This window comes from Lotus japonicus, chromosome 5, assembly GCF_012489685.1.
Source record: "Lotus japonicus ecotype B-129 chromosome 5, LjGifu_v1.2".
NCBI lineage: Eukaryota > Viridiplantae > Streptophyta > Magnoliopsida > Fabales > Fabaceae > Lotus > Lotus japonicus.
In genome coordinates, this window is record NC_080045.1 from 59,514,680 (window position 1) to 59,585,111 (window position 70,432).

Here is a 70,432-nt window from a genome sequence, read left to right on the forward strand (position 1 = left end):
AATTACCTTACCCCACATGAAAGTAGATGTTTTCGACTCGAATAAAATTACTCCGGATAACTATCTTAGGAACAACAACTAAAACAGATATTATCATACCAAACATCATTACTAAAATTGACATTTTTCACCCAAAATAAGCACTGCTAAGCATTGAATAATGCCAAATAGGCTTATATTGCAAGTTCCTGTTAAGACCACTCTGGTGGCATATCACTGGATACTGGTGCCGTCCGGTCACCATTGACACAAGTTGGTTACCGGCCATGACAGTGACAAATTGATGATCAATCTCACTTGCTACAGATTTTGACTTCAATTGAATATCACTTGCTAATGTCTTCTCAAGTTGACTAAATTTGAGCACAAATGTGTTTTACTTTTTAATTATTCAACCCTCTTAAACATGTTTAGAACTTTGTTATGTTTAGTGAGATAAATCACAAAATTTAATATCTCAGGGCTAACAGCTAGCTGGTGCATCAAAATTTGAAGCAGGACTAAGTGTGTGTGAATGGTTTTTGGCTACAATTGGATTGAATTTATTGAGAGAATGAATCCTTTATGTCTATGAAAAAGTAGAAGAAAGAAAAGAATAAAGAAAGAAATAACAAAAGAGAAAATGCAAGACCCTTTTCTGTTGTTACATTACTTGTATTGAATAAAATCAGGGAACAGGATATATATCACAATGATTATCCTTTCTTCCTTATTTTGCATGCTAAAATAATAATGTGCCTTTTTCTCTTTCAGCCAATGAGTTGTGCATCTTGTTCACACACAAGTCTTGGTGTGCTTGCACTGAAACCTAGAATCCGGATTTTTGTTTCTTCTTTTGTCCTTCTCACAACTCTGAATTATAGCAATACTCATTCAACAAAACTATCTACTGGTGGTCCTTTGTGGACACCTTAGGTCATTATGTTAAAATTGCTTTTGTAAAATAGCTGTGTATGATGACTGATGAGACTACGATATCAATATAGAGAGGGAGAATTTTAAAATATTACCATCATCGTCATGAATCAACCATCTCAAAAGCTTAAGCTATAATTATTCCTCACATAAGAGCCCATCAGATTATGCTTTTTTATTGAAATAATGATGCTAATAAAAGATCAAACTCTAACCACTTAGTCGTAAAAATTCTGACATCGTGTCATGAACAAAATTTGTACCAAAAGCTTAAGTTATTGGTAGACACGTGAATTATTTATATCATATTTCTAACAATATGATCAAGTGGCTGGACCTTATAATATTACTTTTATAGACAATGTCTTAAATCTTTAATCTTCAAAATGCAAAACTGTATAAAATTATGCAGAACACTAACTACTTGATGGAAATTTTCACTCCAGAAATTAATCTTTGCCCACACACACATGTACTGGCTTAAAGAACATCATAGTCCTGACAGAGCATATACACACATGAGTTCATGTATTGGCTAAAATGACATTATAGTCCTGCACATGCAGTGTCTGCATAATTGTATTTCAGCAAGGTTTCACTAACAAGCTTCATGTGGAAGTTGAAGTGTTTACATAAAGAGTAATGACTGTCCCACTTCAGTTCTACAGTCTGAATTTGAAGCAAGATTGCTACAGCACTGGTACTTTCAAATGGTTTGATGGGGAGCACTATGGACAGAAATGCAGAGCCCTTGTTCGCATTTAGAGTCTCATTCACTGTCATACCAGTTAAATATTTTTAGGTCCGGTAAAAACTAATTAAAACTACTTATGTAAGTTTTTTTTTTTTTAAACAAAAGATGAAATTTTATTAGACAACAATATTTGAGAACAAAACTCTCACAAATGACCAATAACAATTAACTAGAGTACCAAATTTTGGCAATACACTAAAACGTGAACCCAAACTCACAACCTTACCATTCAAACCACCTTAATGTAAGCCAGAATTTATTACTTTTGTAAATTTATAATTGTCATTTCAATGAAAATCTTTTATCCTCATTTAATATTTTTAGGCACAAGTATGACAATTATAATTTTACCTTGATAGTTTTAAAATGACATGACATAATTTGATGAGTGAAATTGAGACTTAAATACTAGATGAATTTAGATGATTTGACTATGTCTTACTTATGCCTTTATTTAATTAATATGACACAATTTTTTATTTTTATTGGTGAGACAGAAGAGATCGAAGAGATTAGACACTAATTGATAACATAAGATTTTTTTAAAATAACATAAGATCTTGATGCAAGGGCTAATCGGTCACTTTCATATAGTTTTGGTTACAGTATCTAGCATTAGATTTGCGGTTGTTAACCTCTCACACGCGCCCATAATAATGATTAGAATTGTTCTGTTCATCTTATTTTATTATTAATTATTAATTGCTATGTATAATTACTCTTTTTTGTGTTGTTGTTGTAGTGTGTGTACTAACTGTTTGAATCCTAGCCTATCTGAAATAATTAAGGACAAAAATAGAATTTCAAACCTGTTTAGTATTTCTTAATCAAAGATTGATGGATACAATGCAACCCCTCAAGAAAATGATAGTGAAATGGAGCCAATCAGAGATGAAAAATCTATCTTAGCCAATTATTACTGTATTAAAATATCATATGGAGAATGTAAAGTCGGTAGATCATATCTCATTGTGATGATTTTATCAGATTGGACTCATGATTTTTTGTGATCTATAAGAATTTGAGACAGGACCCACAGTACTATTGCTTAATTTGTTGTAAAACTTAAATTGAAAATTAACACACAAAAAAAATTATACCCTTAAGCTTTGAATCAAGTGTTACATATATGATTTTTTTAAGTAATGTTTCAAATGATTGTATATAAAATAACTCGTTAAGAAAATTAGCCCTACCAAAATGTAGATGAATAACACTTGAATATGATTCTTTTACATGTAGATGAACAGCACTTGTGTATCAAATTTTCTTTCATCTTTTTAGTTAAGTGGTAAAGGTTTCGAGAACGTTTAATTCACCTTTTGTTTCTTCCGTTGAAAATTCTGTGTTTGTGCACCGGCCCAAGAAGGTGTGGATGGGTTAATCTTAAAAGAAAGAGAATCACATTTATGAAGATACTGATTTGACAATTATGCAGCTGATAAAGTTTTTATGACCATAATTAACTTCCACTATGTTGATAATTTAGTCTTTGCACAATTGACATATCTTTAACTTTGTTTTATTGCTGATTAACATGTTGTTTACGTCATGTTTAGCAAATGAATGCCTTGCCTGGTGAGCGTTATTTAGATTATGAATAACGGACAAAATATTAGTCTAGGCGTGAGTCAAGATGTCAAAGCAATCTTCACAAGTTGGAAAATTCCATGCTCTGCGTGACTCTGTTTTACTAAATGTCCCTCTTGACCTCAGCTCAGTTGGTAGTGGTCAAATGTCAATGTTACTGTCTATATTTTTTTAATGGGCAATGAAATATATATTGAAAAGAAATATAAAGGGTAAGAGGTACTTCAACGCAATACACTTAGAAAAAAATAAAACATGAAATTTACATTAGCTTCGGACCCTTCAATTGCTATCCATAGAGACAAGACTTTAGAAAAGAAGCCTCATAACTAACATTAACGGATTTGATGATGTGGCATGTTAAGTACCCATAAATATCAATTTGATCCCTGCAAGTCAAATTGTTAACTTCTTCTCTCTCCCCTCACCTTCCACCACTCAAACCATATCGGTCATCTCCCTTATTCCCTCACCCTCCTCTCTCTCTAACGCTTCATCCTCCCACCGCCACCGGATCTACCACCCATTCACCATCAAACTCTCACCCTTTCTCCCTTTGTCGGCTCGTCACTCCACCACCACCCCTCACATAGTCTCCCCGTCACCCCACTAAAAGCACTATATACAAGTCATAATATGACAATGCATTCTTTCGCCTTAAAAATTCATTTTTGTGAAAGTGTGATATTTATACATGTTGTCCTTGTTGTTTATTACAATATATATGATTATTAATCTATGGTGTGGATGAACTAATATGACTTGTAAAAAAAGTTGAATAACTGTACCACATAATGTGATATTGATGAATTGAAAATCTTTCCAAAATTGTTTAGATGTAGGGAAAAGACTCGTTAAAACGGTTTCAAATGCTTTTACAAAGAACACAAACATTGACAACCACATCCTGAAAATGCATTTGAAACAAGTTTGATGAGTCATTTCCCTATTGCCATTAACCTAGACCAATTTGGTAACACTTATTTGATTTTTTTATAAACTAGGCTGACACAATAGTGTTAATCTAAGAGTTAGCCAACACAATCGACGCTAATATAATGATGATAGCGTCGGCTACGCGACCAACTTACACGTTTGCTTCGAGTTATTTAACAACATTCCTAACGGCTAACACAGATGTTAAATTGGCTATAACGTCGACCTTTCTCTTGTTAGTACGCGACCAACTTACACGTTTGCTTCGAGTTATTTAACAACATTCCTAACGGCTAACACAGATGTTAAATTGGCTATAACGTCGACCTTTCTCTTCTCTTGTTAGTATTAGCTTTCGATAATGTATATTTAACATTTTTCTTATAGCTTAGTATATATATCTACTTGTATGAAAAACTAAGAAAAATGACAATTATTGATCAAAATTCAAAACCCTATGAAGTATGGTTTCACAATGGAAACAAAACTCTCCTGCTGGCCTTCTTCCAGCCTTTCTTTTTCATCTTTGATCGATCATGCATCAGTTGAAGGTGGGGTTTGAAATAGGAACTTTTGAACCCCTTGGTAGGTCCCCTAAACTAAAAGTTCACAAGTGGGACCTATAACAATCATCAATTCCGCATATATATTACTAATTTATTTGTTTCCCTCTGCTTCATCATCCTAAAGTAAAGTCTGGAAGTTATTAAATGATGACAAAAATAAGACACATTGATTCTAGAATGAACTAACCCTTACTGTTTGGATTTCAGGCTTTAAAGCTTTAGTTTCTGTCTTTGCAGTTGTTTGTAAGCTAATAAACCAATTCACAAAATTTCAGGCCGGGCTCATACACAACACAAGCAATGTGCTCGACACCACAAGATAAAATATACATGAGATACATTTACAAGCAAAGAAAATGCTTTCCATTTTTAATTGAACTTCTTGTTCCTTTGTCACAGAGAACGAGTGCCCTTTTTGTTCAAGTGGTACAATATAGATATAATATAGAGTACTTTATAAAACTAAACATTAAAACTTAATTAAACTTAAACTTTGGCTTAATCACATCTAGCTAGGACATCTCCTAATAAGGTTTATAGGAGTGAAACTGTTGATAAGAATATTCCAAGCCGTGGTTAGCCACTTAGCCCTCACAACATTGATCGGTCTCAATTAATAAAACCCTTGCGTCGAGCTATAGCTAACATCATTTGAGCTATAGCTAGCATCACCTCAACTTGACTAGTGTCAATGTAGCTTCATTTGCTTTCATGCGATTAGCATCGGTTATGATACCAACACTAATTTAACATTTGTGTCGATTTATTGTACATTAATTAGCGTTGACTTATGATCGCTACTGAAGACCATTTTTTCTCTTAACAATTATTTCATGATTGTTTTTTAATACTCTTTTTTCTCCCTACTATGGAAAGCTAGCAACAACTGTAAATCACTTTAATTTGACTTCTTTTCCTTTTCATGGATATTTATTGGAGTAACTACAGTCTAAAAGCATCATAATTTTACTTTAACCTCTCTTTCGCATTATGTATGATCAGAATTTCTAACTTATTTTCCTCATATAGTAGACCTAGAATTAATTAATATAACCAAGCCACCGGTCTATATTATATAGTCCTAATTAATATAAATAAAAGCCAGAACGCCAAATTAATTACATTAGAGTCCAGACACGATAATTTGGTCTAATATATAACATTATTTTCCTAAGACTAGGCCTAAATAAAATAATACTACATCATAGAACTATAATTGGAAACGATCATATCAAATTATGATAAAACGAAAAACGCATATATTTCGGTGGCTCTTGTAATTTAAAATCCTTTTCCTATTAGTAAGAACATGCACAATTGCACACACTTCCACCAAACCATATATTTTATTAATAGTAAAATAATATTAATTTTATAAAAATTATAAAATATTGGTTTTCACATGAAGTTTTTTTTAGTAGCTTGATTCTCACATACTATAAGTTTAATTATGGTCCCCTCGTGGATTAATAAAAAAAACAAGTTCTACTTTTGTTAGTGACTAATGACTGTAATTTATCGTGGTTAATAATTATCATAATTAATCTGTTACTGTACAGAATCATTTCTACCCTTTCATTTTCTTTGAAAATATAATGAGCATAGCCGTTTATATAAATGATAGCACCTTCCACTCCACAGCATGAGACTTTTAGATGAAGCAGTGATTTTTATTTGTTTATCCAAATTCTTTTAAAAAAAGTATATATCCAAAAACATTGATCTATCATATGCACTGAAATATTCGAGAGCTAAAATTCTCCTTTGTTTTTTAAGTATATAGTTTATGTTGATTATAGTATAACACATGAAATAAGAAAGAGAAAAAGGATTAAAGTTTTGATTCATATTAATTTATTTATTTAAATTTTAATGTGTAACTTAACTCTTTAGTAATAATTATCAATTCAATTAATTAATGCAACCATGGTCTAGTGCAACTAGTAGATAGCTAAGCTCCTTAAGCATCTTATACAGGATTCAATCCATCGACTGTGCGTATCGAGGAAACTTGTTAGGCGAAGCTTACCGAGTTAATGTGATATCTGAATCTCAGTATTACTTTCATGGCTACTGAATAGGAATACTTTGGGAAACTAAAAGATAATTAACTTGAAAAAAATTATGATATAATTTTATTAACTTTAGGTATGAAATTTCTCAAATGGGTGGAGAAGAAAATCTAATTTTGTAGGTTAAACAAGTTTCCAATCCCTCTAAAATTAAAAATTTATTATTGAAGTCCAACAACTGACATGTCATCCATCATGTCAGCACGGGCACATCACCTTCACATGACAAGGCCACCGAAGCTCATTTTCAATAAGGACTAAAAGTTTAATATTACTCTAAATGCATATGTGTTTTTGCCACTTTATTTTGATTATGGACCTAAATCAAACGTCACTCAACATATATGGACCAATAACATAATTAACCATAATCAAACTACAAAAATACACTAAATCAGTTTTCAAATAACTTTTAGCTAGTTCCCATTGGAGAGGCAAGTTAGAAAATATCATGCATCAAACAACACTATAAAGCAAAGACAAATATGAAAATAGTAGCAAATCAGCCTGTAGTTTATGAGGGTCCAAAACTGCCACAAATTACAGGGGTTGCAAGTGTCTAATATAGTACACGAAATATTTTTTACATCTGAAAACAAGCAATTAGTAGGTTTAAAACGCCCTAACTTAAAAATTGGATAGACTAGCTAGACCACAAAGAGAAACCCTTGGTCCCACTTGTCTCAATTTTAATTTAAAACCAAGTAATTAAAACAACCAAATGAAAGCTTCAACATTGTTTTACTTTTAATAAACAATGATCAATGACTACTGACTAGTACTGAGGAAGTGAGAGGAATATATGTAAGCAAGTATATGTAGGGACAAAATGACATCAGCGTGAGTACTAAATCAACCATTACTTAATTAGTTTATAGGTGACTAGTTTCTGGGTTAAGTACTGCTGTTCTGTTCATAGTTCCTAGAAGGTTGTATTAATTAAGTGGGTGTAAAAAGGGTACTCTATGGTATAATATATTGTAAAACTGTAATTAAGCTTTCTATACAAGCTTTCGGCTTTTGATCACTACTCTTAAATTATATGATAAAACAGGTATGGTGCACTAGATTTGCAGCTTTTTTTTTATAAAATGAGTCCAATCTGAATAAGACAACATACCTTGTTAAGTACAATTGTTGTTAATCTAACTTATCTAGGATATATATAGAACAAATTAATTAATGTTGCTTTATGTATTATTAAATATATCCACATAATATAAATCCCAAAAAGACCTTTTACAATCCAGGTATAGTATACACTTACATTATATTTTATAATATACGAAAAGAGTGCATTGTTCTCAAAGAAACCTTGTATCAGTTACCATTACTTTAGCAAGGGATAATATATAAAATGTAGTCTTTCTCAGTAATCCAATCCACGGTAGCTGGAACTTTGTTAACAATGGTGTTGTAACCTGAACTGCTGAATTGATTTAGACTGCAAATCCATGAGAAGAAATTATTGAAGAGCAATGTCCATAACATTAGTTAGTAATGTTCATAGCAACTAATACAGGCCTATTTATCGAATTAATGAAAGTTTGGCTTAACTTAAATAATGACATCTCATGTTTAACTCTATTGAATTGAAGAAAATAGATATTGCTTAATGTGTCACTTCCAATTAACTAGTGAATATGTCTAATGTCTTCACTCCACTAGTTAGAATTCTCATGGATATATCCATGGTTCCAATATTCTGATAACTAGCTACTACGAGAATGTTACTTGCATATACAATTCCACAAATATCTAATCAACATACCATTTAGCGGTTGTTTTTAACTAATACTGATGTTAGCGGCAGTAAAAAACCCTGTTAAACAGTGTGTTGATGGCCTATTACAAATTTAAAGATTGATTAGTGGAGCTCTTGTGGTATGCAGAATGCTTAATCAAACCAGCAGGGCTACAAAGATAACTATGGTTGTATGCATATGAAAACAATAAGAAATGATTAACACTTTGATTTGGACTGCTGATAAAGGTTCCACATGTCAAGAGATGAATGGTGCCAAATGTGGAGGGACGGCGCACCAAACAGACAAATATTGTGAAACTGAAACCTCAACCTCATTTGTGGGAGAAGGAAAAGGAGAATGTGACATATTACACTGTGTGTTGTGCTGTTTTGTGTGTGAACCTCTCCATAGCTGGTTTATAGTAGCCATGTATAATGCAAGTAAAATTTATAAGGAAAATGAGATGTAAATATCCGCATAGTGCATACATCATTGTGAAACCTCAATTGTGAGGAGAGCGGAAAATGAAGTGTTTGTCGAGTGTCTACAAGCACTATGTCTATGTATCAATATTTGGTTAAAACTTAAATCAAAACACAGGAGAGAGTGGATGAGTTGTTGTTTAAAGTGGTGGAAAGGAAAAGGCTTAGGCTTAGGGTGCAATATAACGGTGGAAGGGTGGCGGCGTGAAAATTTGGTGTCACGCCGTCCAAACAAAGAACTTTCCCATCTATCTGCCACCCCACGCGCAATCAATAGCTTCATCTACAACATGTTTCTATTTATTTATATATATATATTAATCTTCTGCTTCTTTTCCATACAACATTCTCTGATTTCTCTACTTACATGCTTTATATACATATATATATATAGCTGCACTCCTCTCTTTAAACAAACATTCACCTTCACCTTACAGACTACAGTCCAACAACACCACACTAATTCTCTCTCCTTTTCCCTGTCTCTTCTATTCTCTCTTTCAGTGCCTAGACTCAACAAGAACAAGATCACATTAACCCAGATTTCTGTGAGTATTCTTTTAAGCATATGCATTTAGTGTCCTTATATATAGTGTAAGAATTATTTCTATTCCTCCTCTTTTCTTTTTCTCAATAGTTTGTCAAGGGAAATCTTACACCACCACCTTGAAACAATTTGATAAATCCTTTGGTGGGTTTTGTCAAAGGGAACTCCAACTTCTCATGTGTTGTTTTTCCATGTCTATTATGGACTTGAAATGTTTTTTACACATATTTATTAGATTTCTGATTAAAAATAAGCTACCAATCCAAGTTTCAAATGTTCTGGTTTTTGCCAACTGAGGTGTATATCATGATCCCAGATTGAAAATTTTCAACCCATCAATTAAATAGTTTCTCCCATTACCATGAGAGAAATGAAAAAGTTTTTAAAGCAATGATTAGTATTAGCCTGGGTTGATATGTGTGTTTGAATATCAGTTGAGTGCGATCCGAACAACCTTTCATCCCAACTCATAAGAAGATTTCCATTCACTTGTCTTGAAATAAGTGTTACAGTTTGTTTGTATTAGTGTCCAAACATAGCCTTAAATGTCAGGTTTAAGAGCCCTGGTAAGTGATTGTGTCATTGGAAAAAATCTGAAATAAGCTCATGCTAATGAGTGGAACTTTATCTAGCAATAGCATGCTAAGCTATGTGCTATGCCTGGTGGAGTGGTGGTGATTCTTGATCAAGGATATTTTCAACAGGCAAGTCTTTCTCCACCACCAACACTGCAGGCATTGGGACTGAGTGCACTGCACTCAAAGAAATGTGACATGCTTGTGACAGCAAAGTCAAGCTTTTCGGCCAACTTTTGTGTTCAATATACTTCTTTTACACAACCTCATGTCATGCATAAAAAAACAGCTTCTTAGAGGATTAATAATAGCCCTACATATCTTTTTAGTTAAATCCTTTTATTAATGGTGGGTTCCACTCATTGTCTGCCAATTTTTTCATTGCACATGCTGCACAATTGGTGGATCCAAAAAAACAAAACAAAAGTTGCATCATCGTCAATTCACCATCATGATTACTACTATCTATCTCAGCCCTAGACATTTTTAGAGCTATAAGGTTGTAAACTATAATGACAATTTCATAAAGAGCAAGAGAAGTGGATCAACTTGTCCTTAATCCATTGAATTAATTTCTGTACTTAATGTTTATATATCTACCAATTGATGTGCCTTTACCATTAGGCTTTTCCCAAAAGAATTTGAGCCTTTTCTACATTTTGATATTTTTTCTCTCTATTCACACATGAGAGAAACAAGATAAAACTTTCATACATAAATAGTCATATTGTTCCTACACGATGACTCATATTCTTTTGCTTCTTTCAGCAGAGATAATCATCAATGGATATGGAATCATGTGTGCCTCCAGGATTCAGATTTCATCCAACAGAAGAGGAGCTTGTGGGGTATTACCTCAAGAGGAAGATAAACTCACTGAAAATCGATCTAGATGTTATTGTTGAGGTCGATCTCTACAAAATAGAACCATGGGACATACAAGGTATTGCAATTACCAAAATGCAATCTATGTAGCTAACATCTACTCCCTCCGGTCCTATTTATAAGCAACAAAAAAAAAATTCACATAGTTTAATAAATGTAGTTAAACTAGATAAAATGCATTAAATTTGTCTTAAATTAAAATGAACTTCCAAAATTACCCTTTGTTATTAGTGTTGGAAAGTGGAAAAGAGAGAGAATAATTAATGAGACACATTTTACAAGTTAGAATTAATAAGGGCATCATTGGAAAAAATTAATTAATATAGCTCAAACTTTCATTTGGTTCTTATAAAAATGACTAAGATTTTTCTTCTCTTTCATGCTTATAAATAGGACCGGAGGGAGTATGTTTTTATGACTTTCATTTAGAGAAAAAAAAAAAACTTTGAAAATTTGATAAACTTCAGTTGATTATTGAATATTTATACAATAATATAATATTTAGACATTCAAACAGTGAAATTAACCAACAAACGCTTTATTTTTCTTTTTATCTCTTTTTTTCCTTTCTCACTCATGTGTATGTTAGGTATATGCACTATGCGTGTCCATGAATCATTTTCTTTATTTATACCTATATCAACCTCATGATGCAAGAGATAAGCCATTTTAGTTACAAATGATGTGGTTTGTTTGAGATGTGCAGATAGGTGCAAGCTAGGATACGAGCAACAGAACGAGTGGTACTTTTTCAGCCACAAGGATAAGAAATATCCAACAGGGACAAGAACTAACAGGGCCACTGCTGCTGGATTCTGGAAAGCAACTGGAAGGGACAAGGCTGTGATGTCCAAAAACAGAATAATAGGGATGAGGAAGACCCTGGTGTTCTACAAAGGAAGAGCCCCAAATGGGAGGAAAACTGACTGGATCATGCATGAGTATAGGCATCAAACCTCTGAACATGGCCCTCCACAGGCAAGTTAATTATACAATTTGTTTTTCATCTTGAATTTTGTCAACCATTTTAATTATTGTCTACATATACATGTGCTACTAGCAAAGCAAATTCATCTAATGGTTGTTTCCAATATTTTATTTTATACATAGAAAACAATAATGGTAGGGAGACATACAAATAATGCAAACATTCATCAGACACACATACCTCATTTTTTTTATATCTCTTTCTTATTATATATCACATTCATTACTTCTATTTCTTCACTTTTTTTCTCACTTTAAGTATTTTTGTATAGATGTATTCAGAATGCAAATGTTTATTAATAATTTTCCAAACGAAAAAGCTCATGCTTTTCAATAGTTGTTTCATAAGTTATGTAGCAAGACAAGGCAAGCATGACATTTTGAAAAACAATAATGTTTTTTTCCACACTGTGTGAACAGTATGATATGTACACACAGTACACCAATTTTCTTTCTATCTATCATTTCTTATCATATCACCCCATATATTACATGTATTACTTGTCTCTTCCTTATGTTGTTGATATCATTATATAGTCATCAAAAACTGAACTTAGTAGTTAATTACTGCAGGAAGAAGGCTGGGTTGTGTGCAGAGCATTTCGAAAGCCAAGTCCAAGTCACAGGCAAGGTTTTGAGTCATGGTGCACCAACCAACCACAGTTTTTCAGAGACCATCATCATCAAAGCTATACAAGGCCCTTATCAATTACAGATATTTTAAACGAAACTAATAATGTTCTTCATCCTGCTGAAGGCACGAGTTATAGTAGCCACCCTTTCAGCTCAGAGCAACCGTTTCTACCTAACCAAACTGTCATGGACAAACAACAACTCATTGAGCTTCCACAACTAGATAGCCCCACTGCAAGTTTAGCACTCAATGAACAACGTCTTAATGGCCTAACAACAAATGAAGATCATTGCAGTGATGAAAGGAGCAATAACAGTGGACAAGTTGGCATTGATTGGAAAAGCTTGGACAGCTTGTTCACTTCACAATTTACAGATACCACTAATTACTTTTCACATCCACATAACTTGCCCATGATGGTTCCCCATGGCCATGAGCTACAACCTCAAAATCAACCTAATCATGTCCTAGGATGCTTTCCTGATTTATAACTTGAGTGTCAACATCCACTAGCCAATAAATAAAGTCTCTAATAGCGTGTTTGGAATCAAATTATTTTTTTCTCAGAATCAACTCTTACATCCCGAAGCTGCTCAAAGAACCTTCTTCTCATAATTGATTTTGGCTTCAGAGTCAAAATAGCGTGTTTGGAATCAAATTATTTTTTTCTCAGAATCAACTCTTACATCCCGAAGCTGCTCAAAGAACCTTCTTCTCATAATTGATTTTGGCTTCAGAGTCAGTTGTAGAATGATTTTTCAAGCATACACGCATTAAGTAAGATGATGGATTCATAATATCTTCCATTTGTCTTACCACAAGTTAATTTAGAAGTTGCTGAAGATTGACGTTGTTCATTATATAGAAGATGTCAAGATGGAATTCTATAATTTTTTTCTTGACAAAGGAAGATTCGCTTGAAGAGTGATTCTCTCCTTTGGTTTAGAGTTCAAATTAAAAGACAAAGCTTTTCTTTTTTCTTCTTTTGGTACTAAGTTTAACTTTTCACTGTCTTGGCTATGTACCTTATAAATGTAAATTCTCTTTATTTCATGCATAGTGTGGCCTTACTTAATTTGCTTTATGCTATTTCTGTTCATCATTTGAAGTTTGTGAGAGCTTTAGGAGTTAGGACCACGTAGTTTGGTCGACCCTACCCCAATCGATTAGTGTTAATGTGAAAGAAAGAAAGCAATGGAGAGAGCAGCTTAATTGTGTCATTGATGTTGACTTGAGCATGGTCAATCACACCAAACACCAAGGTTTATCATTTCAAAAATATTCAAAATGCATGCTTTTTATTAAGTGTGATACATGTGAGAAGGATGAATACACAATACCAAAGCAATTCTCTTTCAGGCATTTTATCAAGCACGTTATAGAGAAGGGTGGGGGAGGTGGGGCGAAGGATGGGGGAGAGTGAAGTTGGGGTAAAAACTAAATTGAATGGTAAAATGAAATATTTGGTTCACATTTGACGGTTTTACATGTTACTTAACGCGTCATGTCAATGTTTCCTTAAGTTTGCCTTATAGCAAGGAGATGAGAGACTAACGTAATTGAGTTTGTTTCATTCAAGGTATTTTAGGATGAGGGAAAGAGAGTGAAATTGGTGTAGGAACTAAATTGAATGCTAAAATGAAATATTTGGTTGAAATTTAACGGCCTACGTGTTACTTAATGCACCATGTCAACGCTTCCTTACAAAAAATGAGACGAGAGACTAACATAATTTGTTGATGAAGCTAAGATCGACGCTTCTTGAGCCTAATAGTGGTCTAATAGGTCGGTTTAAAACACTTAGGTAGCGTTTGGTATACATATGGAAACGGAACGGAACGGGACATATGGGTTCTATTCTGTGTTTGTCATGCTTTTGAGATGGAACGAAACAGGATATGAAGCTTCAGGAACGGGACATTTTGGTTCCATAAAAAAGGGTGGAACGGAAGGGAACGAAACAGAACACTCAATCAAAAGACAAAATTGACCCCAAATTTATTATCTGTATCTCGTTATCAATTCAATTAACTCTTATGTTTTCTTCATCATCACATAACATAATTTCCTATCACTATTATTTTTCACCACTAATTCGCTGCACAATTAACATCTGGAACGAGATTGCATATATATATATATATATATATATATATATATATAGAGGATGTATCTTATGAGAAAGGTAATCTTATGTGAGAAAATGAGAATAAATCACGACCGTTAGATCTAACCATCAACGGTCAAGATTAAAACATTAAGCCATGTGACTTTTTTAAGTGATCATGTGACAATCACATGACCATTAAATTCTTTTAATCTTAACTATTGATTGTTAGATCTAACGGTCGTGATTTATTCTCATTTTCTCACATAAGATTACCTTTCTCATCATCAGATATCAATATCAATATGAAGAACAAATTCTAGTTCATTTGAAGAAAATTCGTTTACGCTATTTTTACGTTTTATTGTTTTGCTAATTTTTTATTTTGAGTTTTATCATTAATTTATATAATTATAAATAGAAATAATATAACTATTTGATTTATGTAACTAAATTGATAAGTACCACACTTTTTTCAGGAAAATAAAATAATATTATTTATAAAATTATTACACGTTTAACTATATTCATAATTAACATTTATGCATATATTATTCATAAATTTATAAATCTCTTGAAAAAAATTATTATAAACTAAGATAAAAATAATTTTTTAAGGTACAAGTTAATTTGTACACAATAATATATATGAAAAAGTTATTCTATTTAATCTATTTTATGCATTATTCAAACATTAAACATGATAGAGACATATATGTAATTAATCGTGTGGTCCTGTTCTGTCCATTTTGCATTTACCAAACACGGAACACATGCAATTATTATTCTATTCTGTTCCGTTCCGTTCTGTTCTGTCCCGTTCTGTTTGGTTTCCAAAGGCTACCTTATTCTTACGTGATAATTAACACACAAAACGCAAGGTGACTTGATTTTCAACTAATTTCCCCCCCCCCCCTGACAGTTTGCTTTGGGTTACTTTTGGCCCACCCATTTTTACTATGAATAACGTTATAAGTCTTATTTCCAACACTATTTTCAACTCTCTTTTATCCATTGGTTGAAATTCATGTGAGATCCATTAAAATTTAAAAGTGTGGTTCTCACTTCCTAATTAACATGACTCACAATCACATGAATTGCTAGAGCTTCTCTTTTACTATTTGCATACCTATTTGTTTTAAAATTTTAAGAGAAAAGAAAGGTGTTAGGGTGTGTAAACAATAAAAGAAGTGTGTAAAAATAATCCCCCAATTTTTTTTTGTAAGGTGGCTTGTGGGCTTTATTTGTGGGTCGAGCTGCGTGGTCCAGTTGGAGACTTTGTTTTCCCAGCTCTAGTAAAACCTTAACTTGACAAAAAAAATGGCAATTGCTCAAAAAAAAATGGCATATCCACTCAGCCTAAAATCTATAAAAGGTATATTCACTAATGTTCTTCTCATACACATCAGAGTAACTATCCTAATACTCCCTCCCTTCCTTTTTAAGTGTCATTTTAGAAGAATTTTGTTGTTCCTATTTAACTGTCATTTTGATGTTTTAAGGTTCTATTTGTCAATTATACCCTTACTTTTTCAATAACTCAACTTCACATTTTCCATAAAATTCTCCTATCTCAATAACTATGAAGAGTTTTATGACTTTATGATTAGGTGAGAGTGGTAGATGGTTTAATGATATGAGAGTGGAAAAAAAACTAACAATCCACTATCTTGGTTAGAGAGCTTTATGACTTTATGATTAAGATGTGAGAGGGTAGAATGGGAAAAAACCCTCTAACAATCCACTATCTTGGTTGGAGAGTTTTATGGTAAAATGACACTTAAAAAGGAACGAAGGAAGTACTATATAATTTCATATTTATCATAGCATATAAAATAAAATGATTTTTTACCATTAAAGTCAATTTTTATCATTATTAATTAAGAAATTAATAGTTAAAATTATAATTATGCATTTGTAGATGGGATAGAACATAATGTGAGTGTGAATGATTCACAATTATTCTTAAACATAAATTAATCTTTAATTAACAATTATGTTGATAGATAGATGATAGAATATTGTTTGTCGATATATTTAGGATTTGACTCTCACCTTAACTCTTATGATTAAAAAAAATTCCAATGGTTGGCTCTCTATCGATTAGTGTGCTGACACTTGAACGAGAGATTAGTCTCACAAATATTCGGAATTTTTTTTTTGTTATTTTTTTTAATTTTGATTGTAACACTTAACTTTTTAAATATAAGTTAATTCAAAACTTGTATACTTACTTCTTCCATTCCAACTTCCAAGTTCAAAAAGCTCCTTCCCCATCTCTCTCTCTCAGACAACAAAAAGAAAACTGCTTTGGAGTTCAATTTATCAGAAGGATCCACCATTTCTCACTTTCTCTCTCTTCCATCCCCAAATCTTAGGGTTTCCACCAAATCATACGAATTAGGAATAAAAATCTCAACTTGTTGAATATTTTCACCCAATTATCACACTCCGATCCACGATGGGATCATCGCGGTGACTGGATTAGATCCCACCCGCCGTGCCGACGAAGATGGCGGCGCCGAGGAACGTGACGGTGTTGAGGGATGAAGAGAACGGGGAAGCAGCGCTGGAGGACGATTCGCCCTCCGCTAAGAAGCCCAAATTGGAGAGGCTCCCGTTCAACACGTGGGAATTTGCCGCCGTCGTCGCCGTCTTCTTTGTCTTCGCCACCGGCATCTTCTGCATTTACCTCACCATGCCCGCCACCGCTTCCGCCCACCTCAAATTGCCCCGTACCCTCTCCGATCTTCGCATACTCAAGTACCCTCCATTTCCCTTCTTAGGTTTTCCTTTCAGTAATCATCAAAATCCTTTTTTTCAAAAAAAAATGATTAGGGTTGTTAATGGCGGGTAGCGTAGCAGCAAGCCCAAAAAACGTTATTTCGAGCGCTATATCAGCAAATAGCGGGCAATAGTGGGAAATAGCGGTGAATAGTGGAGTAGCGATGAAGCCCCGGGGTGCTACACTATAGCGCTATAGCGTGCTATTAACAAGCTTATGTGATGTGACTCTTTTGTTCCTAGAGTTTATTTATTTATTTATTTTGTTCTTATAAAATATTTTGAGTTCTTAAGTGGATTTGAGTTGTAAATTTTCAATCAATGTGCATTGTGCAGTGTAGTTACTTTTTTTTTTCCAATTTAGTTTTTATATTAGTGACAATGAAAATCTATGCTTTGTGTTTAATGTGTGTAGTTACCATGTTTTTGTTTGTTTGTTTGTTTTGCAGAGAACATCTTTCAGCATATGCTAATAATCATCCTGCACAGTTCATTCTTGGTTACTGCTCTATCTACATCTTTATGCAGACTTTTATGATTCCTGGAACAATCTTCATGTCTTTGTTGGCTGGTGCTCTTTTTGGAGTTGTTCGAGGGATAATGTTGGTTGTTTTCAATGCCACTGCTGGAGCCTCTTCATGCTTCTTATTGTCCAAGTTGATTGGAAGGCCTTTAGTTTCTTGGTTGTGGCCGGAAAGGTTAAGGTTTTTCCAAGCAGAGGTTTGTCTTTGTGTTGTTTATCTGGAAATTATCTAGGTAGTAATGTTATGGCATCAACTGTGTTAAGCGTTGATCTGAATTACTTTTCTTTGGGTGGTTAAATTAGATCGCAAAGCGTAGGGATAAGCTGCTGAATTACATGCTTTTTCTGCGGGTGACCCCAACATTGCCAAATCTTTTCATCAATTTGGCATCTCCAATTGTTGACGTACCATTTCATATCTTCTTTTTGGCAACATTGGTCGGTCTTATTCCAGCTTCGTATATTACTGTCCGAGTAAGCTTCTTTGTGGCTATCTTACTGTTATTTACAATAGATCACTGTTTCCCGTTTTCTCTGAACTTTGATATTATGTTAATCCAAGTGTTCATATTTTGTGCTATAGTTATTTTGTGTTTTCAGCTCCATTTAGTTAGTCCCCCTGTTGTATGTATGCCTTAATTATGTTTTACTATTGACTTCCAAATTTGGCATTTTTAACTTTTGAAGTTTAAGATAGTAACTTCTTCTTACTAAAAGAGAAACAAAGAAGAAAAGAGGGATGGAGGGTCTTTGTGAATGTTTCTTACAACATTTATTGGATGATCATCAACTTAAGTTGAGCAACATTGATCTTCAAATGACTAAGGAATTAACATATTTTCCTAATTCATAAGCTTTGCAAATGACAATTTAGCAAATGTAGCAGTAGAAAATATTAACAGGGAAATGTTGATTTCTCCTGATATTCCAATTTAAGCAAGAAAAAAAAACTAATTCAAAGGCACGATAAATGATATATTTACAAAGAATATATGCTAGAAACAGTTCAACACTTCAACATTTGTATGAAGGAGGTAATTTTTGTTCAAGTATGCAAATATTATATTTGAGATTTGAGAAGACATAGATGATACATATATATTTACTTACCGAAGAAGTAGAGTAAAACAAAATTAAACAAGTATTGTGAAGGCTATGTTTGGAGTGATAAGAAGGGGTGGAATGGAATGAATGATGATAGGTTCCATTGTTTGTTTAAAATGGGATGGAATGAAATGGAAATGGAATGCATTCCACTTCATTCCATTGCATCCCACTCTATTCCATTCTGTCTCATTCCATTGCAGTCTATTCTATTTCATTCCATTGCATTGCATTCTTTGCCATTCCATTCTGTCATAGAATCTAAGTTCTCAGGGAGAATATGGGGTTGTACTTTAGCAAACAATTTTCAGGGAATCATTGCAGTTTTGTTCTTGAAGGAAATTGGGGATTTTAAATCACAGCGGTAATGTTCACAATGAGAGGGCACATCATTTTGGATGAATATGTTAGGGGAAGTATTGCACTCTTGATCATGAAGAAGTACTAAGTTGGTTTAGGATAACTCATGTAAATTTTGTATAGTGTAGTTTTTATATTAGAGAACTTCACAATCCACTTTTTCACGTTGGCTTAGTATGTGTTTTGTGTGACTCCTTTGCTTTCTCTGATTTGGCTTGATTGGGTGGTGAAGTGATGAGAAAGGTTCCATTGTTTATTGCTCATATTTTGTTTCTCTTACCATTTGAACTGGATTAATTTTGATCATATATTAAAATGGTTTTCACGTTGTTTTCCTTGTATTATAATGTTAGATTTTAATCATCATGGATTTTCATTCTCTTATAATTCCCAACTCATGGATGAAAATGCTTTGTATCTTCTATTCTGGTTTGTTCAAATTTTTGTGGTCGTTGTTCTTGCGGCGCGTCTTTTATTCTTCTCATGACGTCTCCATGGTTTGTTTAACCAGGCTGGCCTTGCTCTTGGGGATCTAAAGTCAGTTAAGGATCTATATGATTTTAAGACATTATCAGTACTTTTCCTCATTGGCTGTGTGGCCATAGTTCCAACACTTTTGAAGAGGAAGCGAGTTTATGAATGAAGTTGTGTGCTGGCGCAGCTTTGCTCATTTGTCAAAGGCAAGTCATGTGATCATTAAATTAACTTGTGAAGACAGTGGATCATATTGGACAATGGTTAGCCAAGATATTAGAAAAGGATTTATTGTTACTAAATTAAAACATTGGTATATGCTCCGTATTATTTTCTGTTGTGGAGCTTTTTCTTTTCACTTTTCTTTTTGATCTTGTGGAGAGAGTGAGGGTAGATTTAGCTCAGTGATGATCAATTATGCAGCTACGGCTCACAGGCTTTGGTGGAGCACTTAAATTACGTATAATGTAACAATGATGACTTCAGGAGCTATGTTGTGACTGAAGTGTCTTACACCAAATACGAACAAACGTTTACATTGTACTATTGCTTCTTTATTCATTATTTATAGTAGAGAAATTTAACTATTACTCTTCCTGTCATTGGATTGAACTTTTATACTGTTCATGGGGTGGAGTGTTGATGCTCAATCTCATAACTCAGTGAATTACTGCACTTTTTTTCTTTTTCTTTCAAAGCACTTATGTTGAAACGAGGTGTTGTTGATTGTATTCTCAGTTTCAAATCATTGCTTCAATATATTATATACGTACATAAGTGTCAAAATTAGGTTACCTAAATCACACTGAAATTAATAAGTTAGTATCAACTTATTTATTTGTTAGGTATAACTATGTATGGACAGAAGTGCTTGTAATTTGACTTTTGAACCTATTGCAATTCAGAAATGTCCTTATAAATGGTCATCAAGATCTTTCTCGTTCTAAAAATATATGCATGACTGATGACCATGCATCTTTCCATGGAAGGGATTTTAAATTAGTGACTCAAATTATAATCGATTTTAAATAAAATTATAAAAAAAGCATAATTACTTTAACACTACACAGATAAACTCACTTTAAAGGGACATCTCCTGCTCCATTTAGATTATAGGGACTAATATTTTCATGGAAGATAAAGAGAAATGAAAATGTAACAACTCCGAACTAACAAGCTCTTCAGACAGGAAAAATAGCAATGTATTAGGAAACAGAGTACTAAGTCATACATTAGCTTGATTAAAATTTAAGCCACTACATTCCTCATCAAAGCAAAAAGGCAAAACGATTGCTTATAATAAAAGATGGAAGAAGATACAATATTGGCACTTAGATGTTCATTCTTCTGACTTGACATCATCCATCGTAACTTTAGGATAGTTCTCATAGCCCATAATGCTGTTTATCCGTAAACGTGTATGTGGCTGTCACAAGTTGAAAACCAAATCAAACATCATAAACAATGTCAGCACTCGAACATAAGGACAAAATTTCAAACGATTCAAGAAATAAGCCAAACATTAAACACAAATCTCTAATAAGGTTTATTTGGTGAGACATTGCTTGAATTTTTATATCAGATTCGGATAAATCATTGCATGACTTAATTTGCATAACATTATTTGCCAAGTAATATGTTGCATCAGTCAGTATAATCGGTAAAACCATCCTAGATGTGATTGTAGCCACCTTAAAAAGCAGGGTGAAGTGAGTATGACTGCATTTCTGATTTCAGCCAAAGATGCTTCAAATGACAAGAAATAAATATGAAGATAAGCAAATTTTATTATTTTGCTTCTGCATTCCTTGAAAGCTTGGACAGTCCACAAGAGGGATAAGCTCATTTGCATTTAGCTTAATTTCTCTCTTGAAAATAAAACTATGGACAACAGCAAAATGGAATTAATGATAGAGATTTGCCTTTCCTAACTCTTTCATGGTGATGCAAAACCATGGTTAACAAAAGATGAGAAATTAACATCAGGATGAGACAGAAGCTCGACGGATGCAATGAGCATAACCACATAAGGCAATACTGGTATTTATTGTTTTCATCCCTGGTTATGTTCAAATTCACCAGCAATAACTAGAAAAGGAAAGGAAATGACTGATGACATTTTGGCCAAGAACACATTTATCCAAAGGCACACACAATACACACACAATATGGATTCACTAGTTTGAAGCTCCTTTCAATAAATTCCCAACCACTCCCAAGCCATATAAAGTGACATACTGATTGCGATAAAAACATTTTGATAAATAATTTGGTTGCATAAGTAAAACAAAACAACTTTAGTACCTGTTTGTGCCCATAAGTTCTGCGATATTGCTTCTTTCGTTTATATTTGAAGACAATTACTTTGGGGTCAAAACCCTGCATTAGAAACATATCAGTTAAGGTAGACGATGTCTTAAAAAAAGCTTCTTGCAGGAAGAGAAACAAGAAAGAGGTGTACCTGTTCTTCCACCGTAGCATATACCACAGCATTTGATACTATTGGTTTCCCAATGTAGCAAGATGTATCTGTGCCAACCAGTAAAACCTTCTGTAGGGCAATCTGCAGATCCGAAAGAGCTAAATCTAATTAACCAATAAATTGAAAGCTTTGGAAGTTATGGAGAATATTCATAAAATGTGATCACTTTATCAGGCGTCACCACTAACTGGTAGTATTTAAGTTCATCTCCCCATCTTTAGGCCAAATTTCTTAAAAATAACTTTTTGTGTTGGACCCCTTAAAATTACAGATCCTAACCCATAGTTTAGGTCACTAATAAGGATCAGGTAGATTTTCATGATAATAAATCTTATGAAAACGAGAAGGGAGCACAGAGAACTCATTTCTGAAAGTGGATCATATTTTTAAAATCATTAGTCACTAAACTTCACACTCCACCCCAAAAACATTCTGTATTGAGTCGTATGGGAGAACCCGAAGTTTGATATAATGAATTAACATATAATTGTTACAGATACATTTTCTTGTGACAACAAATTACCGAATAATAAAATACCATACTGTAATTTTAGCAGCAATGTTTGGGAGAAAGCGGTGATAGTAAGTTGGTGATGATCATAAACTAATACAGAAAAAGTTATTGAATGAATGAAAGGAATGATGCATAACTATGGCAGAAAGACTGAAATAAGCATGAACGGCAATGTGTCCAATGGGAGAAATTAAGAAAAATATGCAAACCTTGTCGTTAGCCTTAGCACCTTTCAGCCTCTGAACAACAATCCAGCGCCCGGGGTGAACAATATATTGGCGCCCGCCAACCTAAACAGAAAAAAAAAATGTTCAAAAGCACAAGAACAGAAGATAAAATTTGCACAAACCCCAGAATGGGGAAAAACAAGTACCCATTTGCCTATCCAACAAACCAAAATTACATAAACAATAATTAAAATCATTTGGGCAGCCAAAAAAATTGCAAGTACATGTTCAATCACCAAGAAGACTCATAAGGGTCACCCTTAAAATCATCTTAATCAAGGAAATACTCAAAGCTAGCTACTTAACAACAGCACAAACAACAGTTTATGGTCATAGGGTCAACATCAGCAATAGATAAAACCATATGGAGTAGCCACAAATCTACAAACACACAAGCAATCACTCAAATTAAAACTCATTCAGGTCACCCTGAGAAAAAATCATGAACATTACTAACTACATTAGTATACTTAAACCTTGCAACTTTTCAACAATTCAGCCAAATGGGTCACCCAATCCACACTCAAAAACAAAAAACAAAAAACAAAAAGGAGTAACTAAGTACTAACCATGACCACAGCGAAGAGACCCGGTTCCCAAGAAGGAGGCTGCGCCGGGACAATTTCGCCAGCTTCAGGCTGAGGAGTCGTTACATCAATCTCCGGCTCAGCAACCGCAGATTCTGAGACCTTGGGGAGGGGTAGGAGAGGAAAACGCTGGGTGAACGTGGGTGGTTGTAAAGAGAGCTTGTTGGAATGAGAAGGGAAGCGAGAAGTGGAAGATTGAGAGAATAGAGGTTTGGAGGTGGAGGAAATGGTGCAGTGGGTTCCGAAAGAAGCGCAGAGTGTGGAAACGATTGCAGTTGCAGAAGCCATTTTCGGTGTTGGAGAGAGCTCTCACTCTCACAGAGTGTCACGCATATCCAGTTATCCTATCTCTTTCTATCCTCTTTATTGTTCATCATCAAAAGGTAAAACAAGCATCATTAGTTATTTTTTAAATGGTAATTTTTTAGAGTAAAAAAATTGGTAATTTTTTTTGAATCATTATTCTTTATATGAACCTTTTGTAAAGATAAAATAAAAATAATAACAAGCATCATTAGTTTTTCATTTTTTTTGGAATTTTTCAATTTTTTTTATTAGCATGATATATCGACTGCCTTGTGAGGCTAATTTCAAGGCTCGCATATCATATCAAGATAAAAGATAAAAAGACCCTATGTACCTTATTTTTCTTCCTTTTTTTAGAGGGCACTTGCTTAAAAAATAACAAAAGGAAAGGAAACATTAGAGGCGGAGAGTGGTGGAGGAGGAGGAGGAAAAAGGAAAATGTGGAGGAGGTGAAGGTGATGGTGGATGGTGGTAGTGGTGGCTGAAGAAAAACAAAAAAAAATTGAGCAAAAAAAACATAGGAAAAATTTGGGAAAGGAAAAGGGAGAACATGGAGGGGGAGAGAAATGGTGGCTACCGGAAGGAGATGATGAAGAGTGATGGTTCGGCATCCCCTGAATTTTACTTTTTGAAGTGTAGACAATGCATTGATCCAGATACGAAACGAGAAAAATTGGGTAAAATGAGCGAAAGTTTAACACCTTAAGCAAAATTAAAAGCCACTAAATGAAACATACATGATGTAAAATTTATAGGGGCCGAAAATAGCATTTGAATACTATTCTATTGAAGAATTTTTTTCTCTTAGGGGACGACCGCCCCATTTCACATGTATGTAGGTCCATCCCTGCACATACTTAACTACTATGTGTTGAAATTTTACTTTTTATTAGACTAATGGTGGCTCTAGACTACTTAGTCATAAATGTTTTGATACCATATTCAAGAATCAATTATTTCAAAAGTTTAAGTTGTTTGTAAGAAAAGTATGAATGGTGTTATATTAACACCTTTCTCTGTTGGTTTGGGAAATAATAGCACAACATTCACATTACAAGGGCATAGACCTAGTATTCCCTTTCTCTTTGGTGAAAGCAACCCATCTTCTTTGGGCTGAAAGTTCACCTCACATAAACCACCTACCCTTGCTTCCTTTTTTAATGCTATCCCACAAATGGTATTTTGTCCTCATTCCTCTGGCTTGTTTCTACTCAAGCCAATTACATTACGTGTGATGCTGAATATATTCAAATTCGCTAAATGTTTCTAAAGAAAGGAAATTGATTAAACCATTGCTGAAGAAAGTTAACAAAGTTCAAATGTAAATTAGATCACAATTATATAGCTAAGTAAATATGACTGATTCTCTTCTACCACCTTGCTTCCTAACTGTACAAGATATTTCAGTTAGCATATCAAGAAGAATCTTTCACTCCAAATGCATCAGCAATGTTGAAGTTCAAATTTCCTTTCATGGTTCTGCTCCTACCCACAGCATCAGCATCCCCTTGTTTCATCATCGCTACAAACTCCCCATAATCAATTCTCCCATCCTGAAAAAAGAGATTAGAGAAATAGAACCAAAATAGATTGTAACCACAACAAATATAAGAGAGAAAGGCATCCTAGATAATTTCAATCAAATATCAGAGAAAAAGGAAAGGGCTTATAAGAGTTATTAGCATAAACAAAATTGCCCTGAAAACAGCAATATACTTAAATCCACAATTAGCTATAAAGAACCAAATTCATATTTCACAACCTAATACATGATGATTGAATTTAAGACTTGCAATGAGTTTTTCAAAACCCATTATCATGCATGATACATCTTCAGTAATACCTCAGAGAACCCAGCCACAATTTGCAACAATAGCCATATTTTGCATTAACCAAAAAAGTTGCTTCCACTAAACTTTCCAGAAGCATCCAAGTCATGTAATGATGACGGATGACTTTTTAAAGAATCAAGAAATTAAAAACTTAGTTCACTTTCACTAATCTCATAGATAATAAGTTCGGACTATGTCCATCAAATTAATTGAGAAAACTGAAAATAGAATCAACAATGAAGTTGTTAGTGAAATTAAATAGAGTGACCACAATCGCATCACCATGTGTTGGTAATTATGCAAACACATTTAGAGGAACTTACATTGTCTTGATCAATCTCTTTGATCATTTCATCCAGATGTACTTCACCAAGGCCAAAGTCTTTAGAAGCCTGTTGAAGTTCATCAATGGTGATGTAACCACTACCATCTTTATCAAAATAGGCAAATGCAGCAATCAAATTCTCCTCTCTTTCCATCTTATTCAAGTGCATTGTCGCAGCAAGAAATTCACCATAGTCTATTGTTCCACTGTTGTCTATATCAGCCTGCAAAAGCTCACAAGGGAAGACAGCAATAATAAGAACCTATTTGAAATAGCATGAAACTCCTTCCTTTCTGTGACATTTATGATAACTATAATCTACCTACCGCCTCCATAAGGGATTTAATTTCAGATTCCATGAGATTAGAGCCCACACTTTCTAAACCATTCTTGAGTTCCTCAAAAGTTATTGTGCCACTGTTGTCAGCGTCAATCATTTTGAACAACTCTTTCAACCCCCCTATTTCTTCCTCTGAAAGTCTTTCAGCAATGACCTGAAAATAATTTTAAAATGTTAAACATAAGTTCATTACTTAGATTTACTTATCAAACTATTTAAGAAATGAATAAAAGTTGATATTAGGCATTCAGGAGTTTCTCACAACCAGACAGCTTTGATTTTCTAATACAAATCAGATCACTCTCCAGGATCTATAGACTATAGGAATCAAAATCAATGCATTCTACTTTTTTCAGAACCCTTAATTGCGGAGCAAAAAAAAAAAGCACTATACAGCTTTAAAGTCACAAACTAGCAACCACAAAGTAGCTAGAATTAACATCAATATTGAAATCAAACAGAAAAGGATGAGCTGTATAATGATAATTAAACATACACGCAGTGCCATCTTCTTAAGTTTATTCATTGCTGAGAAATGCTTTAGGCGTGTCAAAACAGCAGAATCAAGAGGCTTGTCAGGGGCAAATTCTTCATCCACAATCCAAGGGTTACCTGATTGTACAAACTCCATTATTGTTAGATATTTTACAAAGCTGGTACACTAAAATGCCTTGGCATACACCAGTAGCACATGAAAATCCAAATACAAATTGTATCCAAGGAACTCACATAAAACTTCATGAGCAGAAATTCTTGTCCTAGGATCCCTCTCCAACATCAGTTTTACCAAATCTTTAGCACTATCTGAGATGCTTGGCCATGGATCAGACACAAAATCAAGGTCTCCATGTAAAATCTGTTTGAAAATTCCTGCTTCGGTTTCTATAGGTAATAGAGAAAGTGAATGTAGCTCAGGCACAAAAAAGATAACAAGTAGATGACTAAATATTATACAGAGAATAAAAGGTTAACTGGTGCAAGTCCAAGAGAATTACAATACACATTAGGATCATTACCAGCCCAAAAAGGTGGCACCCCACTCAATAAGATGTATAGGATTACACCAGCACTCCATACATCCACTTCTGGTCCATAGTGCTTGCACAACACCTCAGGGGCAACATAGTAGGGACTTCCCACTACATCATGAAAGGCTTGTCCTGAAAAATAAACAAAAAAGTAAGGTTGAAAATCCAAGGGAAAAATATATGTTTAAATTGCCGAATATTGCTCTTTAAACATTCAACCCCTTAGCCCTAACTATATTTCTCTCAACAACCATGAAAAAGAATGTTCTTGGGAGCTTCATCCTGCCAAGATAATCAATAACAAATTTGCTGAGCATATGGCAAGTGCACTGGTTAAAATTGCCTAAGATGTATATGCATTATGAAATTCAATACAAAGTATTAGAGTAAGAAGAATTTATGCTCAGAATAGGAGGAGGGATGAACCTAGAGACATCAAGAGATTCTAAAATATATCACAACCCCAATACAATCAATTCAAAGAAATCTACCCTGTGAAAACAAAAATATGCAGCTGGCTGTTATGAATAAAATACTTAAACATCACCCCCTAATCGATCAGCTAGCTAATTTCAGAAAATCGAATCAAAACAAACCCAGAAAGAAGCTGCACATGATAGAAGATACCATGCATTGCTTTTGGAAAAAGAAACAATCATCAACATTGCGAAATCAAGAAAGAAACACCTCTCATAAAGCAATGCTAATAATTTCCCTCATTCATTTCAACAACAACATGCCAACATCATACAAAATTGAATCTCCTAATCATTACAATCACAATAAATTAAAAGCAAAAGATAAAGAACAAGAAATCAACCTGGCTTGTAGAACACAGAGAGACCGAAATCGGTGGCCTTCATCTTAGCATCTTCGCCAGGGGTATCAAACAAGAAATTCTCCGGCTTAAGATCCCTATGAATAACCCCAAGAGAGTGACAAGCCTCCACAACCCCCACAATAGTCTTAATCAATTTGGCAGCCTCTCTCTCACTATAATGCCCCTTCTGAATAATCCTATCAAAAAGCTCACCACCAGCACAAAGCTCCATGACCAAATGCACAAACACAGAATCCTCATAGGTCCCTTGAATCTGAACCACATTAGGATGCTCAGACAAATGGTGCATGATCTGAATCTCCCTCCACACATCATCATAATCCTCCTTGCATAGAAGCTTTCGCTTCGGGATCGATTTGCAGGCGTAAAGCTTCCCTGATGCCTTGTGAGTACAAAGATACGTGGTGCCGAATTGACCCTGACCCAGCTTCTTCCCCAGAAGGTAGTGATCCCTTAACCTTGGGGTCTGGTATGGCAACACCGCAGTGCATTTTGAAGAGGATTTTGATCCTGCAAAACTCTGCTTCTGCATTTCGCAATTCCAATGGTGAAAATCTGAAATGGGTGTGATTGAAATTTGGATCTTTTCTCTTCTTCTTTCCCTTTGTTTTCTCTCTCTCAACAAGAACCTGTTCACACGTAACTAACTGTTTTCTGTTAAGATTTGTCACCCTTTTTATTTTCCCTTTTCTTGTCCTAACATAACAAATTAACAATTGTCAATTTATTACAACATTGGAATTCTTTTCATTCTTTCAATATTCATTGGTGGAGAAGCCGAGAAGCATTGCTTCATTAATCCTTATAGATAGGTGTGTTACAATAATATACACTCTATCTTTCTTTTCATCTATAGTCCGTGAATATTTAAGATTACATGCTATATCAATTAATGATATGTAGTTTACATAGTTAATTAATACACTAATTTATGTTTAAATCCTTCATTGATGTGTCATTTATTTTCATCATGTGTTATCTATTTAGGATAAAACTTAGATCAAATTCCTTACCTCCATTCTATTAATTTTATGTGTAATTTTTTAAATTTTGACAATAAATTCTTAATAAATGATATTTATATTTAGAAATAGTTGCACATGTGACATCACATGATTGGTAAACTTGATAAAATGGATTTAAGGAACTTGATGTAAGTTTCTCTCATTTATTTATACTTATCTCTCTTGTATTAATTCATTAATTGGACAAATATAGAAATATAATTAATAAAATAATGACAGTTAATATAAATAAAAAATTATGAGTTATAAAATAATGACAGGTAAACTGGCAGTGCTCTATCTTAGCAACGATTATCTTAAATCGCTGTTATCCTCTACTTTTTTGTAGTACAAACATTTGAAATGAGCTTTTAAACTAGTCAAATAAATTTTTTTTTTTAGAAAACGAAAGTTTATTAAATGCGAAAGAAGTCGAGATATAGATCCTCTCGACAATGGATTAAATACAAAGCCACGCAAAACGAAAGAAACACAACGAAAATGACAAACGTCAAACTACAATAAATACACACAAAAAGACCGCAAAAAACGCAAACCTAAACCACGCAAACCAATCAAAGCACACTCCCAGACACTCCATACTTCTTCGGATGAGTAGTTCTGAGATGCAACTAGCTGATTTTTTTAACCCACCAAGATAGTCAATGTTTTACATATGAAAATACTATATATTTATAAGGAACAAACGGAGACATATAAGTTTGATTTTTGGGAACAAACGGAGACATATAAGTTTGATTTTTGAAGGAGTGCCAATACTTCAACATTTTCTTATTTATTAGTTGAACTTTCATGTAAATAAGTGTGGGTGACTTTGAATAGCTTTTGCCCTATAATATTTCTAATCTAATTTTTGTTTAAAGGCTAAACTAAGGGCCTGTTTGATTTCTGTTTTTAAAAATAGTTTTCTGTTTTATAAAATTTAAAAACAAAAAAACCTGTTTGATAAAGTTGTTTTCTCAAAATTGATTTAAAAACTGTTTCCTATTTTTTTGTTTTTTAAAACAGAAAAATCAGAACAGGAAAAAGTTGTTTTTGTTTTCTATTTTCAACTTTTTTATTCTGGAAACAATGAAACACAGAGAACAATGTGTTTTCTTGTTTTTCATTAATGGCATGATCGTAATTAAAAGGAATCAGAGTTTTAAAACACGCAAAGAACCACGCTCTTCCTCTTCGTCGCTCTCTTCCTGCGTCTGGCGGCCGTTCACTGTGGCTTGCGCTCTGAGGGAGAAACGAGGGTCCAAGGGAGGCTAGCAGGAGGTGGCAACAACCCTGGCGCACGGCGGCGAAGAGAGCGAAGGGGGCTAGGTGGATCGGACAGTGGTGCTGAGGTTTCCGACGCAGAAAAGAGGGGTCTGGTCACTGGTTTCATCATGAGTAACAGGTGGCTTATCAATTTGGGGAAAACGGCTCTCTGGTCTGGTTTTCCTATGGTGGTTTCTGGTGAATGGGCGATTCAGTGAAGATTGGGAAAGGGGCTGCCATGAGAGGTAGACGGGTACTGGTCTAAGCCTGTGATGGGGGGCGGTTGTGGCTCTGTTTTGGTGGTGGAAGGTTCTGTGCAGAACAGATAGAGTTGGTTCTTGGACGTTGTGGTTACATCGAAACCAAATTGTTTTTAAAGATGGCAACAAGGATGCAGCAAAGGTCTTCGACCTTGCTCAATTAAGGGCTTGGAATTGGCTATCTGCAAGTTCTAAGAGCTTTCGAGTTACCACCTATGAATGGAGTGCACAACCAGAGTATTGTCTCAATTTTCTTTAGCTGTGTTTTGTATTTGGTGCTGAAATTTAAAGTTTTAGGTGGGAGCTTTGTTGTTAGGCCTAGTGTTGAGTCTGCATTCGATCTTTTAAATTGGGTTCTTTGGTTTAGTACTTGCAGGGTCTGTAGTAGTTTGGTGGATTCTTGGCTAGTTTAGCTAGGTATTTCCCTTGGAATAGTTGTCGTTGCAGTTGTAGTTCTTTGCTGCATAATCAGCAGCTTTTGTATTTTTGCTGGTTTTCTCTAGCTGGTTTTTTCTCTTTCTTTGGATAGGGTTGGGGTACCCCTAGTACCCTTTTATATATATAACATTTTAGCTTATCAAAAAAAAAATAGAGTTGGTTCTTGGAAGAGGGAAAATGGTTTGTAGTGAAACTCATGAGGGTTTTTATGCAGCTGCCAAGGTTGAGGTGGGAAATGATGAAGGATGAAGTTCTATAATCTTCTCTGTCAAAAGGAAAAATAAATTGGAGGAGGAAGATGATTTTTCTTGTCCCATTTGCTGAACCAGAGAGTCTCATTTATGCTATCTTTTTAATCTTTGTTTTCTGTCTGACTCCCCATAGTTCCACTCTGAGGTCCCTTTCCTTCATTTGATTTTTGCTGAGCATGAATCAATGCACAGCAGGTCTTATGACTTATCCTTCTCACTTTCCTCTTCAAAAAAAAAAATGATCACATGATCTTTGTGGAACACTTGTGCACAATGCTAATTAAATTGCTTTGTTATGCACTAATGTTGACATAGAGTCGTGAAGAAGTTGTACCAAAAAAAGAAGAGTCGTGAAGAATTACAAGAGATATTTAACATATAACCAAGACTTGCTTCTTGTTTCAATGGTAAGGCTGTGGGTTTCTCCATAATAGTCCCTGTAGCACTTGGTGCAATTTTGTTGTTGGAAGGAAGGTTTTAAGTTTCATAAAATAAATAAATAAAACATAAAACCAAACAAGTTTTTTGATTTTTTTTCCTCTAAATAATGTTTTTAGAACAAGTTTATCAAACAAGTATTTTTGTTTTTTTATTTCTAAAACTGTTCTTGAAATAATATTATCAAACAAGTTTTTTTCATTTCTTGTTCTGAAAAATTGTTTTCAAAAATTGTTTTACAAAATAGTTTTACACATTACTTTTTCAGTTTTTTCCATTTACTATTAAAAAATTATAAAAGTGACTCTTGTTGACTTGTGCTAGTTTTATGCAATTTTAGCCCTCAATCAATTCTTCAAACCAGGACTATCATTCACAGAAAATTTCGCAGGTTTTGATCCACTAGGAAGGTTGTGCCTTCCAATGAGGCAACTTGGGAGGAAGCTCATGACCTCAAACAGGCGTATCCTAACTTCAACCTTGAGGACAAGCTCAAGGTTGATTTTAATGGGGGAGGAATTGTTATGAAGGCAAAAGGGTCAAGGAATAAGAGGAAAAAAGCAAGAAGCAGAAAAATGCTGTTAGAGAAATAGCCCATGTGGCACATGGTGCTGGCAATCAGAAAGTGAGAAGAAGCACAAGGGAGAAAATAACCAATTGTCACCTCAAGGATTACGCATGGAGAAGTTAGACTTAAGAGGCTAGAGTAAGCTTGTGAGAGGGTGTTGATTATTTGGGGAGACCTTCACTCTTCTCCTCTGAATTATGAATTATCTCTTCTTTATGCTGAATTGTTCTTGCTGCTATACATCTTAATTATTGGATAGCTGAGTTCTTTTCTTTGCAAGAAACACATATAGAAATAATACTGATCCAGCTTTCTACTCAATAGAAATTGTACAATTCTTCTCTGGTGTACTATTCTCCTGTGTTCCTTACAATTGACTGTTAATTACATCTCAGTGGTCATGGACATGAGATATCCAATCTTTTACATGGCTACACCTGAAAGAACTTTTTTTATTTCTTTAGATTTCACTTTCTATACTTATTATAAAACTGTTTATAGTTTACACTAATGGTTGAGACTAAATTGTTCATTTTCCCCTGCCACAATTCTGTTAATTGCAAACAATACCAGCTTAATTTGTTTTAAAAAATAAGTACCACTACTAACTCAATTGAGTTATTGGCAAATACAAGAAATAAATATATGATTCTTGATTCATAACAAAAAATTGCAACAAACCAGTACTAATGAATCTTCTTTGACACAAGAAAAATAAATAAAACTGATCTAAACCTACATGATATGAAAATAAACATGTACTGAACATCCAAAACCAATCTCTCTGTTAACTATAGACCAGGAAGAAATAATATAAAGTGTCTTTAGTCTTTACAATTGAATCAATCAATCATCATACCCTGTCAATACATCAACCATAACCTGCATCACTCTTACTCTCGTTTGCAAAGCCAATATGTAATCAGCAGTTTCTCTGAATAGCCCATCCAACCCCATGGAATCACTGTTTGGTACAAGCCTCTTCAATGTCCTCACGCGTTTCTGGATAGCGACGGTTCCTCTTCTGTTACCGCCTCTCCTCCTCTTCATTAAAATCCCTCGCGGCCTCCTACTCTTGGCGCTTTTTTTGGCGGCCAAGAGTTTGCTCCACAGATACCCATATGAGGGGTTTCTGCTTTCTTCAGTTCCCTGAAGCAGATCCTTCAAAGAGAGGGGAACAAAAGAAGGATGTGAAGAAATTCCCATGACTCAAAATGAAAAAAGTTTTCAAATTTATCACCAATGAATGAAGCTCTCAATTTTGGAATAGAGGTTCCAATGCAAGAGCTATATAGCAGAAATGACACACCACAAGAGAACATTTATATGGTATGTATAAAGGATTAAGGATAATTCAGAATAAGCTTAAGGATTACAAGGTGGGGACCATTGTGAATTTTAATAGGAGGCTTCCAAGGGAATGGGAGAGAGACAGGTGTACCAAAGTGTTTTGCTTGTTGCTTTGGGCATGTTCTCCAACCCCAATGCACATGTATCCACATGATTCTTCTTCACTCTCTAAACCACCACCACCTTTCAATTCATCACACACACCACCATCTAATAAGACCACCCTGGATTATTCCCCTATCACTTTCCATATTCAATGCATTTGTATTTGAATTGACTCACACCACCAAACGTGTAGATTAATTAACATTGAGTTGTTATAGCTTAGAAAGAGGTTTCTGGTTCGAGTATTTGTGCATGTAGTTGCGTTATATACTTGATATGAAAATTTTATCGTCCATAATGGTTCTACCAGACTCAAATATGATTGACTCAGTGGAGAATACATTTGTTTCAAACCAAGAAATTTCAGTTGGCTCCTTCCACCCTCCTTACAGCTCAAAAAACGTGGAATTCCATCCACATATACAAATTTCTAAAGTTCATTATACTAAGTCCGTGCTGCTTGAGAGGAAACCATGTTACAGGGACACTAAAAAAACATAAAGTATCATTGGATTGTTATTTGTCAATGCTTGTGTGAACAAAAAGTGGACAATTCTGATCCTAGTGTTGGGATAAGGTAGATAAACTTCTCTGACATTCATGAACCATGTTTTTCCATTGAATTGATACATGAGTTTTGTAAAGAATCATCTTCTTAAATAATATCATGACTATACATTGTACTTGCAGATTATATGGGATCTGACAAACATTCTTCCACCCCCTTTCGTTTTTGAATCTTCACAACATGGCAAAAAAATAAAAAGTAAAAAAAGGAGAGCTTGAAAGGTGCAAATATAAGATTATTGTGGATCTATTGACACTTGTCTGAACCTCATGACAAGTACCAACATATATGAGAATACGAGTAACAATAATTTTTGATGACAAACATTCTTACAGGCATTTTTTACATTGATTTCTAATAGGCCAGGCCTCCAAAGTCTGTCACATCAGGATCCTCAACAATAAGAGAGAGCAAAGGCCAAAGGGAAGCTACAATTTCACAACTTGAGGACTAACTTTTTGTTTTTTTTTTTACTTTTGTCCTGATCCATATCCATTGCCTCCAGTGTTTGAATGCCTGATAATAATGAGAGAAAAAGTATCCAAGCCAATAATGTAATGACCCGATCATACGTGTAAGAAAGAACGAGCTTGTCAAGTATGGCCTGCGTTTACAATTCAAAGAGTCAAATTAATTAAAGCACTACTCAATGCTTTACCAGATCATCAATATGCTCTCAAAGGGCATGTTGAAGTCATTTTAGAATAAGTCAGACAGTCATCCATGATCCATGCATGACAAATATCAACACAATAGTTTTTTCATGTTTAATTCCAAGGTGAAATAGCCAACTTGAGTTGGCACACAATTGACCACCGGTTCCGGGTTTAATTCTCATAGGTTGAAGGTTCTAATCTCTTGTGTCCAATTAAAACTATTCTCAAATAGAATTTCTGATGCTCCTACTTATGAGTAAAAAAAATTCAAAGGGGAAATGCTTTCGTACAATTTATCATTTGAAATTTTGAGTTAGCTTCTTTATAAACTTACTTCAAATTTAAATTATGAGCAAATTGTGAAACAAAAATATTAAGTATGTGGGTGAAAGTGAACTATGTCATCTTTCTGCTTACAATTTGACAATCTCAGCCACCACTCTCAATTGCTCTGCCAATTCCAACCAATGCCAAGTCCAACCAAGATCCAAGTATGCAAAGATGCATTGTCAAGCCAAATTTGAGTTTATTGGGGAGTAAACAGCCATTTTGGTCCCTGGTTGTGTATTGCGGTGATGGAATGGTCCTCGACTTTTAAAAATGGTCATTTTTAATCCTTGAATGTGTCGACGTTGGTCAAGTTAGTCCTTTTTTCAATTTTCCGTTGGTCCCTGAGACAGAAAATGTCAAATGTCACATTTTTTACATGTTTGACATCCTACGTGGCTCTCCAACGGTCAAAATGAAAGAAAGTAAACACATTCAGGGACCAAAATGACGGTTTACTCCAAAAAAATCACTTAACCATTATCTTCATCTTCATCCTCAATCTCACCTTCTTCTTTCATCATTTCTAGAAAACAAACACAAAATCCCCCAAATCTTCATCTCCATCATCTTTTTCCATATTCAACCATTAAACTTTAAAAACCCAAAAAAAGAGTTTCTTCACTTCATGTTACTCATATTCTTATTCTTCATTTTTGGGTCTTTTTATTCATTATTTTGCTTGATACCATGGTTTGGATCATCTCGATGGTGCACGCTGCTGGAATCACCATGGGCTCGGTCCCTCCGACGAGCTCACAGGCGGCGAGGCAGAGAACCGGCCTGACCCTCTTCCCGCCGGCGAGGAGGGAGTAGCGCATGGCCTCGTGGATCTTGAGAGGGTTCTGGAGCGAAACGACGTCGTCGAGGGCCTGGTTAACCTGGGTCGCCTTCTGAATCATGTAGGACTTGAAATTGAAGGTGGATTTTTCTTTCTCAGCCTCCACCGTCTCCTCCTTGGTCATCACCGCCGAAACAGTTGAAGAAGAACAGAGTTGGTACCTTTGGGGCTTTGCGGGGATAATTGGCGAAATGGGTATCTTCCTAAGGCCATGGAAGAGGTAACAAGTTGGGGATCTGGATCTGGTAGCATGGTTCATCACGAAACTTGGGCGTGCCCATGTGTTGAGATTCACAAAACTCATATTGGGGGTTTCTTTCAGTGTGGGTTCTAAATTTGAGTTTTGGTTAATTGCATACACTACACAGTGGGATGATGCTAGAATCATAAGAAAGGGTTGAAGGTAGTGATTGTATGAGGGTGTGATTAACAGTGCATTGGTGTTGATTGAAATGGAGTTAAGGAAGGATAATGGAAATTGAGGAACTCACTGAGATGTACAGGTATGGGAGAGTGGGGGTGATAGGCAAATAGAGCAGATAAGCAGTGCCTACCAATGAGATTAGGACCAAGATAGGATCATATAAAATATATATGGGATGTTGGATTAGATGATGAACTTTTTAAAGTTTAATGGTTGAATAGGGAAAAAGATGATGGAGGATGAAGATTTGGGATTTTGTGTTTGTTTTCTGGAAATAATGAAATAAGAAGGTGAGATTGAGGATGAAGATGAAGATGAGGTTGGAGATGATGGTTAAGTGATTTTTTGGAGTAAACCGTCATTTTGGTCCCTGAATGTGTTTACTTACTTTCATTCTGACTGCTGGAGAGCCACGTAGGATGCCAATGTGTAAAAAAACATGACATTTGACATTTTCCGTCTCAGGGACTAACGGAAAACTGAACAAAGGACCAACTTGACCGACGTCGACACATTCAAGGATTAAAAACGACCATTTTTAAAAGCTGAGGACCATTATGTCACCGCTATACACAACCAGGGACCAAAATGGCTATTTACTCTTTATTGGGCCCTCACTCCAGACTGTCATGAAAATTTAATTTGTCTGAAAGTTAAAATTATCTTTCAATTTCAGTATTATTTTTTAATTCCAACTCAATACCTTATTCTCTTTTTAATCTTATCTTAATAATCCAAATCCTTATTTTGTGCTCTTATCTTGGGTAAGTGTTTTTAAAATTTCACGCTTCATTGGGGAAATCTCATAGCGCTCCTACCCAAGAGTAAGTCTCTACTGACATCTCCAGGATATCATGGGCGCCCTACCCGGTAGTCTGAATGTGCTTTCTCTCAGTTCTACCGTTTTTTTTACATTAGAAATATAAACTACAACCCTCCAAGATTGGTCACCCCCAACCCGTAAGTTCCCTAACTCTTACAATTCTAATAACCAAAAAATAATTGCACTATATATATATATATATATATATATATATATTAATTTAACATAAATCTAATTTTTAGTTATATAAAAATAATGCACGCATACAAAATAAAATAAGTGAAAATGTATTAATGAAATAATAATACTATTTGTGATTATATAATTTATATTAATAAACTCATCATATAAAAACATTTTTGTTTAAGTTAATTACTTTTACTTTTTGTATAAAAATTCATTACTGGTAATAGCCTAATAAACATTTTTTTTTTGGTACATCGGAAAATTAAACAGGCAAGAAACAAAAACTACAAAGCTAACAAATCTCTAGCCAGAATCGGCTGAAGCTCTTGAGGAGGGCTCTCAAGACAAGTCAGGGGGCAAAGGAGGCTAGCTCCAAGTCCTGCGAGACAATCAGCTGCTGCATTCGCCTCTCTAGGGACGTAAGCAAGAGTAACAGTCCAATCCCGATCCAGGAGAAGACGAATATCCAGGAGCTAAGACGCCAAGGCATGAAACTGATACCGATCATTCTCCAAAGCTTCCACAATATCCAAACAATCAACTTCGCAAATAGCTCTCCTAACATTGGCATTCCACAACAGTGTTAGCCTAATAAACATTGAACTAAAACTAACAAAAATAAAAATAGTCTGTTTAATTAAATCATTTTTTGTAACAAAAAACTATATCATTTTTAAAAAATAAAATAAATGGACCATCTAATTTTTTCTTACACAGTGACAATTTGACAAAAAAAATACATTGAAATTGGAAGAGTCTTCTTTGAACAATCGGTGAAAATCAAACAATACACATACAGTGAAGAATTGTATGACTCAGATCTAAAACTCACCATCGCGATTCTTCTCTCCTTCCCATCGAAGAAGAAGAAGCATCGTCACCAGCAATGTCAAGCGATAGCGACGAAGACGAGCTCCTTCAGATGGCGTTGAAGGAGCAAGCCCAACGAGATCTCAACTACGGCAAATCCTCCTCCAATTCCCGCAAGCCCGTCGCCAACTACGTCCAACCACCTTCTTCTCAGCCCAAGCGCCCCGCGCCTCAGGCCGCCAAGTCCGCTCCCAAAGGAAGAGTCGCCGATGACGACGATGATTCCGAAGTGGAGCTGCTTAGTATATCTAGTGGTGATGAGGATAATGCTAGAGATCCGGTTGCTCCGTCTAAGAGCCGTGGTGGTGCTGGTGGTAGCGGAAGGCAGCCGTCAAGGGATGAGGATCGGACTTGGGATGGTGAGGAGCCTAGTCGATGGAAGCATGTTGATGAGGCTGAGGTATGCTGTGCTTTCTGATTTAGGGTTCATTTCGTATATGTCACACTTTACTCTCTTGCTTTTTTCCCCAATTTGTATGATAGGAAGTTTTAACCTAGATAAGATAGAGGCTAGAGCTGAAAATTGTAGATACCAATAGTGTAGCAATGTTGCAAGTGCCTTGGTCAGTAGTAGAAAATGATAGGAAATCAGAAAGAGAGGAATCCATAGTCATACTTCACTCTCTGACTCTGTAATCTTGCTGATGACTAGAATGTTGAACTGTTGTGATTAGCTATTTGGGGGTTCTATTCAGAATTTGGATGTCAAAGCTTTAGGGTGTGTTTGGGTAATTAACTTACTTAAATGCTTATTCATTAGCTAGTAAAAGAGCTTATAGGTAGATCGTAAGCTATTTTCGTGAACTTAGGCCCCGTTTGGAAGAGCTTATTTGAGCTTATCTGATAGCATAAGCTCTTATGCCAGTGTTTGGGAGAGCTTATGCAAACAGCTTATGGCCTACCATATGCTGTTTTGAGCTTATTTTCATAAGCTATTCAGGATAGCTTGTGAAAAAGAGCTTATGCTTATATATAGCTTATTTTCAATTTATTTCAATAATTTTTTTTAAAATAGCTTATGAATAAGCGCTTATGACCAAACAACTAAAAGGACTTATACTGTAAAATAAGCTCTTCCTAATGCACCCTTAGTGTTATCATAATCTTTACTCCCTTATGAGTTGATTTCGTGTGTTCTTGAATGTTTGTGTGGGAAGTAACTAAAGTCTAGAGATAAAGATTGGGATATGGGTTTGAATGTTTGGTAGGAACCCTCTTCTCGGCATACAGTTTTGATTTCTTCTGAGTCTATTAGAGTATATTTGATTATCTTCAGAGTATCTTTGGATCTCTTGTAGCTCCCAATTGCTGTTTCTTTGGCTGTGTGCCTCTGTAGCAATAGCATTGTCCCTTCCTTGTTGGCCATGCGACTTTCCAAAGAGCTCTTGTGGGTGTTAGTCATTTTAGCCTTCTTGCTGAGCTTCCTTCCTGGCATTTCTCTTTTCATATCTCCAATTTCCCTAAGTTATCTTTCCAACTATTTTTTTGGATCAAACATTACTTTTGAGATTTTATTCTTATAGTATGTTTATTTGTAATAACTTGTTAGCTTAAAGCTAACTAAGCTTTTAACCTGAGGGAGTGCATTAGATTATCTTATAAGATTTTAGAATATCTTGTCTAGTCAATTAATCCTTAGGACATGTTTCCTAATTTCATTATGCTTCTATACTTGTTTTCTTGTTTATCTTTCCTTGTGTTGTATAACATGCATATTCCAATATCGTTCCCTAACTTTAAAGTATACTCGAAATAAACAACTAATGTCTTCACTTGTTATGTCTATTACATAGTTACATACTATATACTCTTATATTCCTTTTTTCTTCAATGACTATCAGTTTATTGTATGCTTTGCATTTTTCGATCATCCGTCTATTCAAATAAAATGTAATTGTTGTTTTAGTTTCTTACTAATAGTAATTCATTATGGGAAAACTAAAAGCCTTTGGAGTCATATACTAATAACCTTGCTCTGATTACTAGCATCTTATATCATATTAGTGATGCTTTCATTGTGACTAAGGTTAAATTACACTTGCCTTAAATTTAATGAGTTTTATAAGGCTATTTACATTAGGTTGGATTTGTGGGCATCTCATGTTCTATGCACTATATCTGGCTTGTCATTTTTGTTTTCCAGTGCTTGCTCTTTTGTTTTTTTTTTTTAATATACCGTGGGACACTGTTGAATGTTTTTCATCTTGGACATGGAGGATGGATGTGACAATGTCAAGTGGGAACAGATTGTATTTTTGTCATCTCATGTTTCATAAGCTATATTTGATATGTCATTTCTGGTTAGTACTGTTAATACTTCTTCTTTTCCACAAAATATATTATGAAACCTTTTAGAATACATTAATCACCTTGAACTTGGAGGATTGAAAATTTCACTGTTTTATTCATTTTGGATTTCTTTCATTATGATATTAAGTGTAGTAAATGTAATAACTTATGAAATTCTATTTAATTTAATGTAGTTGGGCTTCTTTGACAGCTTGCTCATAGGGTTCGTGCAATGAGAGAAACGAGGACAGCACCCGTGGCTCAAAAATTTGCTCATAAAATTGAAAGGAAAGGTTCTGCATTGGGTAGAAAGGGGCTTACCTACTTACAGTCATTCCCTCGTGGCATGGAATGTGTTGATCCACTGGGATTAGGGTAAAGTTCATTTTGATGATTATCTTACATTGCATTTGCACGTTCTCCTCTTCCTCTTGTTTCCTTTTGGCTTTACAGATGGCGTTGTTTTCCATGTTTTAGTTTTCTGAGGGATTAATCCTGGTTGTTTATTGGTGTGATCAGGATCATAGACAACAGAACATTAAGGTTGATCACTGAGTCTTCACACAGTTCTCCTAAGACTGAAAAAGATAATGAGGATAGCGCCCTTCGTGGTAATGATATTTTGTTATTAGAAATTATGTAGCATATTTACTTTAATTGCTCTGTACTTCAGTATTTGTCAATTGAGTGAAGTTTGTTAATAGGAAGGAAAACAGCACTTGCAGAGCAGACAGTTATGCTAGGTTTGAATTCGAATGTGGAAGAGTTTGTTGTTAAATGGTTTTAGCCTGTAAAATATTTAGGGGTCTGAATGGGATGTTTACTTGTTACTTGGGTTGTAATGATAAAGACAGCGGAGGACAAAAACCTTTGGCTTCACGCTAGGGTTCTTAGGCATTATAGCTTGTTAAGAAGTCTCACATTGACTAGAGATATGACCTAATAAGTCCTTATAAAGGGTAAAATAAAACAACCCTCACCCTAAGCTAGCTTTTGGGGTAGAGTTCGGCCTAACCCAAATTCTAATACAGTATCAAAGCCTATCATAGATTTGTTTATCAGGCTACCCATATATGGGTCACCCCCATATTTCATTCCTACAAATTCCACGCTCTCGATGTCCAATCTTGAGCGTGGGAGGGTCTAATAACTAATAAGCCCTTATAATGGGTATAAAAATCCTCACCCCTAAGCTAGCTTTTGGGCTAGAGTTAGGCCAAACCCAAATTCTAATATAGCTTAAAGTGAAATCACAAATTTTGGTGACTACACTCTTTTTTTATTTATTTCTTTTGTAAAAAAAATGTAGATGCCGATCTCTGAAAATTATTGTGATACCGTAACTATACTCAAAGAACCTATCAATATTAAATAACAGTTAATACTTAATAGCATGTAGTGATAAAGGGGCATCCAGTGTTGTGTAAACTTTTAGCAAATGAGTTTTACGTTACATAAGAATGCAGCAAATACCTATGAGATAGTGTGGCTTAGATTGGTTAGGAACTTCTATCACCTTTCTTTATTATTATTATTATTATTATTATTATTATTATTATTATTATTTTTTTTTTTAAGTGTTCACTACAGTAATAGTATCTTTGATGCCATTATACAGAGAAATTGCTGTATTTTTCGGAGAATTTTGATGCACAGTTGTTCTTATCACGGATACACAGTAATACAAGTGCTGCTGATCTGGAGTCTGGTGCCCTTGCTTTGAAAACGGATTTCAAAAGTCGTACTGAGCAGAGAAAGCAGTTGGTGAAGGACAATTTTGACTGCTTTGTCTCATGCAAAACCACAATTGATGGTATGGACTATGTAGTTGACTTTTGCATGGTACCTGGTTTCACCATTGAACTAATTGAAGTAATAATTTATCATTGGTGATGGGTACTCCTATCTTGCTCAATTTCTTACTCTTTTTCTTTCATTAGTTGTCCATGCTTATAGGTTAAGAAAGTCAAGTTCAACAGAATTGTTTCCTACGAGTCATTTATTTTCATATGAAGCACATTTTAATTTACAGATATTGAGTCAAAGTTAAGACGAATTGAGGATGACCCTGAAGGTTCTGGGACTGCCCATTTGTTTAATATTATTCAAGAAGTTAGTTCGCAGGCCAGTCATGCTTTGAAGCCTTTATTTGAGAGACAGGTGAATGAAGTCTCAATTCTAAGTCTTCTTGTGACTGCTAAGAGTAGCTTTATTCATGACTTCTATGTATTGTGTAGGCTCAAGCAGAAAAAATCAGGAGTGTACAGGGAATGCTACAGAGGTTCCGCACGCTTTTCAACCTACCGAGCACTATCCGTGTTAGCATTAGTAAGGGTGAATATGATTTGGCAGTCAGGGAATACAAGAAGGCCAAGTCAATTGCTCTTCCCTCTCATGTATAAATTTTTACCTTTCTGTAGGTTTCTATTGTTTCATTGGTAAACAAGTTTATTTTAGAGGTTTCTACATGCTCGTGATTTTTTGTTCTCAAGATGCATTATTAGAATTTAATATAAGTGAATTCCCATCATCCACATGCTTTCACCACAAAACCCTAAGGCAAAGGGTATGTTGGTCCTTTAACTTATATACTATTGCACACTTGCTTATTTATACAATTTGGGACTTCTTTTAGTCACACTTGTTACTCTAATATGCATCCATTCAAGCATTTATTTGGGTATATCATTTTTGTAGATTTTGTATGGTTATTCTAACAAATCACTTTACCATTTTATTTGACTTAATGAAGTTAACTTTCATATGGTCTTGATTTAGATTCAGGTCGGGATCCTGAAACGTGTTCTCGAAGAGGTTGAAAAAGTGATGAATGAGTTCAAGTCTATGCTTTTCAAGTCTATGGAAGATCCCCTAATGGATCTTACAAGTGTAAGTTTTTAATTTCTGCACTTTAGAGCCATATTGGACTGGAATTTTTGTTTTGAAGAAGTGTCACCTTTAGACATGGTGGCATGTTATTATGCAGTACATTTGCTTGTGGTGATTGGTGTTGTTATGATTGCTCCTGCATCTTGTGCAGTAGTTACATTACTATTCACTAAAAAAGGGCAAACCTGGTGCTATAAAGCTCCAGCTATGCCCAAGGTCCGGGGAGGACAGGTACCCACTTTGTGAATCTAATGTAGGCAGCCTTACCTTGCATTTGTGCAAGAGGCTGATTCCACGACTCGAACTTGTGACTGCTAAGTCACATGGCAGCAACTTTACCGTCGCGCAAGGCTCACCCTCTTAGTAGTTACTATTCATTCTTACATAATATTGTGCAAGACTGCCAGTTGTGCTATAAGCAGGTCTACTTTAAAATAAAATATTCTCTACTATTTTATGGCTTAAAAAGAAAGGCATAACTGAGGAGAGTTGATGATTGCTTGCAGTTGGGGTTTGCATAATATATATTTCATAATAAGGTGATTAAGTTAGAGATTTGTTCAGTAGCCTTATTATTTTCCTGCATGCAGGGATGGTCCTAACACTTGTTTGTTCTTTATGTAGCTTGAGAATACTGTGAGGTTACTGTTGGATTTGGAACCGGAGTCAGATCCAGTATGGCATTATTTGAACATACAGGTTGAAAATTCTTATTCACACCATGTTTTGAAATATTTGTCATTTAGTTTTTCATATTTACCACTAGAGCTGTTTTGACTGTTGACTAAACAATATCCTGGATTAAGGATACAATGCCAACTGATAGGATGTTACTGCTGGTAATATTGTCATAGACCTATTGTAATTTGTAAAGACTAAGGATTTGTTTGAATTGATGGAAAAGGATGGAATGGAGCGGAATAGAATGGAATCACGAAAGGTTCCATTGGTTTGATGTTTGAAATATGATGAAATCAAAGGTCCCCACTTTTTCTTCCCCGCCAATTCATTCTATGTTTTTCGTTTCTCTCACTCTCAACAAGTAGAATAAGATGGAACATGGCTTTTTATCCATTTCATTATTAAAATATCCAAACAATGGAATTTTGAAGTTATTCCATTATGCTCTGTTCCTCTCCACTCCTATCCATCTCATTCCACTCCATTCCATTATACATTATTAGATAAGTATCAAGTTGAAATGTTGATTTATACCTACTGCCCCCTTTAATTTTTCTCCCGTCAAGCTTCAGTTTTTTTTAGAATTTGTCATTTTCACTTTGCATTGGGTAGCCAAATTGTAAGTCCATTGGTTTTTTGTTTCATTTACAGAATCAGAGAATTCGTGGTTTGCTTGAGAAGTGTACTTTAGATCACGAGGTCAGAGTGGAAAATTTGCATAATGAGTTGCGTGAAAAGGCTCTTTCTGATGCCAGATGGAGGCAAATTCAAGAAGAACTGAGTGAATCTGTAGGTGCAAAGTTTATTTTCATTTAAGGTTATTAATCTGGGTTAAAAATTGGTTTTACCTTTTTTTTTAATATTCTTTTTATAACTGTTGTCAGTCAGATGTCAACAACTCTTCTATTAATGGTAATTCCGATCCGGCGGTCCAGTCTCATCCTGTAGACCTAAGTAGTGAAGAGGTTGATGGTTTAAGAGGAAGGTATATCCGAAGATTAACTGCTGTAATCATCCATCATATACCAGCCTTCTGGAAGGTTGCACTCTCGGTTTTCAGTGGTAAATTTGCAAAGGTATTATTAACTCTTGTTATTTATTTGGTGTGTTGATGTGTATATATATACACGAGTTATTTGTAATATTTCATTTTGAAGCTGAGAGCATGTCTGGATTTTCATATTCTTTTATTCTCTGTTTCCAAATTTTCAATTTCTCCCTCTGTAATCTAGACATGGGATTCTTCTGGAAATGCAGTTAGGATCTTTTTTTTGTACTTTTTCATTCTATGTTTCTTATTTCAATGCTGTTTGTTTTCTTAAATTTGTCATATTTAATTTCATCTGCTATTTTTTTGTGGGACCTTTTCATTTTCCAGTCTTCCCAAGTACCCACAGATTCAAATTCCAATACTTCTGCAAATAAAATTGAAGAAAAAGCTGGAGAAGGGAAATATTCTAGTCATTCCCTTGATGAAGTTGCCGCAATGATATGCAGCACAATATCACTGTATGGAGTTAAGGTAATGGTGTTTGCATGACCCTTTTCCAACAAGTAAAATGTTTTTCGTGCCTCTTTAGCATTATGGCCTGGAAAATATTTTTTATGTATTTTCTTGTTAATTTTATATTAGTTTCTTAATAGTATTATCTTTTGGCTTTTTTAATTTTTAGTCACAGATTGGGCTTCTTGTAATTTTGGAGATTATTGTTGAGCTAGAAATTTGTGGTTTAGATTTATCTTTATAACAAGTAAGTGATACCCATATAAATTTTGGAGATTATGTCTGGCTACAGAAGTAAGTGATATGCTTGATTTGACATTGAATTTGAACAAACAGTACAATGTTTATACAATGAAGATGGTGGAGTCTTAACAGAGATATCAATGATAGAAATCACTGAAGTGAGAAAATGAGATAAAGTGATAAACCTTCTGGAGAGAATTTCAGACAAAGCTTCTGCCTGAAGTAAGAGAGTGTACAAAGTTATTGGTCTAAGGTAGAGAGTAAGTTATTCACTGTGGCTGTAGCCTGTAACTGCATAGACAACTGAAGGACTGTTAAAAGATTAGAGTGTAATAAAGTTATTTCAGTGCTACCAGTCTTGTTGGCATTCTTGGAGTTTCACCTATGTTAATTTTTTTCTTTTTCAAAAGATCTGGCGTATTTGGCCCGTTTTCTTTTACACTGTAGCTAGTTCAAGTTGCTGTATTTAGAAACCTATTTTATATAAACATGTTGGGGTTACCTACATGCCAAAACCGCGGTATTAGTGCAAACATGGTTGATTTGACAAATAAAATGTGGTCCATGTTTTGCTTCTTTTCCTATTAGTATGGCATACACATCCTGATGGTATCCCATTGGTGCAGGTTACTAACGTTTTTCAGGATCTAGAAGAATCAAATGTCCTCCGGCCCTACATGAGTAAAGCCATTGAAGATATATCTAAAGCATGTGTGGCTTTGGAATTGAAAGAAGCTGCACCTCAGATTGCTGGTATCAATCCTCTGAACATTAAAGCTGGTGTAGTTGTAGTCTGCTAAGGTTCTGAGTGCTTGTCTTTCTTTTTGTCCCAGTTTCTGCACTCCGATCACTGCAATCAGAGATTATAAGGATTTATGTTCTGAGGCTTTGCTCTTGGATGCGAGCATCAGTTGAAGAGGTTTCAAAAGATGTGACATGGGTTATTGTTTCAATTCTTGAAAGGAACAAATCCCCATATGCAATCTCATACTTGCCTTTAACATTCCGTTCAGCTGTTGCCTCTGCAATGGATCAGATCCATTCGTAAGTATATGTTATCCTATAGAATCTAATTTGGCTTTTGCTTAATGAAAATAAAATGAATTTTATAATTTTATTTACCAATTATGCTTGCATTTTCTAAACCTTGCCCATGATAATTTCAACTCTTAAGTTTCTTTATTCTTCACATGTCTGACCTTTAATTACAGTTTGGTATTATGGGTAATAGGCTAATAGCCAATAGGAAAATCCTAAGTGTTTCTTGGACTTCAAACATCGTATATTCATGATTGTGGGTCGGGAAATCTTAGATTTTGATTTGTAAAAGATCAACTCTGCTAAAAGCTTAAGAAGGAAGACCTACAATGGTTTTATTTTGCTGACAGGATGCCTTACACAGTCACACAACTGCACGTTAGGCTTCAACGTGGGAAATTCACAGTTCACCTCTTACTGTCTGATGTTTATTGTCTAATACACTATATTTGCTCTAACGTTTAATGCTTCTGTATATGTCATGGTTCCCACACATTGAGAACCCTGTTCCCTGCTTTACATTTGTCTCGGTTTTTATTTTATTTAAAAATTGGTTTAATATTTCAATTATGATCTCTTCAGGATGCTTCAGTCCTTAAAGAGCGAGGCAGAAAAATCAGAGGATACATTTTTTCAACTTCAGGAAATTCAAGAATCTGTCAGACTTGCATTTTTGAACTGTTTCCTGGATTTTGCTGGTATGTTGGATTAGTTGGACTAATCTTTTAACCAATAGTATACTTATCCAGATAAAATAAATAAAAGGGAAATTAAAGATGGTGAAAGAACAAAATGGTGTCAGAGAAATTCAATTTCATTTTTAAGATTTTCTTCTGTGGTTGATTGTCAGGTAATCTGGAGCGTATTGGAATTGAACTTGGCCAACATAGATCAGAGAAAGAAGGATCCCAGTTACTGAATGGATATACATATGAATTAGAAGAAAATGAACCTTGTGATCTTCAAGGAGGCGTTACTGATCCCCATCAACAGTTATTAATTGTTCTAAGCAATATCGGATATTGCAAGGATGAACTTTCTTATGAGTTATATGACAAATATAGACACATATGGCTGCATTCGAGGTACTTCATTGTTTTTGTAACATTATTTTAGGAAAATTTCCAAGAGCCTGTTCGATTTGTGAAAACATTTGCTGTTCACTTATTTGAAAAAAAAATTATATTTTCAATTTGTTTCCTATTTTCAAATATTTGTACAGACAAATGTGTAAACAAATTTTCAATTGCTTTATTTATTTTCTGTACATGTACTTAAAATCAGGAAATAAAGTAAAAAAGGCAACATATTTGTAATTTGAAGTGAATACAGAAACATTTTTTCTTCAAGCAAACAGGCCCTGAGCTCTGCTGCATCTATTGATGCAAGTAAAATATTGTCGAGTTCCACATTCCTCAGGAATATGTACCATTTGTGCGAGGTTTGCTGACCTTGTTAGGTTGCAAGAGTCAGCCATGCTCGCAAATAAGAAAATTATTATTTGATGCATGCCAGAATTTGCTCAGATTTCTTAGTCAGTTAGTCCTGTCTATTTCGTTCCTTTGCAATAATTTGCTTGTCAGCAGTCTTTAAAATGCTACCAACCTTGTATTTGTTTCAATTTTTTGTATAATGTTTAATTAAGCATTGAGAATGGGATCCTATTTGGATAGCAGGAATACTTTCACCTGATCAAATTTATTCTCTTGTATCATTCCCTATGTGACTGACGAGTTGTAGCTCTGTTCTATATTAGGTTCTATTTATATATTTTAGCCAACTTCATATTTAATTGCACAATGCTGGTTCTTGGTTTGCCTTTAATTCAGGGGAAAGGATGAAGGAAACAGTGATGTACAAGATCTTACTATCTGTTTCTCAGGGCTTGAAGAGAAGGTCCTTGAACAGTATACTTTTGCAAAGGTAATACAAAAATATCATTTCTATCCTGCAAGAAAATAACTGGGAGGGAAGTAGATGAATTGAATATAGAGGCTGTATGTAAGGATAGCTATAGGAGCAGCAAGTTGCTTTTTATGGTTTGTGAATACAATTGTACTTTTCTGGATTATATGAAATGCCTTCTATAGTTGAAGTTTTCATGATCTGAATAGAGTTTTGCGCATGGATGGATAAGATAGTAATCAGAAGCTCCTCTTCCTCCAAGTCCCATAGCCTGTTTCCTGTGCAGCCAAAGTATCAGCTATTGACTATAAATAATGAAATAATTTAAGTAATTAATATCTGCTTTTGCTTAATTTATGCAAAGTTCTATACACTTTCTTGTTTGAAAAGATGCCCTTTGTAGTCCTGCACTCCTGCTTTCATATTAAATACGCTTACACTTTCTTGTGTATCATCAGGCAAACTTGACCAGATCTGCTGCCATGGGTTATCTGTTGAATTCTGGTATTCAGTGGGGAGCAGCACCTGCAGTTAAAGTGAGCACCTAGTGTGAATATTGTTTACTGTGAATGCAAACAATATTTCCTTTGTTTCTTCTTAATTTTTTCCTTTGTTTTTACTTTGGGAAATGCTGTTTAGATGTGATGTTCCATTTTATGCGGGTATCTTTCAGGGTGTTCGTGATGCAGCAGTAGAGTTGCTGCATACATTGGTAGCTGTGCATGCAGAGGTAATTATTGCATGTCATATGGGGTTTAAATGGTACATTCACTTTTTTATCAAAAAAAGAAGCAGCTAAAAGACTAAAACATAAATTTTATTTGAAGAGAAACTTGGAGCATCAGAGGGTAAGATTCTTATGTAGTAGTACTAGAAAAACCTTGCAAAGGGTCTCCTGCGCTGTGTGCAGGAGACTACTTCAAATAATAGCTCATGTACTGAACTCTACAAAGGCCGTGAAAATACTGATGTTTTGAAGTAAATCCAGTGCTTGGTGTTTCTGTTAAAGGCCTGACCATTCTTTTCCTACCAAAGATACCACTATAATTTGAAACCAGTAACACCGCCATATTATGCTTTTTACTCTGGACAAAACTTGAGAAATTGCTAAAAAGAAAATGGTCCAACTTGAATGCATACCTGAGTTTCACTTGAATTATCAACAACTTTGTTCCAGGTATAACCTGGTGCTGGTCAATAAATAAATAAGTCTTTCCATTTTGAATTAGATTAATAGATCTACCTATCACGACCACTGTCCAGACGATTGGTGAAGGACTTTATAGGGGTTTTCTAATTTGTGTACCAAATGGATTTTGAAGAAGGAGCATTAGTGTCTCCATGTACTCTTTGTGGACCTTGTATTATGATCGGTATTGTACTTTACTAATTTTCTGTAGTAGTCTGTTCAAATTGGTTTTGAATCCATACACATAGAGAATTCTTATGAGTGGATAACCTGAACATGATGTTTGAGCATTTTATTCTCAATCAGATCTTTTATTCCTAAACTGGGCTATTATGTTTGAAGTTTGAACAATATTTTATCTCATCAGCACCAATTCAAGAAAATAATTGTTTCGCTTTTATTTGATCAAAAGTAGCCTGCGAAGATGAACTGTTTTTTGTAACAGGTTTTTGCTGGTTGTAAACCTCTCTTGGATAAAACACTTGGCATTCTTGTGGAAGGCTTGATTGACACATTCATCAGCATTTTTCATGAAAATGAAAGTCAAGATCTTAGAGCACTTGATACAAATGGATTCTGTCAACTCATGCTTGAGGTGAGTTCTAGCACTGGCATTTTAAGCCCCACACCACAATAGATATGGCGTGCGTATTAAACCCTCAAGAAGCTTGTGGCATGTCTTGACCCCTTGGCTTCCACTCAACTTTGATGTTCTGTGGGGGTGGGGGGGGGCATACATGTATTAATATTTTATTCTTGTGTAAAGAAAAAATATGTTTAATTGGAATTTTTTTAACCTACCTTTGTTTTGATACTTGACTAGCTGTCCCTTTCCCTACTGACTGCAATGTAAGAATAAAACATGTATAATGCATTCTGTAGTTATTCCACCCCCCCTCTTCATTCATTCTGCTGCATAGTATTAGTGAGGTTCTTTGCTGGTCATAATTTGCCTGTTTTGGTTTCTTTTCATTTTCTGTTTTCATTTCATGTCTTTCTTTTTTTAAAGTTGTGAGGAAACAATGAAAACAACTTATTGTTTTCACTGCTTCCTGTACAAAACTTTGGAAATAGGAAACAAAATGTACAATGTGACAGTTTTGTAATTTAAAACTGAAACTGAAAACGAAAAAATACCAAACAGGCTAAAATCTTCTCCAGAATTGAAGCTCTCTAGTTTCCACACGGTGGGAGTATAAGGAAACACCTTTTCTTTTCTACCTTGGGATATTAAAAATACTTGAGAATCAGGAAAATATATTCTATATGGTATTTTCTATGAGGCTGAAAGACAAGGTGCTTCTTGTCATGCATGTTTTATAGCCCTTACAGGCAGTTTATATTCAGACATGATAATTAGGAATTTAACTTCTAGTTAAGATTGTTGATAAATTGCCTTGTATTCCTGCAGCTTGAATACTTCGAGACTGTATTAAACCCATATTTTACATCTGATGCAAGAGATTCCTTAAAGTCACTACAAGGATTACTTTTGGAAAAAGCCACCGAAAGTGTGACTGATGCTGTGGACAATCCAGGACATAATCGCCGGGCAACTCGCGGGAGTGAAGATGCACTTGTAGATGATAAGCAACAAGGAACATCCATATCACCCGATGAACTCATTGTAAGATGCTGGTTACTGTGGTTTGGTTTTCATTTCACATGTCTAAATGCTGAGAATGCAAAATAACTTGGGGGTTATAATATCTTTCATTGATTTATGCTGGATTGTATTTTGGAGAGAGTCTAGAGACAATGTGTTTCATTATGAAAGTGAGGTTTTATTTTGATGTGGTTTCTCGACATTGTGAAAAAAGGGGTTAAGTTCCCTGGAATACATGTCATCTGTTGCTTAATAAATTTAGCATCTAAAGCTGTATATTGTTAATTGCAGTCTCTTGCCCAGCAGTACAGCTCTGAGTTCCTACAATTGGAGCTTGAACGGACACGCATTAACACAGCATGCTTTGCTGAATCCATTCCTTTGGACTCTGTGCCTGAATCAGCCAAATCTGCCTACTCTCCCTTCAAGAACTCGATGGATTCTCCTAGCAAGAACTACAGAGGTAACTTTAATACTGGATCATCAGGTTTCTCACGGCAGAGACATTGATGAATATAAATTAGCATCCTATTCTTTTAGTTTCTTTGCCTATTATGTATTTATTCTTGTATATTTTTGTTTCTATAGGTAATGAAAAATTGTATTCTTTGCATTGTTTTCATTTCTTTTTTGTTGTTGTATGTGGATGACAATCACCACATATTAATGAGTTTTGGACCATGTGTTGGCACTTCTGTGTTTGCCTTGAACACTCGGTTTTGCACGCCTTTGAATGTGTACACTGTAAATTAAGAAAGCGAATTCTATATCGAGTGAGACCAATGAATATGGCTCGGCCATGATCTTGGTTAAGTCTTGCATTAAACAAACAAATAGATTGGAGCACTTTTTTCTAATTGAGAGTTATGGCTCTTGATATAATCATGATTCAGAGCTCTAGTTCAGTTTTTTCAATCTGTAGATATTTATATTTTCTGGTACTATGATAGTTTTTCTCAATGTGTATAGTTATAATTACCATGAGTTCTAGGATTGTTACTTTTTTGTGAAATCATGAATGCAAAATAACTCTTGGATTATTTTTTGTGTGGTTATATTTGGGGGGAAAATCCCTTGGATTCCTATTAGATGTTTGATAAGGTTACTTATTGTTGCTGCAATATATTTGAGATGATTGTTTTTTTATTTGTAGTTTTGAAAGCGCTAATCTCACACAATTGTTTATTGAACGGAAAAATATGGTGAGTTTTATTAAGGATTTTGTTTATCAGTGTCCTACCAGTACCCGAACCATGAAATGAAAATTATTTATTGTAAAAATTAGTATAAAATACCTTGGCATTGGTTAGCATTTGTATGTTATTAATCATAAAATTTTCCTGTTGGGATTGAGAGCTGAGGGGCGTGGATAGAAATAGAATGAAGAGAAAAAGAATCAAGTGCAAGGATGTGTCTATTTTTCTTTTCCAGGGGTCTTGTTTGGATACGTAAAATCCTCGAAGTTCTTCAAATTAATGGAACTGTAAAATACGAATGAAACATTACGGGAAGATTCTTGTCATGTTACTACTGAAAAAGGTAGGAATTCATAAGAGTCCCTAAGAAGCATAATTTGTAAAATCCGAGTTGTACGGTGTTTGAGAGTTGGGAGATGAAGGAGAAAATAGGCTTAATCCAGATTTTGGTCCCTAACCTTTGTCATAAATATGACTTTAGTTCCTCGCCGGAGCAAAGGTGGGGATTGGTCCCCAGTTTTTTGTAAAATAGTTGGCTTTGGTCCTTCTGGCCGGTTGGGTCAATGCCGGAGCTCCGGGAAGCTTATGTGGCATTGCCATGTTATTTAATGAGCTTAGGTGGAATTTTTATTTATTTATTTATTGAAATTATTAAATAAATTAATTAACCTCAGTAATTAATGTCCCTAATTAACCTCATCTATATCTATCTATATATATTAGAAAAGAACAACTTCTAGCATGACGTGTCGCTCTCACAGGCCAAGTTAGTGACGTGTCGCTCCCAAATTAATTCTCACCTAATATTTTACATGTAAGCTCTTTCTCCTTGGCCCCACTTGCCACATGTGCCCTGATTTTTCCTTACCTTATTTCTCCTTAATAAAAAAATACATTTTTTAATTTTAGATTTGATTAGGATTTAGGTTTTTTATTTCTTAATTTTATCTTAATTTATTTTTGATTTATTTTTAGAGTATTAATTAATTTTTATGGTATTTTTATTGAATTTTCGGATTTTTAATTAATTTCGGATTTTATGAGTTTTTATTGTGATTTGCTAGATTTTGATAGTTTTTATCTATTTTTATTTAGTACATTTTTAAATTTTAGATTTGATTAGAATTTATGTTGTTTATTTTTGTATTTTATCTTAATTTATATTATTATTTATTTTTAGAATATTAATTATTTTTTATGGTATTTTTATTGAATTTTCGGATATTTAACTAATTCCGGACTTTATGGGTTTTTATTGTGATTTGCTAGATTTTGATAGTTTTTATCTATATTTATTTAGTACATTTTTTAATTTTATATCAATATATATTAGAAAAGAAGAACTTATATCAGGCAAATTTAGTGACGTGTCATTTTCACGTTAATTCTCAGAAAAAAAATTCCACGTGTCATTTTCAGGTTAATTTGCATAAAAAAATACATTTATAAATTTTAGATTTGATTAGAATTTAGGTTGTTTATTTCTTGATTTTATCTTAATTTATTTTTGATTTATTTTTAGAGTATTAATTAATTTTTATTGAATTTTCGGATTTTTAATTAATTCAAGATTTTATGAGTTTTTATTGTGATTTGCTAGATTTTGATAGTTTTTATCTATATTTATTTAGTACCTTTTTAAATTTTAGATTTGATTAGGATTTAGGTTGTTTATTTAAGGATTTTATCTTAATTTATCTTATTATTTATTTTTAGAGTATTAGTTAATTTTTATGGTATTTTTATTGAATTTTCAGATTTTTAATTAAATGAAGATTTTTTTATGAGTTTTTATTGTGATTTCTAGATTTTTGTAGTTTTTATCTATCTTTATTTAGTAGCTTTTTAAATTTTAGATTTGATTTAAAAGATTTGTCCTAATTATCTAAGATTTACTTAGATTACTCCTTACTAAATTTATTTCATCATGATTTAAATAGATTATTAATATCTGAAAAAAAAATTTCATAAAATTTTAAAATTTTAAAAGATTAAAAAACTAAAAATTCAATAAAAATACCTTAAAAATTAAAAATTAATTAACAAAAACTACCAAATCACAATAAAAACTCATAAAATCCTTAATTAAATAAAAATCCGAAAATTCAATAAAAATAAAATAAAATTTAATTAATACTCTAAAAATAAACTTTTTTTTTACCTAGTCTGGTGCTGTTGGGTTTCAAAGGGGACGTGATATCTTTTTAGATATCTAATTTGGGTAGCTTTTTAATTTTTGCATTTTCTTTATTTTTACCTTGTCTATGTATTAAGGGTTGAGTACCCCTTGTACTCCCACTAATACAAATTTTGCTTATCAAAAAAAAAAAAACCTAAAATTTATTTCCATAACAAATCTTGAAACTAATTTTTTAAATTTAATTTTAAATTTGAGAAACTTTTCATAAAATATTAAAATCTTAAAAGATTTGCCTTAATTATCTAAGATTTACCTAAATTGCTCCTTACTAATACTGCATCAGTCATCTCCTCCCCTACATGTCTCTACTGTGAACCGGTTGACATGGAGGAAAAATGAGGAAGATTACTCGAGTATGCAACTTGCTTAATGTAGTGTTGATAATTGTGTAAGTTGATAATTGTGTAAGTGTTTGACATAAATGTTTATGCTTCGCTTCCTAAAGGTTTTTTGTTGCTGAATTTGATTGACCTAATTAGTGAGCACTATATTTGGTAGTGTTGATTCAATTCCTAAAAGCCATGTCCTTTAATTTTCTCTTAATTTGTTCATTGTTCCCTATTTTGTGATGCTTTCTCTTATGCAACCCTTATTCTGAATGTTCTTAATAGGCCAATTGATAGCAGACTTACATGCTTTTATCCTTCCCATTGCAAGTTTATTTGATGCAAAAACTTCATCTACAATGTCAGCATCATGAAGGCAGAGAAACTCTTCCAGAAGAAGGGACGTCCAACAAATTTGACCCAGGATCTCAGTTAAAGAAATGAGATTTAGGTAAGATATATATTCATATGATTGCTTTTAGTTCCAGATTTTGCTATTTTTCTTATTAATTAATAGCTTTTTTTTGTTGTCAATTGTAAATCGCTTTTAGACATAGCTATAGTCTCTTTTATTTTGCTTTACTATCTCAATAGTGGAAGCTTTTTTTCAATTAGTACATGGGTTAAAATTCTAAATTTGCTGAACTAAAGGTTTGATTCTATTTGATTTTCAGGCAATTTCCTATTTTGCTCAAGAATGTTTGGGGTTATGGTCCGGGAACTGCATCTTTATATCCGTCACATCCATGAGTATTAGTTGTACCCATAGCTGCATCTTTATAACTCATAAGTTACATTTAGTTTGGCTTCATAACTGATACTTGAACTTTTGCTTAGTGGGAAGCAAGCCTTAACACAGTTAATGAGCTGAATGGAAAGGGAATGTGGATAAGGAGAATGAATCATATAAAATTTCCTTATTTTCATTCACCAATTTATGGCCTTTGCTCTTGCTATCTCATTTCTTGCTGATAAATTTATAACTACTGATTTGTGTTGATTTTGGATCTTAGAATTATTAATCTGATCAAATAAGTAACTTTTCCAGCATGTGGTTCATTATACTTTTCGTCTCCATTTTTTTACTGAAATTCTTGATCTGATGTGGAATGGGGTTAGGATATAAGATTGGTGGCAGAATGAACAGTTCTTGGTTCATATAATGAGGATAGGGACTTTGCTGAGCTCTATGGACATCACTTCTCATCCCAATTTTAGGTAAGGGAAGAAATTTATTATAGCCTTCACACATTCTGATTGCTTAGTATAAAAAGATTATTAACTCTTATCCGGGTTTTATGGACTTGCATGTCTGTTGCTCACCTTTTTTTTTGGTAATTCAATTGTTTTCCACTACCTAAACATCATTTCATTGTTCCTCTCAATCTGTTTTGTCCATCTTACATGTGCAATGTAAGCTCTTGCTTGGTTTGCAATTTGGTTTTGTATTTTTTTTCTATAACAGATGCATCATCTTGCACAATTTAAGATCATTCCCAATGTTGTAGAGTAAAAGAAAGACATTGATGCTCCCAACTACCAAAGAAGCATGACGATGATTGATGATATGATGGATTTGCAAGAAATTGAGCATGAGTTCTACACCAAGAATAGTATAAAATGTGTTATTCTAAATACAGTTGGTGGCTACTATACAGCTCTAAAGGACCACACTTCTTGATAAATGGTGGCAAAAAAGAGCATGCAAAGATCAATGTTTGTTGTAATGATGTTTCAAGGTGTTGCCACCTATGTATAAGTAAATCCTTCTCCTATTTTGACATGTGTTACACTGAAAATTTTAAAATCTTCTTTTTAACTTTAGAGATTTTTTTATGCATATGTAACGTGACATATTGTTTTATATAAAAAGTATCATTATATTTTTTTTAAAAAATCATTATACTCTAAACTAATTGATTGATATTGTGTTAAATTACAAATAAAATTAAATGAGATACCAACCGAATGCATTCAGTTATAAATGGGGAGGAGAAATTTCTGAACCAAAAATTTATTACCAAAACAAATCTATGTTGGCTAATTTAAAAATTTTAAATATGAGAAACTTTTTCATAAAATATTAAAATCTTCTTTTCAATTTTAGAGATTACTTTATGTATATGTAACGTGAGATTTTATTTTATATAAAAAGCATCATTGTATTTTTTTAAACAATCATTATATTCTAAACTAATTGATTGATATTATGTTAAATTTCAAATAAAATCAAATGGGATACCAACTGAATGCATTCAGTTATAAATGGAAAGGAGAAATTTCTGCACCTAAAATTTATTGCCAAAACAAATCTATGTTGGCTAATTTGAAATCTATGCAAAATTATTTTTGTCGGTTTAAGGTTCATAAATTTTGTACAAAATCTGATATATTGCTATTTTATGACTTCAAATAAACAAAATGATGTCATATTTTATGATTTATCTTTCACAACCATAATTTGTGCTACTATCACATTCTTTTTTTCCCTAATTAATATGTGTTTATCATCTGCTTTATTATAATTGTTCTTACATTCTTGGTATGTTAAATTTTTTATAATTTAAAATATGATCGATGTATCAAATACAATAGACACATTCTTTTTTTTTCCATGATTAATATGTCTTTATCATCTGCTTCATTAAGATTTTTCTTACATTTTTAGTATCTTAAATTTTTTTATAATTTAAAATATGATCGATGTATCAAATGCAATAAACATATTCCCCGTGCAACGCACGGATAAAAAGAACACTAGTATATTATTAAAAAAACTCATTTATCTTCTTATCAGCATCTTCTTCTTCATCTTCTTTCTCCAACCCAGATGAATCCTCAAATTCTGCTAACCCTTCTTGAAAAACCGCAACTTCAAAATCCAAGGTTCTTTTTTCCTTTCCCTTTTCATCCTTTTACAATTTGGTTTCTGGTAGGGATGGCAGAGAAGCCCGAACCCATGGGCACCCGACCCGACCCGATTTCTTGGGTGAAAACCCGAGTTAAATGGGTTCGGGTTCGGGTTTTACCCGATCACTTTCGGGTTCGGGTTTGGGTTTGGCCAAACCCGCACCCGAACCCGGATCTGTATAAGTGAAACCTAAGTATTCTGCTTGTGCAGTACAATATATGCAGCATCTTGCATATTAATTTAACAGTAACATGACAATTACAATGTTACATTACATAATATAGCTCTCTTCACAGTCTTTTTCAGGTCGGGTTTCCGGGTTCAACTGCTTGTTTGAGGTTGTGTGCGGGTGTGGGTACGGGTCGGGTGAACCCGAAACCCAATGGGTTCGGGTGTGGGTTTAAGTTCACCACCCATTTCGGGTTCGGGTGCGGGTGCGGGTGTGGGTTTTTGATTTCGGGTTTGGGTTTGGGTTTGGCAAAACCCGCACCCTACCCGACCCATTGCCATCCCTAGTTTCTGGGTCTTGAAATCAAACTTCATGAAATAAACAAATAAACTACTCTTTCAAATCCAGAGATTGAGTGTCTTCATAGGAAATAAAATCACATCATCCCTTTACTTTACATGATTTATTCCTCGTTCTAACAAAAAAAATATGAAACTAAGATTCAATTCTATTTCGAGATTAACAGAGGACAAAGTGGAAAATATATCAAATTCGATCTCGCCCGCTACCACCACGGAGCCACCACCACGCCATCGTTCTATGCAAGCCTGATGTTCTTTCGACCCAGATCTGGAAGCTGAAGCATCTCCTTAACAATATAGAAGATTCGCAGAGCATCATCCATCCAACGCAACAAATAACAAAAACAACAAAGCCAACACATTTCTTTGCCCCGTGTTCCTTTTGCTATAAATAATCCAGTCTTTACCCATACCCGCGTGGAGGAGGTGGATGGTATTTTGATGGTGGCATTGGAGTTCTGGGTAATGCAAAAGGATTTCGTGAAGGAAGGGGAAATAGGAGGTTGGTGGTGTTTGATGAATATTGGAAAAGGAGATTGGAGGTGTGGGTCAATTAGGGTATCGCAGATATAGCATTGGAGTTCTGGGTATTGCAAAAGGATTTTGTTGAATTTCGATTTTTAAGGATTTTATTTAAATAATATGAGGTTAATTAGGGACATTAATTACTGGGGTTAATTAATTTTTTATAATAATTTTAATAAAAAATAAATAAAAATTCCACCTAATCTCATTAAATGATGTGGCAATGCCACATAAGCTTCCCGGAGCTTCGGCGTTGACCCAACCGGCCGGAAGGACCAAAGCCAACTATTTTGCAAAAAACTAGGAACCAATCCCCACCTTTGCTCCGGCGATGGACTAAAGGCATATTTATGACAAAGGATAGGGACCAAAAACTGAAATAAGCCGAGAAAATATAATGAAAAGAAACTATAAAAGTGAAGCAAAGAATTATCATCCGAACAAATGAGTAACTCGCCCTATATTTATGAACATGTTTTGGAAAGGGAAATGATGGATAGCACTTAACGGAATTTATTTTTCCCTCTTATGCTTTTTTTTTTCTTAATAAATTTCAAATCGCTTATACAAACCGCTTAGAAGGTGAATGATGAAAATCTTTTATCTCATGTGTCATATAAAATGACTCTTTTGGAAAAACGTTCTGTATAATGTTTCTCAAGTTTTGAAGGAATTTTCCTTTTGGCTTTTCAAATAATATTCTGAGCTGAGGCAAGGGATTTATGAGTCGTGAAAGTTCCCACTTCCCAAGCACAATCATGCAACAAGAAAAGAAGAGGTTTTTGTGCGCTTTGGGTGTGGTTCCTTTTCACATAAAAGGACATTATGTTATGTTCATTGAACTAACATTAGCCAAAGTGCATGTAGCATATGCAGAGTACCACCCGTCCGTGGCACAAACAGCATCATATTCATGTCCCATTTGGCACTAGCTATGTCTTCAATTTGACGAACAATGCATTTCTTACTAATAATGACAAAACTTCCAACAATTTTAAGACGATGTCTTCGGTGTATCAGTGTGATTAGTGACACACGGTGTGTCACTGAAAATATATAAAAATTTACCCAAGACAGTAAGGCTAGTTACCGGTATATATAAAACTGATAATTGCTATTTAATCCAACTATAGTTTGTTGATATTTACACATCAGTTCAATTTACAATGTTACTGTTCCTCTATGTTCTTCATCATCTCTCACCTTATATCTCCAGAAACACTCATCACCATTTAAAATCTGAAATGTCTCTCTAACTTAAAAAAAAACTTATCTTTTCTTACTTTCTCAACATGGGTCTTTCATTTCCCTTCTCTCATTTATCTGTATAGATCGACAACGAGATGAAAAGGGTAGAGGAGTAGTTGCGGCGGTGGCGATGGTGGCGGGTGTGAACAGATCGGCGGTGCTAAAGGAGCCACGCTTCCGGGGTGTGAGGAAGAGGCCGTGGGGGAGGTTCGCGGCGGAGATCTGGTTCTGCAGAGGAAGCGGCGCGTGCATATGACGCTGCCGCACGCGCTCTACGTGGTCCAAAGGCTAAAACAAATTTTCTTCTTTCATCCTTCTGCTACCACCACCCCGCCACCGCAGATCCCTTCTTCTACGTCGTCGGCAACCACATCGGTGTAATTCAAGACCACCATCATATCAGTAACCCGCAGAGGCCCACATCGAGTGGCATGAGCAGCACCGTTGTGTCCTTCAGTGGGTCATCCAGCCTGTATCTCATGTTCCTCGAGCAAGAGGAAAGCCTGTGGAGGAGGGATTCAAATAAGCTCTTGATGGAGTGACATGGGTAATGGCAGGTGCATCAGATCTTGCTCCAGCAGACGATGAGGAGAAACGCTGCTGCCAATTGGCCATAGTCTCCATACGACAGCTTCCCCCACCGTGGTTCAATCCTTCTGTTACAATTTCAAAAGAATTTGACCAAATTTGTTTTTCCAGTTTCTGGTTTAACAAATAATAGCCTAAGGGTTAAAATGCAATATTATACATTCTATTCAATACCTGTAGTACAATTCCAATAACTTTACCCGGTAGTAGATCTAGACCGTCCATTTTTATATTTATTTATCCAACGACTACTATTTAACTGCACCACGGTGGAGCAGTTTTCAACTGTCTCACCGAAGCCAACACCCAATTTTAAGCTCCACTTCCGAAAGTTCTAATCATATATTCATGTCAGTGACTTCACATCCATGTTATGAAATTCTTATTCTCTTTTTTCCTCTAGTACAATATCCTCCGTGGAATAACATTCTATTTGAGCCGATAACATCCACTTTTGATATAGGATTAACTCTGCCTATAATATTCTTATATTTTTTGTCTTTGAACTTGACATGGTTCAGATCCTTCCAACATATGATTTTTTTGGGATTTGTCATGGGCATTACATTACTACGATCTAATTTATCTACAATTAGACCGAGACATTGTTTGTGTTTCAGAAATTAAAATCTTGAGTGCAAATACTATTCCAAAAATATGAATTCGGTAGTGTAAATTGCCTAATGGCTTCCAAACTCTTATTTCTAGAACACTTTTTTTTTCTTTTTATTCCCATACATTCCGGAAATTAATTTACTGAGTAAAACACAGGATTCATGAAACAAGTTTCCTTAATGCATTTTTTACATTTCGGAAATTAAACATTCTGTGAGATGTTGTTTACTCGGAATCCCTTATAGAGTTATAGTTCCACCCATACCCACTTGGATAAAAATGAAGTTCTCTCTGCTTGTGAGATCTCTGCCACTGCAATTTTCCACTGTTCTTTCTGAAAGATATTCGGTGGTGTTTGACATGGGGCTCTTGCGAGTGGGCTTGGAAACAATGGACCTGAAAACCATTTGGACTTGCCAACAGAGATGATGAGTACTTGTAGTTATTGTTGTTGTTTGTTGCCTGTTGGTGTGATCCAAGGGAAGAAAGGATGAAGATTTTTCACGAGAATGTGGCAAGCTCTTGTTGTAGGAGACAGAGCCATCTTCTTCAGATTCAGACCTTTTCTTCTTGTGATTGGGCTTCCATTCTTCTTCACTATAGGAGTTGGAAGGTGGTGTTGGCGATCTTACACTGGAGTGAGGTCTTTAATATCAATGCAAGGGTGGTTTCTGCTCTGGCTTCTCTGTTTTTTAGTGGATGGTGCAGCACTGTTATGGTGAAAGAGTTTCCCATACACCGCTACGAGAAAGGCTAGTTGTAGCATCAAAATTTTGCACAGGCTTCGACACCGACGCTAATTTTTACCCTTCAGCGTTGGATTTGACCTGACGTAAAGTGTAAAATGGTAACTTAACTACACTTAAGTTCAGCTTTGGATGGGTCGATAATAACATCTCCAATGGTAGGAACTTATTTTGGGACTTAACTCATTTTTGTGGGCTCAGATTGCAACATAGGATTTAAGACACTCATAAGGTATCAATGCATCATTTTACTCTAGTGGTTGGGATCTTATTTTACTTTTGACTGGGGCCACGGTACCCAATATATTTATATTATTTATTTAATTCCCTCCTTGAGAGAGAAAAAAATATTATTTTATTTAAGATCTCAGATTTGAGAGTAGCTGAGTTAAGGCACGGATCTTAGCTTTTGCTAAGATCTCATGCCATGTAGGATAGCTCCAATGGTGGGATCTAATAAGATCCGGATCTTATTTTAAGATCTCAAAATAAGGAAAATAAGGACTCCATTGGAGATGCTCGGCTAAGCTGTTATTAGCATCAGCGGCAACGGATGCTAAAATCATTGGCTCATTTATCGTCCGTCCATCGTCAATTAGCATTGTTTCATGTCAACGCTAATTTCGCTGGCCAACTTTGCTAGGCTTCAATGGTTTTCTCCACCTCAACAACCTTATAAGCCCCTCGAACCAATCACGCTTCTTTGATTCTCCTTAACCCTTGTCTCTCACACCTGCTCATTATGTAAAGTTAACTTCTAAAAAAAATAAGTCTTAACCATTAATCTCAAAAACAAAAAAAAAATGCGACAAGGCACAAGCCTAAACTTATTTTGAAAAAAAAAAGTGTGGTAAATTAAAATTATGCTTCCGTTGTTAATAATGCACTTGAAAAGTTAATATTTTTACTACACACATATCAATGCTCTTTAATCGACACGTATTTTCTCACTGATCAATTAACCATAGATTTACATATTTACATCATTTATATTAATGCAATAACATATAAGTATCCTGGTGCATTTTCTTTTATTAAATTGTTTTTGCAATTTTGAATTGGATTGAACTATTATGGACGTTAAATCTATAAAAACTCAAATCTAAGACTTTTATTTAAGTTAGAACATCCGTGTTCGCTTTGGTACTACCCTACACACGCGCATATATATATATATATATATATATATACCAATATGATATGTAAAATTGTCGTTAGTTTGTACATTCATGACATAATTGAGGATGTAATGGAGCATATCCCACTTTGGCATGTGTCATGTGTGTGTAATTTCTTTACACGAAAGAGCCATCCTTTGTTTAATATTGATTATCAATTCTTAAGCACTTTTTGACGTGGGACTTGATCTCTCTCAGATTTTAATATCTCAAACTAATTTCAACTCTTAAGTCATAACCCATTATATTACAAAAGTATGACTTTGATTTGTTATGTTTTTTTGTGTAACAAAGTGATACAGTTCTTACACAAAAAGTTACTGTTATTCTGCTTTGTTTTTTTGTAAAAGGGATTGTAATTTATAACTTGATGAAAGAAAATGGTACTATATGAAATGGTACCTAACAAATTTGAAAAATAAACAAAATGTGATTGGATGTTTAAAGCGTTGAGATTTGAGTGGATCATGTGGTCGAATGAGAAGATCACAACGTATCAGCAAAGAAAACAAAACCAAGTGGAGGAAACAGATTTTGTGCTGTGCATCATGTCATCAACCCTATAAATAAAAATATGTTAACAATAGAATTCAGTGGTCAGCACGTGCCATTCGACACATGTCCTTTCCTCTTATTATGAAAGGCTTTAATTTTCTTTATCCATTTTTGAAATGAGATTGTGGTGTGTCAGGAAACGGAAGGTCACATTAGCAAAGCTATGCTTATTGTGGAGCGAAATAAAAGCAGAAAAGGATATACACCGTAAAGAAAGAAAAATCTCAAGTAGATTAATATTTAAATTTTAATAAAAATAAAATGTGTAATATACAATTTTTTAAAAATTTAGAAATTTATATTAAAATAAAAAAGAATTATGAGGGACTCGTTTTCCACTTTTTAGTTTTTCTTTCTTTGTCCAATTTTCCGATGTATTAAAAAAGAAGACCAACTTGATTAAGTACTTGATTGAGATGATATATCGGTGTACATAGACTGAGCAATTCGATCGACTGACACACGCCTTAACGGTTCACAATCCCTCAAGCCTTGACAACAAAGTCTTCATATAATAGGATGGATAATAAATATATTTTGGGTCATCTTCACGACGAAGGATTTGGTGAGTCTGTTGGATTAGTGACACACGGTGTAACACTGACGAATTAACATGAAAGTCCAAAACTACCCTGTCATAATATTAAAAATTCCATACCCATCCTTCTTCCTCTCACTCTGATCTGCCTTTGCTCTTCTCTGATCCTCAACCTAATTTCCCTGCATTCTCAGAAAGATAATCAATCTCGCACTTCTACCATTTTCCCACTTCACAAGTGTACAAAAATTTCATCTCTTCCCCTTGATTATCAATGTTTACTTGCACTGGTTCAATCGACTTCATTTAATTTGTAGCTTGTGGGTATGCGTTTTGAGCTTGTTTTGGTGCTTGCTCTGAACAATTGATCATGAAGGATCTGCATCATTGCACCTTGTCTGGTACCACCAACAAGCTCCTCTGATCAGCAACAGATTCATTGTTGTCACCGCCGTGCCAGAATAGTCGACCTCTTAGCAGCAACGGTGGCCGGAAATCATGAGTCACAACCATGATTGTTGTGCCGCTTCCTCGTCGCCCAATGCTCTACTGTCTCACCAAATCGCGCAGCCCCTCCTCTGCTTCTTCATCTCAGCCACCAACCTGCAACCTACTCCGGCGTCGAAGACAGCAAACATGGTGTGGTGGACATGGCTGGAGAGTGGAGAGAAAGAGAAGAACGAAAAGAACAAGAGAAAGAAGGGGGTATTCATGTAAATGCACATTTAAAAGTGATTGTATCCATGCCGTTTATTTTTTTAATATTATATCGGAAGGTTGAAATTTAACTGGACCACGGTGATTCAGTTTTTAATTGTCACACCAAAGCCAACACCCATCTTCACTCTATCTAATTATATAAATATTCAGATAGTAAAATGTTCACTTTTTATAAATTCAATAATACAAACAAATATAGTAAAAATATAATATTTTTTAATACATCGGAAATTGACAACGAAGAAAAGAAACTAACCAACACCAAATTAAAGGAATCCTTCAAAAGAAGGATTTATATAAATTTATTGACATTATTAATATGCACTAGTTTTCTGATGGAGTATAAGAGTTATGATATATACATATTTTTCCACTTCTTTTCCATTTTATTTATATTTATTTCTCTTTTTTTCTATCAATCAAATAACATATCATATCTTTACTTTTTCTCTTCTTTCTTTCTTCACCTCTCTGCACCTCATATTTTAGGTGTGTACATATAATTATTCGGAGTAAAAGTAAGGTCAGAAAAGTCATAGAAGCGCACACCATGATCTCCGTAAGACTATCAGCAATGGTGTGTAAAGGGGGGAGTTGAATGTTGAAATGGGTGATTAATGGTGTTGAAATGTGGTGTTGAAAGTTGAAAGGAGGAGAGAGGTGTTGAAAATTTTCAACACAGCTTAAACCTGAGTGCGGTGACACGTGGCAGCGCCTGGTTGGCGAATGCCAGGCGCGTGCCACACACGCGCCAACAAGACGCGTGACCTGCAGAAATGACAGGCTGTGGGACCCAGGGACTGCGGTGGTGGGACGCGTGGCACGCGTCGGTTGGGCACCGACAGGCGCGTGCGTGCCACGCGTCAGAGGAGAGAGATATGTTCTGATGGCTGACGCGTGTCGCGTTTTAATTCGTCCGGGCGATTTTCTTTTATCCTAATCTTTCCAACTCAATTATTTCATTCAAAAAAAATTTAAAAAATATAAAAAAATTACCAAAATTCATGATTTTTTTTTCTCTATAAATAGAGACTTGGTTCGTTTGATTTGGACACAGAAAAAAACCAAGTTTTCCATCATCTTATTCATCTTATTATCTTTCAACTATCCCTTTTGCTTTGAAATGGATCCCAACAACTACCATTTCAACACCCAGAATTCTTCTAACCAAATTCCCAACAATTATCAACATCCAAATCAGTTTCCCAACAATTATCAACATCCAAATCAGTTTCCCAACAACCAAATTTCCAACAATTATCAACATCCAAATCAGTTTCCCAACTACCAAAATCCCAACATTTATCAACATCCAAATCAAATTTCCAACTACCAAAATCACAACAATTATCAAGATCCAAATCAATCGAACTACCAAAATCACAACAATTTTCAAGATCCAACTCAATTTCTCAACCAACGTCCTCATCCCCATCATGGATCTATGTTCAGATATCCATCTCCAACACCGTCGTCTAATGATGGTGCACCTGAATTTCCCGAGTTTTCAACACAAATGAATCTTACTGGCATGACAGCTGGTAATGAAGCCACTCCAAATGAAGAGGATTCAACTCCTACGAGCAGGAGAAGTCACTTACCAGCATGGAACACTGATCAAAATAAGGTGTTAATTAGTGGGTGGCTTAAATATGGAACAAACAGTGTTGTCGGGAGAAACCAAAAAGGAGAAACATTTTGGGGTCAAATTGCTGAGTATTGTAATCAACATTGCTCATTCAATCCTCCGCGGGATGGAAATGCATGCCGAAACCGTTATAATTATATGAGCAAGCAAATAAATAAATGGATTGACGCTTATGAAGGCGCTAAGCGTATGCAACGAAGCGGTTGGTCGGAGAATGATATTTTGACCCAAGCGCAAGAATTATACGCAGATGGGAAGAAGGGTCAATTTAATTTGATGGCAGAATGGGAGGCTCTCCGCGATCAACCACGTTACAGTAGTCAAGCAGGAGGAAGTGTTGGCTCAGGAAGTAGTTGATCTAAGAGATCTCGCGAGAGTGATGCATGTGGCTCAAACTCTATAGGATCGATTCCCCGTCCAATGGGTAGGGATGCAGCTAAAAAAAAGGGTAAAAAGAAGAGCACAACAGCTGCCTTGGAGGCGATGGAGAAAGATTGGACTGCATACAAACAAGTCAAGGAGATAGAGGTTGAACAATTGAAGCAGATGGCGGCGATGCAACAAGAGACTAATAGATTGAGGAAAGAGGAGACTGAAGCTAAGAAAATGGAATTATTTCTAAAGTTAAGTGAAGAGGAGCATCTCAGTGACCACAAGAAAGAGCTGTTGAAGCGGTTGTCCCAAGAGCTCTTTGGAAATTAATTTTCTGTAGTGTTTGCTTTATTATTTTTCATGTGGTGTCAAATCTGTAGTGTTTGCTTTAATAATTTGTCAGTGTTGTCGAGTCTGTAGTGTTTGCTTTAATAATTTGTCAGTGTTTTGTCAAGTCTGTACTGTTTACTTTAATAATTTGTCGGTGTTGTTAGTGGCTTTAATGTATGGGTTACCGAGTTTGAATATGCATCACTCAATTCGAATCTAGTCCTTATCCGATAATTAACTATAGTTCATATTATTTCGAATCCGTCAATGTCCACCATTCAAGTTATCTATATATATGGACTCATAGATCCACCATTCAATGTATCTCTTCCCATCTCTTCCCATATACTTCCCATCTACTTCCCATCTCTTCCCATCTACTTCCCATCTCTTCCCATCTACTTCAAATTTCACAAAAAATGGATCCACCAGAGTTTGATCTCGAAGCTTACCTTGAAAAAAGCAAGAGAGAAGACACTTATGTACTCAACCACTTTAGGGAGCGTAGAAATCTAATATTGGAGGGTAGCGCACCTCGTGGTAGAAAATATCTCAGTAGAGATCATGCAGGGGCAAACCAAAGGCTAATTGACGACTACTTTGCCAATGAGCCTACATACGACGATGGAATATTCCGTCGCCGGTACCGGATGCAAAAACATGTGTTCCTTCGAATCGTTGCGGACCTTTCAAGTAGTGATAGCTACTTCACCCAGCGAGTCGATGCAGCGAAGAAAGAAGGTATATCGCCCTTAGCAAAATGCACCACAGCAATGAGAATGTTAGCCAATGGTGTGGCAGCAGATGCAGTCGACGAGTACATCAAAATAGGAGAGACTACAGCATTGGAGTGTGTACGTAGATTCTGTAAAGGAATCATACGATTGTATGAGCAAGAGTACATGAGAGCACCAACCCAAGAGGACCTGCAAAGAATACTACAGGTTAGTGAAATGCGGGGGTTCCCAGGCATGATCGGGAGTATTGACTGCATGCACTGGGAGTGGAAAAATTGTCCTAAAGCATGGGAAGGTCAATTTGCTAGAGGGGATAAGGGAACCACCACAGTTATTCTTGAAGCAGTTGCATCTCCTGATCTTTGGATCTGGCATGCCTTTTTTGGATGTCCGGGAACCTTGAACGATATAAACGTTCTAGACCGGTCACCAGTGTTTGATGAATTGGAACAGGGAAACGCTCCACGTGTGAATTTCATCGTGAACCAACGTCCCTATAATATGACATACTATCTAGCTGATGGTATCTACCCTTCTTATCCAACTTTTGTCAAGTCTATTAGACTTCCTCAAACTGAACCCGATAAGTGCTTTGCAAAACATCAGGAGGGATGTCGGAAGGACATCGAACGTGCATTTGGAGTGCTTCAAGCTCGTTTTAAAATCATCCGTGAACTAGCTCGCTTCTGGGACATAACTGATTTGGGTATCATCATGAGGTCATGCATCATATTACATAATATGATTGTTGAGGATGAACGAGATACATATGCTCAACGCTGGACCGATTTTGAGCAAGCTGAGGGAAGTGAATCTAGTACACCGCAACCATACTCGACCGAGGTGTTACCCGCTTTTGCGGATCACGTGCGTGCTAGATCCGAGTTCCGTGATCCAAATGTCCATCACCAACTACAAGCAGATCTAGTGAAGCACATCTGGGCAAAGTTTGGAATGTATGATGATTAAATATGCTTTGTATCGTACTAATTACGTTATTTGTGTGTTGTGTGTTTAGTTTGTTGTCTTGCATTTTAAGTTAAGCAAATAAAATGTATTATTGTGTGCTTAGTTTCTTTTCTTCCATTTGAAGTTAATAAAATAAAATAAATTATTGTGTATATTTTATTTAAAAAATATTAAATTGTTAAGTTTTTTAATTTAATTTACGTTAAAAAAATATTACGTTAATTTAATTTAATTTAAATAAAAAAAATTAAG

At 34.8% G+C, this 70,432-nt stretch overlaps 8 protein-coding genes and 1 long non-coding RNA gene across 12 annotated transcripts; 5 read left to right on the forward strand and 4 right to left on the reverse strand.

The window, feature by feature from the left end:
• Nucleotides 1-9,193: 9,193 nt before the first annotated feature.
• LOC130721371 (NAC domain-containing protein 30) lies at nt 9,194-13,897 on the forward strand. 2 transcript variants are annotated; one of them, XM_057572161.1, is made up of 4 exons: nt 9,194-9,611; nt 10,957-11,128; nt 11,777-12,052; nt 12,635-13,897. In XM_057572161.1, the coding sequence occupies exons 2-4, from the start codon at nt 10,969-10,971 to the stop codon at nt 13,180-13,182; spliced, it is 984 nt and encodes a 327-aa protein (XP_057428144.1). In that variant the 5' UTR covers nt 9,194-9,611; nt 10,957-10,968; the 3' UTR covers nt 13,183-13,897. The 2 variants fall into 2 exon arrangements, with proteins under 2 accessions (XP_057428144.1, XP_057428143.1); XM_057572160.1 differs by having other exon boundaries at nt 9,195-9,611; nt 10,954-11,128.
• Nucleotides 13,898-17,036: 3,139 nt separating this feature from the next.
• On the forward strand, nt 17,037-20,633 carry LOC130718730 (uncharacterized membrane protein At4g09580-like). The gene is made up of 4 exons (XM_057569354.1): nt 17,037-17,561; nt 18,032-18,302; nt 18,409-18,579; nt 20,081-20,633. The coding sequence occupies exons 1-4, from the start codon at nt 17,311-17,313 to the stop codon at nt 20,210-20,212; spliced, it is 825 nt and encodes a 274-aa protein (XP_057425337.1). The 5' UTR covers nt 17,037-17,310; the 3' UTR covers nt 20,213-20,633.
• A 590-nt stretch (nt 20,634-21,223) lies between these two features.
• LOC130720749 (50S ribosomal protein L21, chloroplastic) lies at nt 21,224-24,204 on the reverse strand. The gene is made up of 5 exons (XM_057571443.1): nt 23,836-24,204; nt 23,249-23,329; nt 22,505-22,606; nt 22,348-22,422; nt 21,224-21,469 (listed from the first exon to the last, which is right to left on the reverse strand). The coding sequence occupies exons 1-5, from the start codon at nt 24,139-24,141 to the stop codon at nt 21,383-21,385; spliced, it is 651 nt and encodes a 216-aa protein (XP_057427426.1). The 5' UTR covers nt 24,142-24,204; the 3' UTR covers nt 21,224-21,382.
• A 1,218-nt stretch (nt 24,205-25,422) lies between these two features.
• On the reverse strand, nt 25,423-29,181 carry LOC130718880 (calcium-dependent protein kinase 11-like). The gene is made up of 7 exons (XM_057569511.1): nt 28,505-29,181; nt 27,673-27,816; nt 27,386-27,538; nt 27,153-27,268; nt 26,643-26,810; nt 26,315-26,539; nt 25,423-25,712 (listed from the first exon to the last, which is right to left on the reverse strand). The coding sequence occupies exons 1-7, from the start codon at nt 29,055-29,057 to the stop codon at nt 25,575-25,577; spliced, it is 1,497 nt and encodes a 498-aa protein (XP_057425494.1). The 5' UTR covers nt 29,058-29,181; the 3' UTR covers nt 25,423-25,574.
• A 4,334-nt stretch (nt 29,182-33,515) lies between these two features.
• LOC130718564 (transcription factor UPBEAT1-like) lies at nt 33,516-34,093 on the reverse strand. Its single transcript, XM_057569171.1, has one exon. The coding sequence runs from the start codon at nt 33,957-33,959 to the stop codon at nt 33,600-33,602; it is 360 nt and encodes a 119-aa protein (XP_057425154.1). The 5' UTR covers nt 33,960-34,093; the 3' UTR covers nt 33,516-33,599.
• A 2,316-nt stretch (nt 34,094-36,409) lies between these two features.
• Nucleotides 36,410-36,904, reverse strand: LOC130719891 (geranylgeranyl pyrophosphate synthase, chloroplastic-like). The gene has a single exon (XM_057570488.1). It carries the CDS (start codon nt 36,902-36,904, stop codon nt 36,410-36,412), a length of 495 nt encoding a protein of 164 aa, XP_057426471.1.
• A 1,889-nt stretch (nt 36,905-38,793) lies between these two features.
• Nucleotides 38,794-53,162, forward strand: LOC130716989 (exocyst complex component SEC5A-like). Of its 3 annotated transcripts, none has more exons than XM_057567061.1 (21): nt 38,794-39,303; nt 41,404-41,567; nt 41,712-41,803; nt 42,811-43,005; nt 43,225-43,352; nt 43,430-43,588; nt 43,971-44,081; nt 44,706-44,780; nt 45,414-45,551; nt 45,647-45,838; nt 46,141-46,284; nt 47,136-47,262; nt 47,343-47,553; nt 48,130-48,245; nt 48,398-48,632; nt 49,377-49,470; nt 49,911-49,988; nt 50,126-50,182; nt 51,087-51,236; nt 52,053-52,268; nt 52,539-53,162. In XM_057567061.1, the coding sequence occupies exons 1-21, from the start codon at nt 38,920-38,922 to the stop codon at nt 52,755-52,757; spliced, it is 3,285 nt and encodes a 1,094-aa protein (XP_057423044.1). In that variant the 5' UTR covers nt 38,794-38,919; the 3' UTR covers nt 52,758-53,162. The 3 variants fall into 3 exon arrangements, with proteins under 3 accessions (XP_057423044.1, XP_057423045.1, XP_057423047.1); XM_057567062.1 differs by having other exon boundaries at nt 43,977-44,081; XM_057567064.1 differs by having other exon boundaries at nt 39,163-39,303; nt 41,387-41,567.
• Nucleotides 53,163-55,957: 2,795 nt separating this feature from the next.
• Nucleotides 55,958-57,759, forward strand: LOC130720501 (uncharacterized). The gene is made up of 3 exons (XR_009013091.1): nt 55,958-56,420; nt 56,644-57,187; nt 57,478-57,759. It is a non-coding gene; the product is annotated as an uncharacterized LOC130720501 (long non-coding RNA).
• Nucleotides 57,760-68,582: 10,823 nt separating this feature from the next.
• On the forward strand, nt 68,583-70,284 carry LOC130719849 (protein ALP1-like). The gene has a single exon (XM_057570453.1). The coding sequence runs from the start codon at nt 68,894-68,896 to the stop codon at nt 70,178-70,180; it is 1,287 nt and encodes a 428-aa protein (XP_057426436.1). The 5' UTR covers nt 68,583-68,893; the 3' UTR covers nt 70,181-70,284.
• The last annotated feature ends 148 nt before the right edge of the window (nt 70,285-70,432 follow it).

What these genes read in the sequence shown, in the direction of transcription:
- LOC130720749 (XM_057571443.1), bottom strand. Translation starts at nt 24,141, where the DNA reads ATGGCTTCTGCAACTGCAATCGTTTCCACACTCTGCGCTTCTTTCGGA. An exon ending in GTGCTAAGGCTAACGACAAG is followed by an intron (nt 22,607 to 23,248) that starts GTTTGCATATTT and finishes TCGGATCTGCAG; the next exon opens with ATTGCCCTACAGAAGGTTTT. An exon ending in GAACTTATGGGCACAAACAG is followed by an intron (nt 21,470 to 22,347) that starts GTACTAAAGTTG and finishes AACTTGTGACAG; the next exon opens with CCACATACACGTTTACGGAT.
- LOC130718880 (XM_057569511.1), bottom strand. Translation starts at nt 29,057, where the DNA reads ATGCAGAAGCAGAGTTTTGCAGGATCAAAATCCTCTTCAAAATGCACT. An exon ending in TTCTGCTCATGAAGTTTTAT is followed by an intron (nt 27,269 to 27,385) that starts GTGAGTTCCTTG and finishes TTGTACAATCAG; the next exon opens with GTAACCCTTGGATTGTGGAT. An exon ending in AAGAGATTGATCAAGACAAT is followed by an intron (nt 25,713 to 26,314) that starts GTAAGTTCCTCT and finishes CTCTTTTTTCAG; the next exon opens with GATGGGAGAATTGATTATGG.
- LOC130718564 (XM_057569171.1), bottom strand. Translation starts at nt 33,959, where the DNA reads ATGGGAATTTCTTCACATCCTTCTTTTGTTCCCCTCTCTTTGAAGGAT.
- LOC130719891 (XM_057570488.1), bottom strand. Translation starts at nt 36,904, where the DNA reads ATGAGTTTTGTGAATCTCAACACATGGGCACGCCCAAGTTTCGTGATG.
- LOC130718730 (XM_057569354.1), top strand. Translation starts at nt 17,311, where the DNA reads ATGGCGGCGCCGAGGAACGTGACGGTGTTGAGGGATGAAGAGAACGGG. An exon ending in TAAGGTTTTTCCAAGCAGAG is followed by an intron (nt 18,303 to 18,408) that starts GTTTGTCTTTGT and finishes TGGTTAAATTAG; the next exon opens with ATCGCAAAGCGTAGGGATAA. An exon ending in CTTCGTATATTACTGTCCGA is followed by an intron (nt 18,580 to 20,080) that starts GTAAGCTTCTTT and finishes TTGTTTAACCAG; the next exon opens with GCTGGCCTTGCTCTTGGGGA.
- LOC130716989 (XM_057567061.1), top strand. Translation starts at nt 38,920, where the DNA reads ATGTCAAGCGATAGCGACGAAGACGAGCTCCTTCAGATGGCGTTGAAG. An exon ending in TGAGGATAGCGCCCTTCGTG is followed by an intron (nt 41,804 to 42,810) that starts GTAATGATATTT and finishes GCCATTATACAG; the next exon opens with AGAAATTGCTGTATTTTTCG. An exon ending in TATCACCCGATGAACTCATT is followed by an intron (nt 52,269 to 52,538) that starts GTAAGATGCTGG and finishes TGTTAATTGCAG; the next exon opens with TCTCTTGCCCAGCAGTACAG.
- LOC130721371 (XM_057572161.1), top strand. Translation starts at nt 10,969, where the DNA reads ATGGATATGGAATCATGTGTGCCTCCAGGATTCAGATTTCATCCAACA. An exon ending in AGAACCATGGGACATACAAG is followed by an intron (nt 11,129 to 11,776) that starts GTATTGCAATTA and finishes TGAGATGTGCAG; the next exon opens with ATAGGTGCAAGCTAGGATAC. An exon ending in ACATGGCCCTCCACAGGCAA is followed by an intron (nt 12,053 to 12,634) that starts GTTAATTATACA and finishes TACTGCAGGAAG; the next exon opens with AAGGCTGGGTTGTGTGCAGA.
- LOC130719849 (XM_057570453.1), top strand. Translation starts at nt 68,894, where the DNA reads ATGGATCCACCAGAGTTTGATCTCGAAGCTTACCTTGAAAAAAGCAAG.